This window comes from Amblyraja radiata, chromosome 24 (assembly GCF_010909765.2).
Source record: "Amblyraja radiata isolate CabotCenter1 chromosome 24, sAmbRad1.1.pri, whole genome shotgun sequence".
Lineage (NCBI taxonomy): Eukaryota > Metazoa > Chordata > Chondrichthyes > Rajiformes > Rajidae > Amblyraja > Amblyraja radiata.
In genome coordinates, this window is record NC_045979.1 from 4,801,809 (window position 1) to 4,873,897 (window position 72,089).

At 46.4% G+C, this 72,089-nt stretch overlaps 1 protein-coding gene across 3 annotated transcripts; it reads left to right on the forward strand.

Moving 5' to 3' along the window:
* Positions 1 to 2,451: 2,451 nt before the first annotated feature.
* On the forward strand, positions 2,452 to 45,421 carry LOC116986711 (monocarboxylate transporter 1-like). 3 transcript variants are annotated; one of them, XM_033042306.1, is made up of 5 exons: positions 2,452 to 2,584; positions 25,553 to 25,803; positions 34,827 to 34,970; positions 38,573 to 39,400; positions 43,528 to 43,790. In XM_033042306.1, the coding sequence occupies exons 2-5, from the start codon at positions 25,587 to 25,589 to the stop codon at positions 43,776 to 43,778; spliced, it is 1,440 nt and encodes a 479-aa protein (XP_032898197.1). In that variant the 5' UTR covers positions 2,452 to 2,584; positions 25,553 to 25,586; the 3' UTR covers positions 43,779 to 43,790. The 3 variants fall into 3 exon arrangements, with proteins under 3 accessions (XP_032898197.1, XP_032898198.1, XP_032898196.1); XM_033042307.1 differs by lacking the exon at positions 2,452 to 2,584 and adding an exon at positions 3,194 to 3,342 and having other exon boundaries at positions 43,528 to 45,421; XM_033042305.1 differs by lacking the exon at positions 2,452 to 2,584 and adding an exon at positions 3,738 to 3,810.
* The last annotated feature ends 26,668 nt before the right edge of the window (positions 45,422 to 72,089 follow it).

A 72,089-nucleotide genomic window follows, 5' to 3' on the forward strand; every position in this document is an offset into this window, starting at 1 on the left:
TCATGGCTGATCTATCTTTCCCTCTCAACCCTATTCTCCTGCCTTCTCCCCATAACCCGACACCCATACTAATCTATCTATCTCTGCCTTTAAAATAATCTTTGACTTGACCTCCACAGCCTTCTGTGGCAATGAATTCCACAGATTCCACCCTCTGATTAAATAAATTCCTACACATCTCCCTAAAGAAACATCCTTTTATTCTGAGGCTGTGGCCTCTGTTCCTAGCATCTCCAGTCCACTCTCCCCAGTCCATAACTGTTTCTCAGAGCTGAACATTTTCATATGGGTGAAAATACCACAGCACGAAAACTTTCATCGATAAAATTATCTATTTGTTCTTTTGAATCTTTTTAGGGGTTAGTGCTTTTTAGGACAAATATCACGAGTTCTGCACATACATTGAGGGCCACGGCTTGTATTCCACCTCGTTCTCAGTGAAGTATTGGTTTCGCTTTGGCTCTAGCTCCATTCCAGAGACTAGAGGGTACAATCTAGGTTGGTGCATCCAATGCACAACAGAGGGACCACTGCATCGCCAGAGACGGCATCTTTCAACATTAAACTCACAGATAGACACAAAAAAGCTGGAGTAACTCAGCGGGTCAGATAGCATCTCCGCCTTCTTCACCACAGTGTTTTACCTGCGTTCCCGCTTTCAGGGTAAATGTACCTGTAGCAATTTATGACTCGTATCAGTCTGAAGAAGGGCTTCAGCCCGAAACGTCACCTATTTCCTTCGCTCCATAGATGCTGCTGCACCCGCTAAGTTTCTCTAGCATTTTTGTGTACCTTCGATTTTCCAGCATCTGTAGTTCCTTCTTGAACAAGTTGTTACATTTAATGAGTTTAGATTTTCTGAAGAAGGGTCTCGACCCGAAACGCCACCTATTCCTTTTCTCCAGGGATCCTGTCGGGTCCGCTGAGCTCCTCCAGCTTTTTGTGTCTATCTTCGATTTAAACCAGCATCTGCAGGTCCTCCTTTTACACATCTACTACGACCTTCTCCCTCATGGTGTGAGATTGCGAGGGATCTGCGTCTAGGATCCTCTCGTGTCCGGAGCCTCTATTATCAACAACAACGTAAACATATCGGAAGAACTGAAGGGCTACTGAATTCACAAGGATAGCTTCTTTACATTTTGACATGAAGCTGGCTTCCCATTTCCTCCAAAGATAGACACAAAAAGCTGGAGTAACTCAGCGGGACAGGCAACATCTCTGGAGAGAAGGAATGGGTGACGTTTCGGATCGAGACCCTTCTTTATACCTCTCGACAGTTTCCTCCTCTCGTCAGTCGAAAGATCCCACAGCCGCTAGTTTGTATGACAGCGGTCTCCCTAAACTGTTGTGTATTTAATGAACAGGCAGAAGGACAAACCCGATGATGTAAAGTTGTCCTTTACTCTGTCGACATTGTGCTACTCTGGGGAACAATGAAAGTAATAATTTATCTCGGGGTTAAATAATTTCTTACTCCGGGAACAGCAAAAATTAAATTGGAATCTATGTCCTTAAAAGGTTGTGACAACGTTTAAAGCTGAAGATGGAATGGGGGCAGTGTGTCAGTGAAGATCAGACTGAGATAATAGACACATGAATATATCAATGAGTGTGCTCTGAGGAGTGGCGAACGGGTTAAGGGTTGAATGGAAGATAGATAGACACATAATGCTGGACAGCGGGACAGGCAGCATCTCTGGAGAGAAGGAATGGGTGACGTTTTGGGTCGAGACCCTTCTTCAGTCTGAAAGTCAGGGGAAAGGGAAACGAGAGAAATATAGACAATGATGTAGAGAGAGAAAGAACAATGCATGAAAGATATGCAAAAAAAGTAACAATGACAACGGAAACAGGCCATTGTTAGCTGTTTGTTGGGTGAAAATGAGAAGTTGGTGAGAGTAGGGCGGGGGAGGGATAGGGAGAGAGAGGGGGGATGCCGGGGTTACGTGAAGTTAGAGACATCAAAATTCATACCACTGGGCTGGAATCAAGGGATATGGGGAAAAAGCCGGAACGGGCAACTGATTTTGGATGTTTAAGAAAGAACTGCAGATGCTGGAAATATCGAAGGTAGGCATAAATGCTGGAGAAACTCAGCGGGTGAGGCAGCATCTATGGAGCGAAGGAAATAGGTAACGTTTCGGGTCAAGAAGGGTCTCGACCCGAAACGTCGCCTATTCCTTCGCTCCATGGATGCTGCCTCACCCGCTGAGTTTCTCCAACATTTTTGTCTACCACTGATTTTGGACGATCATATTGAATGGCGGTGCTGGCTTGAAGGGCCGAATGGCCTACTCCTGCACCTAGTTTCTATGTCTATGTCCCAGCTGCCCAAGCGAAATATGTTCCTCCAATTTGCATTTCGCCTCACTCTGAATGGGCAGCTAGCCCTACATTTTGTAGAGCTTGTGATGAAACCTCTGCACGAGTTGTGCGCCATAGTCGCTCAGTTCCTGTCAAGGTTAGTTTATAGGAATCAACCGCGAAGTTTACGACTTGAGTCACGAATGCTGTGGCAGTGGAAATAAAACAACGTTAAAACGCCAGAAGAGCTTTGATTTTCACGCTCGACTCCTGTGGGGTGAGTTCAGATCAATTCAATTTCTCACTCAGCCTTGTAGGGATAGCAACTCACCCACTAGATCACTGGATTCAACCAGCCAGTGACCGCACTCCGAGTCATTGGGGAAAGGGGGGCAAATAACAAAGTGCTGGAGGAACTCAGTGGGTCGAGCAGCATCTGTGACGGAGAAGCAACTGTGGACGTTGAGGCTGCATCATTGGACCCTTCCTTGCACCAGCGATTCTGAAGAAGGATCTCGACCCCAAACGTTACCCATTCCTTCTCTCCAGAGATGCTGCCTGTCCCGCTGAGTTACTCCAGCTTGTTGTGTCTTCCTTCAGCTGTGTGTGTTTGTTTTTGCTCCAGGCTTTGGCATCGGCTGTCTCTTGTGGCAGAGGGGTGTGGGGGTGAGGGTGAGGGTTGGGTTGTGGAGTGGACGATGTCAAGCAAAGATCCGAAAGCTATAGGATCTTTGATGTCAAGAGAGGGTGAGGTTTCAAGTCAGAGGAACTCCTCAAATCTCAGAGGAGCCTCACTCTCTCTCTCTGCTTCCTGGTAATGTAAACCAAAGATCTTAGAGCATGATGTAAACGCTCAGTGGCAGTCGGCGGCAATTAACCATGCGTGTGAGCAGAGGGGGAGGAGAGAGAGAGAGAGAGAGAGAGAGTTTCAGTTACTCAACTTAGCTCCGAGCATGGAGAGTAGACGCCAGGCTGCGCTACAGGGCACCGTCTCAGCCCGACACTGAGAGAGGTCGGAAACTCCAGCCTTTGATGGTAATGAGTTTAATTGCTGTAACTTCCTTTGTGTGTTATGCTGAGTTACTCCCACCCACCCCTCTCTCCCAGTTGTGGAGAGCTGCTGGCTGCCCGGGGGGTTTCCACGGCGCGGCTGGGGGGACACGGCGAATCCATCACTCTGGGTTAGTGCCTGGGCTAAACTGCTCCAGTCCCCGCTGCCCGCTGTTTAAGAAGGAACTGCAGATGCTGGAAAATCGAAGGTAGACAAAAGTGCTGGAGAAACTCAGCGGGGTGCAGCAGCAGCATCTATGGAGCGAAGGAAATAGGCAACCGCGCTGAGTTTCTCCAGTACTTTTGTCTACCGTGTTACAGCCTCTCTCGGCCGCTGTGTTAACCAGATCGTGGGCGTCAGCGCGCCTTCGGGTTTCATTTCTTCCGGCCACGTGTATAATAACTCTGGGTACTTTGGAGACGGTCCGCGTTTCTGCTCGGATCCCACTGCAGGTCTGTTAGGCAACGGGGGGGAGTTGGGGCCGGAGGAGCGGGTAACTGGGCAGCATTGTGTAGGAATGAACTGCAGATGCTGGTTTAAACCAAAGATAGACACTAAAAAGCCGGAGTAACTCAGCGGGACAGGCAGCATCTCTGGAGAGAAATTTCGGGTCGAGACCCTTGGTCCCGCTGAGTTACTCCAGCTTCTTGAGTCTTAAGTGGGCAGGATCGGTGGTCCGATGGACTGGAGGGGGTGTATAAGTCATCGGTGAGGCCACATTTAAAGTATTGTGTTCAGTTCTGGGGCACCGTGTTAGAGGGAAGATGTTGGCAAGCTGGAAAGGGTACAGAGAATATTTACGTGGATGTTGCCAGGACTAGAGGGTCTGAGCTATTGGCAGAGGTTGAGTAGGCTGGGACTCTATTTCTTGGAGCACGGGAAGACGAGGGGTGACCTTATAGTGGCGTTTGAGAGGAATAGATCGGGTAGATCTTGCCCAGAGTAGGCGAATTGAGGGCCAGAGGACATAGGTTTAAGGTGAAGGGGAAAAGATTTCATAGGAATCTGAGGGGTAACTTTTTCACACAAAGAGAGGTGGGTGTATGGAACAAGCTGCCAGAGGAGGTAGTTGAGGCAGGGACTATCCCAACATTTAAGAAGCAGTTAAGACAGGTACATGGATCGGGCAGGTTTGGAGGGATATGGACCAAATGCTGGAAAGTGGGACTAGTGTAGCTGGGGCATGTTGGCTGGTGTGGGCAAGTTGGGCCGAAGGGCCTGTTTCCACACTGTATCACTCTATGACTTGGTGCTTCCACTTGGCCTGTGTGCCTGGTGGGTCAGTGGGTGAAACAGGTGAAAGGTTGCAGTTGGTTGAGATGACCAACTCATCTCAATGTTGGGTGGAGTTGATGGCCAGGGGGTAGTGGGGAGATTCAGTGGCTGGCTAAAGGCTCTGGGGAGAGTTGGCTGATTGGAGTTCCTGGCAAGGGTTAGTGTTTTAATCAGAGATCATGAAGAGTATTTGTGATCAGCCAGTTGAAAATGGGAGAGTTGGTGGTTTGCTGAATATCTTGGGGAGAGGTAGTTAGTTGATCGAGGGTTGTGAGGTGAGTTACTGAGCAGTCAGAACTTTGAGGAAGTGCTGACGGTTTGTTGTGGATAATGGGCAAAGTTGACAACGTGTATAATAGGAGATTGGTGGTTTGTTGGTTTTAAGGAGATTAGGTGATTGGGGAGAATTTGTGTTTATACAGGACTTAAGGGAGAGTGATATAATGGATACTGAGGAGATTTAGTAGCTGATTAAACCACTGGTAAGAATTGATACTGGGTCAGATATACTGAGTATATCTGGGGGTCAATTTGTGGTTGGTCAGATATACCGGTGAGAATCATAGATTGATCAGATGTACTGGCGGTGGGAGTTGGTGTTCAATTGGGTTTGATTCTCCTTGATCGGAGATAGACACAAAAAGCTGGAGTAACTCAGCGGGACGCAGCAATCTCTGGAGAGAGGGAACGGGTGAGGTTTCAGGTCGAGACCCTTCTTCAGATCGGATTTTGCTGGCTTTACCTTGCACTAAACGTTATTCCCATATCATGTATCTGTATATTGTAAATGGCTCGATTGTAATCACGTGTTGCCTTTCTGCTTACTGGATAGCACGCAACGGAAAGCTTTTCACTGTATGACAGCTCAAGTGACAATAAACGAAACTGAACATTAGTTGAGATTGTGGACACAAAATGCTGGAGTAACTCAGCGGGTGAGGCAGCATGGAGGACAGAGAAGGAATGGACGATGTTTCGGGTCGAGACCCTTCTTCAGTTAAAATTGTGGTTACTGGGAAGAATGAATGGTTGGTGGGGGCTTTGGTAAGAGTCGGTTCTCGTCAGATTGATGAGAAGAGTTGATCGTCAGGCAGGTATACCAGGGAGAGTTCACCAATTTGGTGGGTGTATTGTGGGGAGTTGGTTGGAGGACAAGTGGGAATTGGTGGTTGATTTGGATGTGTTGGGGAGGAATGGTGGGTTGTTGGAGGATGCGGGGACTCGGAGATCCCCTGGAGAGTTGATGGTTGGTTGAGGGACATGAGATGAGTTGCTGAGCGGTCAGAGCCGGTGGTTGGTTGAGGGACCTCAGAGAGCGGTGAGAGCTAGTTAAGGGCCCAGGGAACAGTTCGGAGATTGGTTGGTGCACTGTTGTGAGTTGGTGCAGGGGGGTCGGATTTGCTGGGGAGACATGGCCCTTGGATATGTGTGCAGTGGTGAGAGTTGGTGGCTGGTCAGAAGTCCAGGGCAGAGTTGGTGGCTGGCTGGAGATCCTGCGGAGGGTTGGTGGTAGGTGCTGCGGAAATGTGCCGGTTGGTCAGTGGTCCTGCGGAAAGCTGACAATTGGTGGGTGTTCCTGAGAGTTGGTACTTTGTGGGAGATTTCCTGGAGAGTTGGCGGCTGGTAGGTGGTCCTGAGAAAATGTTGCGAGTGGTCCCGAGAAGAGTTGGTGGGTAGTGGATAATCCTAGTAGTTGGTTGGATGTCCCGGGTTTGGTAGGAGTTGATGGAAAGAGTTGTTGGAGCCCTGGATAGAGTTGGCGGCTGATTGGGGATCTGGGTATGGTTGGTGGTTGGTGAGAGATCCTGGCACAAGTTGGTAGTTAGTCAAGAGTCATCGGGGAGAGTTGTTTTTTTGGCAGTGGTCTTGGAGAGAGTTGATGTTTAGTAAATAAGTACAAGGGAGAGTCAAGAATGCAGATATTGATGAGATCTAGTGCTGGAGTAGGTTTATTGAGCATAGCTGTTTCCTGTTCAGGTGTACTGAGAAGATATTGTGGTTCATCTGAGGTATCAGGTGCAGGTGGTCAGTTGATGGCCATCAGCAGGAGGATTCGTGATTGTTCGGAGGTCTTGGGTAGAGTTGCAAAGAGTTGATTGAGATTTGGAAGTGTAGGGAATGTTAGTGTTTGATAGGAGTCATTGGGTGAATGTGTGATTGATTGGGGCCTGGGAATAGCTGCTCATGGTTGGAGAGCTGGCATTGGGAGAGAGTTGGTTATCAGGTAGGGAGGATTTAGGGAAAGTTTTAATGTATGAACAGGATCAAGATACGTTTTTTAGGCAATTCAGGGAAGATTTGATGCTTTGGGTAAAGTGCTGGGGAGATCTTGCATGTGCAAGGAAAGTCAATGCAGAGTCTAGAACGGATAGGTAGCCAGTTTTAATGTATTTTGACACTGCTGCAGGTATTAACATCACTGAAGATGCATTTTGTATTGAGGAAATGGGTGATTGACTTTGGATGTGGCTACAAGGTTAGGAATGTCAATTTCAGATCATTTGATGTACACACAAGGAACTGCAGATGTTAGTTTACAAAAAAAGACACAAAGTGCTGGAGCATATATTTGGAGAAAATGAAGAAGAGTCCCAATCTGAAATGTCACCTACCCTTGTCCTCCAGAGATGCTGAGTTACTCTAGCACTTTGTGTCTTTTTGAGACCATTTTATGTGTTCTTTCCCCCGGACATGTTCAGATATAATTTGTGGGGATTTGGATCTATTTTGGGAATTGGTGAGAAGGCGATGTCTGCATTGCAACTGCATGTGTAAACTTCAGCAATTCAGTCTGCTAAACAGTTGCTGAATATATTGAGGCACAAGAAATCGCACATGCTGGAAACTTGTGCAAAACACAAAGTGCTAGAAGAATTCAGCAGGTCGGGCAGCATCTGTGGAGGGAAATTATGTATTCAGTCAAGACACATCTTCATGTTGATGGAAGTGTGGTGGTGGGGGGGGGGGGCGGGGAAAGAGAGGTGGGGGTGGGACAAAGCCTGGCATGTGGAAGTGAGTTGGGGTGATTAGCAGATGAGTGGAGTAAGTGACAAAGGCTAGAGATGAAGAGAACACAAAAGGGTGTTAGATAAGGAGAGAAGAAGAGGAGTGAAACACCAAGGGGTATGGGTGGAAGTTGATACGGGAAAGGGGAAAAGAAGGGATGCAAAAGGAAAATGGAGAATTCAGGGGATGGAAAATGAGTGTGTGAAGGAGTGGTAAAGAGCAGGATGTCTGGAGTGGTGGGAAATGCTGGAAGAAATGTGTGGGTGGGGGACGAGGGGTAGAGGTTACACTAATGAAAGGGGGGTTAAAGAGAGCTACTTGAAATTGGAGAATTCAATATTCATATTGTTGTGTTGTAAACTTCCCAGGAGGGGGGACTATGAGGAGGTGTTTCTCCGGTTTGCATGTGGCCTCACTCAGGCAATGGAGGTGGCTAAGGACAGAGGAGGTGATCAGGGAAGTGGAGTTTGGTTGGTTAGCAACTTGGAGATCCAGAAGGCCTTGGCAGACAGTGTTCGGTAAAACAGTTGTCTAGCGGCGCTTGGTCTTGCTGATTTAACAGAGGCTACATTGGGAGCAGGAAATGTAATAGACAAGGTTTGAAGATGTTCACGTGTATCTCTGCCTCACCTGAAAGCCTGGGAGGACCGTGGGGGTCCCTGGGTGGAATTGAGAGAGGAGGTGTAATGACAGATGCTACATCTCCTGCAGAGAAAGGTAATTGGATACTGTGGGTTAGGTGGGAAGGGATGAGTGTTACAGAGGGTTTGGTCTCTAGAGAAGGCAGAAAGAGATGGGGAGATGTGGTGCCTGACTCCTCACCGTGTGGTGATTGGTGATGGGAGGAGCTCTTCAGTTTAGAAGAATTCTGGAGGTTAGAAGGATGAGAGGGAATCTCATTGAAACGTATAAGATTGTTAAGAGCTTGGACACGCTAGAGGCAGGAAACATGTTCCCGATGTTGGGGGAGTCCAAAACCAGGGGCCACAGTTTAAGAATAAGGAAGGAGTAAGCCATTTAGAACGGAGACGAGGAAACTTTTTTTCACAGAGAGTGGCGAGTCTGTGGAATTCTCTGCCTCAGAGGGCGGTGGAGGCAGGTTCTCTGGATGCTTTCAAGAGAGAGCTAGATAGGGCTCTTAAAAATAGCGGAGTCAGGGGATATGGGGAGAATGCAGGAACGGGGTACTGATTGGGGATGATCAGCTGAATGGCCTACTCCTGCCCCTATTGTCTATTCAGGAATGTTATTCAGTTACTTAGTTTCTCAAACCTGCTTATTCTCATTTTTCCCATGGATTACAAGTGAGCCTGACGAAGGGTGCTGTGTGTATGGAGTTTGCACGTACTCCCTGTGACAACACAGGCTTTCTGTGAGTGCTCGGGTTTCCTCCCACATCCCAAAGACGTGCAGGTTAATTGGTTTCTAGTAAATTGTCCCAAGTGTGTAAGATAGAACTAGAGTACGAGTGAATGTTGGTCGGCACGGACTCAGTGGGTCCAAGGGGCTTGTTTCCATGCTGTACCTCAGAACTAAACCACTCCGGTTGTTGAGTAGGGATTCCATATTTTCAGTCATTTATGTGAAATCTTCATGGCTCTATCCCACCCTCTCTGTACTGAGATAAGTATTCGCAACCAAAGCACAATTAGACCAGTGTGATTATAGAGGTAGTATAATTACCCAATAATATATACAATATATTAATAGGGGCAGCACAGTGGCACAGCTGGTGGGGCTGCTTCCTCAGTGCCAGAGACCTGAGTTTGATCCTGATCTCGGGGCGCCGTCGTTTGCACCTTTTTGCTGTAACTATGTGGGTTATCTCGGGTGCTCCCCCGTCCTAAAGACCTGTGGGTTTGCAGGTTGATGGGCCTCTGTAAAATTGCTCCTATTGTGTAAGGAGTGGATGAGAAAGTGGGATAACATAGAAGTAGTGTGGACGGGTGGTCGATGTTCAGTCACTGGGCCCAATGGTCCGTTTCCATGCTGTATCTCTAAACTAAACTAAAATTAATCAAAGATCCACATTGGGATCCCTGAAGGAATATTCATAGGTTTTCCGTGAGCATTTAATTATGTCCTGGAGTGTAATCCATCCAGCCTCCACTTTTTCAGCCTCTGGCTGAATTTTGTCATAAAATGTATTCTTTGATAAGAGAGTGAAGGCGGCAAGTCTATGCAAGGAGGAAATGTAAAGGAGGAGTTGCTGAGGAAAATTGGCAGCTATGAACTTTTTTTTTCGCCTTCCATCACGGAGATAAATGTGGAGGCGTCTCTGTGATGGATGTTTATGCTAAAATCTATTTTGTGCTTTTTATTTGTATGGCTGACTTGGGAAATGAAATTCCTCGTATGTTGCAAAACATACTTGGCTAATAAAGTATTATTGTGATTTTGATTGTGAGCTGACGCTTGGAAACAAAATCAGATTCAGATTCAATTTTAATTGTCATTGTCAGTGTACAGTACAGAGACAACGAAATGCATTTAGCATCTCCCTGGAAGAGCGACATAGCAAATGATTTGAATAAATAATAATAAGTGTCCGGGGGGGGGGGGGGTGATTGGCAGTCACCGAGGTACGTTGTTGAGTAGAGTGACAGCCGCCGGGAAGAAGCTGTTCCTGGACCTGCTGGTTCGGCAACGGAGAGACCTGTAGCGCCTCCCGGATGGTAGGAGGGTAAACAGTCCATGGTTGGGGTGAGAGCAGTCCTTGGCGATGCTGAGCGCCCTCCGCAGACAACGCTTGCTTTGGTCAGACTCAATGGAGGGGAGCGAGGAATCGGTGATGCGTTGGGCAATTTTCACCACCCTCTGCAATGCCTTCCGGTCGGAGACAGAGCAGTTGCCATACCATACTGTGATGCAGTTGGTAAGGATGCTCTCGATGGTGCAGCGGTAGAAGTTCACCAGGATCTGAGGAGACAGATGGACCTTCTTCAGTCTCCTCAGGAATGCATGGAAGTGACAATATGGGATCACAATGAGATGGTGGAGGGGTGGGGGGTGGGGTGGCAGTATAATGAAGAATGTGGCAGGATTTACAGTGCTGGTTAGGCTGGTTAGATATTCATGCTGGATATTGGACCAGGATAGGAAATCAGCCATGATTGTGTTGAGAGGCCATGCAGATTGGCCTGCTTTCGTTTAGTTACATTTAGAGATACATCGTGGAAACGAGCCCTTCGGCCCACCGAACCCACATGTTTAAATTGTCACATATTCTATAGCTATAAGAAAGGTCACATTCTGAATAGAGTCACAGAGGGTGGAAACAGGCACTTTGGCCCAATATTGGCAAGTTTGCCTTTAGCCAGATCAGTCTGAAGAAGGGTTTCGGCCCGAAACGTTGACTGTTTGTGGGGCGTATCACTGATGGGGATGAGTCAGAATATAGAAGAGAGATCGAGCAACTGTCCATATGGTGCCAGCGCAATAACCTGGCCCTCAACACCAGCAAAACTAAGGAACTGATTGTGGACTTTGGAAGGAGTAGGAGGGGGACCCACAGCCCCATTTATATCAACGGGGTCGATGGTTGAAAGGGTCAAGAACTTCAAATTCCCGGGCGTGCACATCTCTGAAGATCTTTCCTGGTCCGAGAACACTAATGCAATTATCAAAAAAGCTCATCAGCGCCTCTACTTCCTGAGAAGATTACGGAGAGTCGGTTTGTCAAGGAAGACTCTCTCTAACTTCTACAGGTGCACAGTAGAGAGCATGCTGACCGGTTGCATCGTGGCTTGGTTCGGCAATTTGAGTGCCCTGGAGAGGAAAAGACTACAAAAAGTAGTAAACACTGCCCAGTCCATCATCGGCTCTGACCTTCCTTCCATCGAGGGGATTTATCGTAGTCGCTGCCTCAAAAAGGCTGACAGTATCATCAAAGACCCACACCATCCTGGCCACACACTCATCTCCCTGCAACCTTCAGGTAGAAGGTACAGGAGCCTGAAGACTGCAACAACCAGGTTCAGGAATAGCTACTTCCCCATAGCCATCAGGCTATTAAACCTGGCTCGGACAAAACTCTGATTATTAATAACCACTTTCTGCTATTTGCACTTTATCAGTTTATTTATTCATGTGTGTATATATTTATATCATGGTATATGGACACATTTATCTGTTTTGTAGTAAATGCCTACTATTTTCTGTGTGCTTAAGCAAAGCAAGAATTCCATTGTCCTACACAGGGACACATGACAATAAACTCACTTGAACGAACTTGTTTCCTTCGCTCCATAGATGCTGCTGCACCCGCTGAGTTTCTCCAGCTTTTTTGTGTACCTTGCCTTTAGCTTATTGAGTTTGGATTTTCAAGCGAAACTAAACTCGATACACTCAACTTAAACTTGCCCATAACAACCAACATGTCCCATCTACACTATACTCACCTGCCTGTGTTTGGCCCATCTCCTTTGAAACCTATCCTGTCCACATACATGTCCAAACGTTTTTTAAACATTGTGATCGTACCTACCTCAACCACCTCTTCTGGCAGCTCATTCCATGTACAGTACCTGCACCCTTTGAGCAAATGTTCCCCCTCAGCTTCCTATTAAATCTCCACCCCCCACCCCCACTTAAATCTATGTCCTCTGGCTCTTGATTCCCCTTACTCTGGGTAAAAGATTTAATCTATGCATTCCTCCCATGATCTTATACACCTCTATAAGATCACCCTCTCATCCTCCTGCACTCCAAGGAATAATGTCCTTGCCTGCTCAATCTCTCCCTGTAGCTCAGGTCCTTGAGTCCTGGCAACAAACATTCTCGTCATTTTGCTCTGCACATTTCACAGCATAACAAAATCTTTTCCTATTACAGGGTGTCCTAAACTGAACACAATACTCCAAATGTGGCCTCAACAATGTCTTGTACAACTGTAACATGACCTCCCAACTTCTATACTCGATATACTCTGACTGATGAAGGCCAATGTGCTGAATGCATTTCTTGACCACACTATCGACCTGTGACGCCACTTTCAAGAAACTATGTATCTGCACTTCTAGATCCCTCTGCTCTACAACACCCCCCAGAGCCCTGCCATTCACTGTGTAGGTCCTGCCCCTGTTTGACTTCCCAAAATGCCACACCTCGCACTTCTCTGTATCAACCACTCCTCAGCCCATCTGCCCAACCGATCAAATTCCTGCTGCAATTTTTGACAACCATCTTCGCTATCTACAATACCAGCCACTTTAGTGTCATCTGCAAACGTACTAGTCATGCCTTGTACTTTCTCACATTCTATTTTTCACAACTTTAAATGGTCCCAGATAACTGTTGTCACTTGTAGGGTTGTGAGAAACGTCGAGAATGCTTTGCCACGGGGAATGCGATGAGGCCTGCGTCCTCTAAAGGAAAAATAGAAACATATTTGAAGAAGAGGAAAATTGTAAAAGCTTTGGGCAGTGAGATGAATATTGACGCTGCTGTGAAACGCCTTTATATCTGCAGTGGGTTAAATGGCTCTGTTGTACTTGAAACCTCTTTGTTGGAAGCGACTTAACGTTGCAACATCCGACCATTGCCACGAACGTCGATACTGCACAAGATGCGTATATATGTACAGGGATTCTGCAGGTTAGAACAGGTTTCAATTCCCGATAAATCTTTGTAACCCAGGATGTTCGTAAATTGAAAATGAATACTGTGTGGGTGAGGATTAGAGTAATCGGGATGGGAGAGCGAGCAGGCACGGGAAGAGCAACTGCCAACCAGTCTCATTGACGTGAGTCTGCTCAGCACAGCCAGCACAGCTTGGCTTGACCCACCCCCTGATTGCTGCTGCTCATGGGGTTGGGGCAATGGGGAGAGAAGGTCATAAGGTCTTAAGGAATGGGAGTAGGATTAGGCCATTCGGCTCATCAAGCTTACTCCGCCATTCAATCATGGCTGATCTATCTCTCCCTCTTGCCTTCTCCCCATAACCTCTGACACCTGTACTAATCAAGAATCTATCTATCTGACGAAAATATCCACCGACTTGGCCTCCACAGCCTTCTGTGGCAAAGAATTCCACAGATTCACCACCCTCTGACTAAATAAATTTCTCCACATCTCCTTCCTAAACGAGCATCCTTTAATTCTGAGGCTACGACCTCTAGTCCTGGACTCTCCCACTAGTGGAAATGCCTTTCACTGTTCCATATGTTTCAATGAGGTCCCCCCTCATTCTTCTAAAATCCAGCGAGTTCAGTCCCAGTGCAGACAAACGCTCATCATAGGTTAACCCACGCATTCCTGGGATCGTTCTGCTAAACCTCCTCTGGACTCTCTCCAGAGCCAGCACATCCTTCCTCAGATATGGTGCCCAAAATTGCACACAACATTCCGAATGTTGCCTTACCAGCGCCTTATAGAACCTCAACATTACGTCGTTGTTTTTGTATACGAGCCCTCTCAAAATAAATGCTAGCATTGAGTTTGCTTTCTTTATTACCGAAAGCAGTATGGAAATGCCACGTTTCACCCAGCCATAGGTAAATGTACCCTCACAGCAGCAAGTACCTCCATCCCCATCCATCCCACTGGTCTATATGCTCATTTGTGCACATGTCATGTCTGTTCGTTGTGCCTTTATAAACTGAGATGGATCTGTAGCGGCTGTGGCGTGTACAGCATTATCATATCCCCCGTTAAATCACCTCCGTATAAGCTCTATGGTGCTCTTGCTCCTTGTGACATGAGGGAAGATGGTGGAGAGACCCAGCAGGGGAAAGAGTGTGTGGTAAGGAACTGCACCGTAGATCGACACAAAATGCTGGAGTAACTCAGTGGGACAAGCAGCATCTGTGGAGAGAAGGAATGGGTGACATTTTGGGTCGAGACCCTTCTTCAGACTTCTTCAGGAAAGCGTGAGCTGCATTGGGAGAAAACAACGGAGAGAAAGTTGGAAAGATAGAGGAGGGAGAGGCTGGGGAGAGAGTTTTGGTGACGGAAAGAAAAAGACAGACAGTAGAGGAGATTAAAAGATGGAGCTTCACAAAATAAGGGGGAGAGAAATATACAGGATAGAACAATTAGGGAGAAGTAAACCAATTGTGAATGTGCCCATTGTAGACATCTCCTGTGCTAGTGAGAATTATCAGCTACTGACCTTTCATCGGTTACTCAGATACCAGCAACGTGCTGAATTTAGACAAAAAATGCCGGAGTAACTCAGCGGGACAGACAGCATCTCTGGATAGAAGGAATGGCTAACGTTTCAGGTCGAGACTCTTCTTCAGAGCCTGACCTGCTGAGTTACTCCAGCATTTTGTGTCTATCTTCGGTATAAATCAGCATCTGCAGTTCCTTCCCGCACACAATGTTCTCAATGTGTTGGAGGCATATTCATGCTCTGTGCCCTTTATGAGATGGGTAAGGGGTAGGCATGTGCACATAATCACCCAGAATTTTAAATATAGGAGGAAAATAACGGTAGGATGAGTTTTGATGTTTCCATTGGACATATAGACAGCTAACATGCACGATCTTGGCTCAGTATTTTCAATCTTGGAAGCGTGATAAGGTTAGGTGGAGATGCTGCTATGCATGTTTAAAAGGGTACAAATGGTTTAAAGGTACACAAAAAGGTTAAGCATCTCATATGGGCATCTTGCAACCCAGTAGCATGAATATTAATTTCTCTAACTTCAAGTAAAGGGCCTGTCCCACGAGCATGCGACCTGCATGCGGCAAACGCAACCAAACCGGAAGCGGGGGGCCGCGCGGAGGTCAAGTGAGTGACGTGAAGTTCGAGCGTAGTTCGCGCGTGACGTACGGCGTCGAGGCGGCTGCGGGCCGGCAGGCCGTTGCCGCGCAGAATTTTTGAACACGGTCAGTTTTTCGGAGCCCCGCGCGATGTCGGGACCAGCTCCGCACAACTCCATACGGCTCTGACGATCGGTGGATCAAAGGTTATTTTATTGGTCACATCCACCTAGGTGTAGTGAAATGCTTCTTGCCATGCAGCACATAAAGAAAGAATACAGACATAACAATAATAAAGAAATTTAAACATAAAAACATCCTCCCACAATGGTTCCCATTATGAGGGAAGGCATAGTGTCCAGTCCCCATCCCATGTCCACCCATAGTCGGGCCTATTGAGGCCTCCACAGTCGCCTTTAAGGAGGCCCGATGTTCCAGGCCGTTCTCGCCGGGAGAATCCTCTCGGCGGCATGGGAACCCTGGAACGGCCGCTTCCCTCACCGGAGACCGTGGCTTCCGAAGCCAACAAGGCCGCGCCGGTTGGAGCTCCACCACTGGCGATCTCATCGAGAGATCCCAGGCTCCCGATGTTTAAGTTCAGCGCCGCCGCCAGCAGCTGGCCGCTCCAAAGACCCGCAGCTCCGCGATGTTTATCTCGGCGGTCTTCAGCTCACCGGAGCTCCAGCACGGCGACCCGGGCAAGGCATCGCCCGCTCCGCTCCACGATAGCGCTCCAGCGCTGTGCCGCCACCGAAGCCGAGGTTCTGGGCGGTCCCCGACAGGAAACACCACTCCAGGCCCGCTGGTAGGCCGCGAGGACGGGTCGAAACTGCAGCCCGGAGAAAAGCTGCCTCTCCGACCAGGTAGGGACCCTGAAAGGCAGTTTCCCCCTTCCCCCGCCCCCACCCCCCACATAAAAAAGTCTAGACCTCCAGAACAAAAACACTTTAACTAACTAAAAATTAAAAAAAAGAGATGAAAAGACGGACAGCTGCTGGCTGGGCAGCCATGCACAGGACAGCACCCCCTCCCGAGGCTGTACCGCTCAAGCGACCACGTTAGGTTACGCTTGCCGCATGGAGTCACATGCTCGTGGGACAGTCCCTTAACCCTTGCATCCCCTCTCTCTCCATCTCTCCCCCACCATAGTCATACCAGCTTCAAAGTCGTCTTGTTGAGTCTCATTGGCCGTACTTATTCTCAGCTAGGCCACAGCTAACAATGGCCTGTTTGCTTTACCATCATGACTGTTTTGATATCTTTCATTCATTTGTTCTATATCTCTCTATATCACTATCTGAATCTCTCGTTTCCCTTTCCCCTGACTCTCAGTCTGAATGAAGGTTTCGACTTGAAATGTCGCCCATTCCTTTCTCTCAGCTGTCTGTCCCGCTGAGTTACGGCGGCATTTTTTGTCTAAATTCAGAGCGTTGCTGGTATATGAGTAACCGATGAAAGGTCTGTAGCTGCTAATTCTCACTTGCACAGGTGATGTCTCCAATGGATACATTCACGGTGGATTAGCTACTCCCTAATTGTTCTATCCTATATAAGTGATAGGAGCAGAATTAGGCCATTCGGTCTTTCAAGTCTACTCTGCCATTCAATCGGCGGATCTAACTCTCCCTCTCAACCCCATTCTCCTGCCTTCTCCCCATAACCCCTGACACCCACACTAAGCAAGAATCTATCTATCTCTACCATAAACATATCCATTGACTTGGCCTCCATAGCCTTCTGTGGCAATGAATTCCACAGATTCACCACCTTCTGATTAAAGAATTTCCTCCATCTCCTTCCGAAAGGAACATCCTTTTATTCTGAGGCTATGACCTCTAGTCCTAGACTCTCCCACTAGTGGAAACATCCTCTCCACATACACATACACATACTTGGAGTGTTTGGTTTTCTTCAGCACTCGCTTAGCTGCCTTGGCTGCCGGTTCCACCTTACCGTTAGCCCGGCTATGTCTTGGAGAAATTGTGTAGCGGTCAACTTCCCATTTCCTGGCAAATTTGGCGAACTCCTCTGACACAGTTCTCGCCCCGTTTTCGCTTACCACCGTGCTGGGAATTCCATATCTTGCAAAGTGGTTCTTGAGTTTCACAATGATTGTCCTGCTGTTCAGCTCGTACAGTCTGTCTATTTCCCAGAAATTAGATAGATAGTCCACTATGATTAAATAGTGCTTTTCCTCCAGTACAAACATATCGGTTCCCACTTTCTCCCATGGTCGATCTGGGAGGTCATGGGGCATCAGAGTTTCTTTCTGATTTTGTTGTTCGTACGTCCTGCAGGATTCACAGTTTGAAATGAACTGCTTCACATTGGAGTTCATTCCGAGCCACAAAATGCATTCTCCAGCAGGTCTGAGGGTTCCTTCTACTCCTAGATGAGAGGCGTGGAGTGTCTCCTTCATATCTTTGTGTAGAGTGACAGGGATTACAACTCTCTCTCCTCTGAATAAGAGTCCGTCTTGCACACTCAACTTGTCTCTGACGTTGAAGTACGGTTGTGCTGCCTCTGGGACTTCTGCCTTGTGATCTGGCCATCCATTTTGGATTACTCTCTTAATTGTTTGTAGCGTTTCGTCTTCCCTGGTGAGGGCTTGGATGCGTTTGACCTTGTCCTCTCCCATGCTCAAGGACTCAACTACGTTGACATCAGTGAATCTGGTTGATCCTGTGGTGTCTGGGAGGTATGCTCGGGAGAGCATATCTGCTGGAAGCATGTCTTTTCCCTTTACCTATTTGATCTCAATGTTATAGTGTAGCATCCTCATCATCATGCCCTGGCGACGTCTTGGTGCTCTATGCAGAGGCTATTTAACTATGACTTCCAATGGCTTGTGGTCACTCTCAACGATCACTCTCTGTCCGCAGGTGTACTGATGGAAGCCTCAAGGGCAAACACTGTTGCTAGTGCCTCCTTTTCAATCTGAGCATATCTCTGCTCGGTTGGCATCAATGCTCGACTCACATAGGACAGTGGTTGTCCCTTCTGGATAAGTGTTGCACCTAGACCTGCCTTGCTTGCATCACATTGTATGGTCAGCTGTTCATCTGGTGTGTAGCTCCTTGATCTTTGACATTGCCATGTCATGTTCTGATGACCATTCCCACTCTGCATCCTTGTGGGTCTATGTCCTCAAAGGCTCGAATGTGACCGACATTCTTGGCAGGAATCTTGCCAAGTTGTTTACACTGCCTTGTAATTTTTGGATTTCTGTTGGATTGGTTGGGTTGGGCATCTCTAGGATAGCTTGGATCTTCTTCAGACCCAGTTTCAGGCCACGATCTGTCCTAGAAATATGATACACGTAGTTTTCACTACTGACTTCTTCCGGTTCAGCTTGATGCCTCTGTCTCTGCATCGCTGAAGATCTTGCAGTCTTGCATCGTGATTCCTTTCTGCATCTTCTCTGGTATCCCCTACTCCGAATAGGATGATGTCATCTGCAACACATTCCAGTCCCTTTAATCCTTCTAGTGCTTGTTGCAGCTTCTTCTGGAAGATCCCTGCACTTACTTTCAGTCCAAATGGCAACCTCTTCCAGTGATATCTCCCAAAAGGGGTGTTCACAGTTGTTAGGAAACTGCTCTCCTCATCTAGTTAAGACATCGCCCGGCGCGTCCTTAATGGCCGTGGGACTTACCATCGCCCACCTGGGGCTTCAACATCGGGAGAAAAATGGAACACAGGGGAGAGAAAAGACTTTGCCGTCCATCACAGTGAGGAGGAGATTCACTGTGATGGATGTTTGTGTGAATTGAATTGTTTGTGTGTCTTGTAGAAATTGTTTCTTTTTGTATGGCTGTCGAAACAGAGTCTCGTTTGAGCCTCATTGAGGTTCAAATGACAATGAGTAAATATTGTATTGTATATTGTAGTTCGCAGTGGAGATATCCTGACTTCAGATCGAATTTGGAGAAAATCTTCTCCTTGGACAGCTCAAGGAGTACGTCCTTTATGACTGGTAGTCTGTGGATCTCCCTTTTCAGGACTTTGTTGAGGGGTCTAGGATCTATGCAGAACCTCAATTCTGTTATGTCCCTTTTCTCCGTAATGACCAGCCTGCTACACAATTCAATTGGTTCTTCGACTTTAGTCAAGATGTCCTGCTCGACCAGCTTCATGAGACCATTCATGACCTTCTCTTTCATGGCTACAGGTACCGGCTTTGCAGAACACTGTGATGGGGTCACATCCTCCGTCCTAGTTACAAACTTGACCTTGCCAGGCAGTCTCCCAGGTCTTTCGTCATCAAAGTCATCTTTGTAGCTCTTGAGTAATGGGCCAGCCTCGCTAACAGCACTCAGGCTCTTGAAGTTCTCGTAGTGAACGGTGATGAGTTTCATCTGTTGTGCAGCTTTGCCACTCAGGAGCGGTGTGACCCAGCCTTCCTCTACCACTATGAAGTGAACCCGGTACTTCTTGTTGTTCTGGAGTACGACTTTCGCCCGACCTTCCGCCAGCAGGTTGGATCCGTTGTACATCTTTAAGATGATTTTCTCTCGTCTAATCACCTCTTTTCTGGGTACAAGAATGTGACAATTATGTGACCGTTAGGCTCTGCTCAGCAAAGTCTGGCTCAATATCTCTGTTATTTGGTAGGTGTAATTGTTTGGTTTGATTGCACTCCTGTGAAGTGCCTGGAGGTGAAATATGGTGATGAAGTCATTACACATTATTTACATTTATATCGAAACGCTTCTCCCAAATCCATCATCAATCCATCCCTCCAGATACCTGCTTGAGTCCGGGATCTCATTGCTTGAAGCCCGTGATCAGAGGTTGAATATTTGGCACGTGTTAGTGAATGCACTGCTCCTGGGGTCCATGATCCTGGATTTAATGATAGAACATGTTGTTGTCGGTTCTTCTTTATCCAGCGATGTGTGGGTAATCACTAGAACCAGGATTTTGCCATAAATGTCATGTGCCTTTTCATGCTTTTTTTGATGATTTCACCAGGATAATGCCTTTTTCACAATTGAGTGCATAAATTAGCCTTTTTTTTTGCCATTTTGCTAAACGGCCATGCTATTTTCTCGTGTTTACCGGGATTTCAATTATATTTTCTATGTTAACATTTTAATATGAATGTTATTATTAACGTGTTAACATAGTATCTTACAAGAAAACTTCCACCACCGGGCGAAACCAGGGGAGCCACCATCATTCATTCATTCGTGCCGCTGCTCGCTGTTTCAGTCTTCTCCAAGATCTATTTAAGAAAGAACTGCAGATGCTGGAAAATTCGAAGGTAGACAAAAAATGCTGGAGAAACACAGCGGGTGAGGCAGCATCAATGAAGAGAAGGAATAGGCGATGTTTCAGGTTCAGACCCTTCTTCAGACTGATGTGGGTGGGTGGGGGGAAGAAAGGAAGAAGCGGAGACAGTAGGACAAGAAGGAGAGCTGGGAAGGGGGAGGAGGGAGAAGACCAGGGCTATCTAAAATTAGAGGTCAATGTTGATACTACTGGGGTGTAGACTACCCAAGCAAAATACCCAAGCTTGTCTCCTAACTACATTAACTGCTGGCTCCAGTCACAAATCTGAGTTTGCATTCATTGATGCTAGAATTCCACTGTGGAAATTGGAAAACATATCTGAGGTATTTTAGAGAAATACACAGAGGAACATATACCAAACGAGTCACCATTACAGACAAATTATATTGACATCAACTTCAACATTGTTGTGCAGAAAATTAGAGATGAAGTTGCATGCAACAAAATATGGATCTCAATAGACGAGACAACCGATGCTGTGGGGAGATATGTTGCTAATGTGGTTGTCGGTACAGTGGAGGCATGTCAACCATCAAAGGAATATTTGTTGACATTGGAAGTATTGGAGAAGTCACAAGTCAACTATTGCTCAGTTGTTTATATCTTCACTTGCTGTACTTTGGCCAGAAGGTATAAAACACGAGAATGTTCTTCTGTTTGTGACTTAAAGTTTTATTCCACAAAATGTTGCATTTGACATGCTTAGCTCAAGGACTTCATAGAATTGCCAAGCACATACGTAGCTTGTTTCCAAATGTCGATCGCCTAGTTTCCAATGTCAAGAAAATCTTCCTCAAAGCACTGTCACGTGTGCAGCTGTTCAAGGAAATGGCACCCGAGCTTCTGCTACCTTCTCAGCCCATTTTGACTAGGTGGGGTAGGCACATGGCTCTCGGCTGTACTCTACTATGCTGCAAATTTTGAAAAGATAAAAAATGTTGTCAACTGTTTTGAAGAAGAAGAATCTGCTACAGTCAGGATCGTCAGTGAAATCATGCAGAAAACGTCCCTCCACCGCGATCTTGTGTTTATTGCTTCCAATTTTGCAAACTTCCCACAAGCTATCACTTCCCTTGAGAAACATTAGTGAATAACTTGCTGGTTCTCAACAAAGTAACTGACGATATTCGTAAAGTTCCTGGCGATTTAGGTAAAGACATACAAGGAAAATGTGAGAGAGTGACTTCAGCTAACAAAGAAATAGAAAGCATAGCTAAAAAGTTCTCAAAGGTAGTTGTAATGCACAAGATATCGATATGAATATAGAGTCTGTAGCTTGTTTCGGGTATGCACCAGTGACCTCAGCTGAAATAGAAAGAAGTTTTTCACAACTGAAGCATATTCTGTCTGACTGACGGCATAGTTTAACACCAGAAAATTTGAAAAAAAATGCTAATAATTATGTGCAACCAGGCAACTTTGGTCATTTAATGTAGTATACCTTTATATTATCATTTTTTACCATATTTTGGTGGTGGAAATTAATGCCTTTTTATAACTTTTTTTGTCAATAAATGCCTTTTTCGTGCCTTTTTTGTAATTTTATTATGCCTTTTTGTCTGCCTATGTCAGAGTTTTGTAGTGCCTAAACATCCTGGTTCTAGTAATCACCCAGTACCATGGAGTTCAGCACTCCTCAGATTCGAAATGAACTGTAAATATTTGTGAGAGCCTGCCTGAAGCTTTGGAAAATGAGTCAATATTTATATTTGTTTTCATGATAACTCAAATGGTGCAATGTAATGTTGGTTCTGGGTACTGTGTAGGTGGCCTGAGCCAGATGACTATAGACGCCATCTGATTTGAACAGGATGTAAATCAGTGTTGAGGCTTGACTTGAGTAGTTAGAGGCAGTGCAGAGAAATCTTCATTCATATTGTAGATAGACCCAAAATGCTGGAGTAACTCAGTGGGACGGGCTGTATCTTTGGGGAGAAGGAATGGATAATGTTTCGGGTCGAGACCCTTCTACGGACCCTGCCGACGTGACATCAATCGCCTCAACCTTTCCACTCCCCTCACTTACTCAAACATCACCCCCTCCCAATGTTTTAACGGGAAAAATAAAAGGAGTCCTCACCCCCCAGTGATGACCCCTTCTGCACCGGTCCCCCTCCTCTTGGACTCCCTCGAATGGCCTTCCACCCTCGCAAGACCTCTTCATTTCTAACTGCGGATGTGACCTCAATCGCCTCAACATTTCCACTCCCCTCACCTACTCTGAACTTCACCCCCTCTGAACGTATATAAAAAACCAACTTTACTTCATTTACATTGGTTATCCTCTATGCTGTATGCAATCAGTTAACTTAAAAAGTGTCTGAGTTCCATCAGCCTCTTCGCATCTCAGCGTGGCCTTCATATTCCTTCATGAAATTACCAAACATCCTTGAAAAGATATCTAAACAATTTGTCTCAGCCACTTCCATACATTAATTAGGGACACGTTCTAATTTCTGACTAAAATGTTTCCTCTAATTCATCTTATTTTGAAACATTTTTGTTGGGGACGAGAGGGTGAATTTCATGGCTGAATTTCACTCTCAGTGTGCTCAAAGAATGTGTTCCCGTGCGGTACAATTAGAACTGTCCTCTCGTATCACTGGTTAGGCGAAGGCTAAAATGTCAAACACTCCCAGGACAGATTTCAACACTCCCAACACAGATTACATTTAGAATAATACCATAAAAATAATATAAATGCAGTAGAGAGAGCAAAGAAAGAGTTATAAGGGAATTAATTAAACCAATTTAGAACTTGCAGCTTAGTCATAGAGTCATACAACATGGAAACAGGCCCTTCAGCCCAACTTGCCCACGCTGACCAAAATCAGAATCAGAATCATTAACCAAGTAAGTATACATACAAGGAATTTGACTCGGTGCCTGTTCTGCCGCCTCTTGATTTCCCCGCTGCCTCCTCCACTCTGTGTACATAGAAACATAGAAACATAGATAATAGGTGCAGGAGTAGGCCATTCGGCCCTTCGAGCCTGCACCGCCATTCAATATGATCATGGCTGATCATCCAACTCAGTATCCTGTACCTGCCTTCTCTCCATACCCCCTGATCCCTTTAGCCACAAGGGCCACATCTAACTCCCTCTTAAATATAGCCAATGAACTGGCCTCAACTACCTTCTGTGGCAGAGAATTCCAGAGATTCACCACTCTCTGTGTGAAAAATGTTTTCCTCATCTCGGTCCTAAAAGATTTCCCCCTTATCCTTTAACTGTGACCCCTTGTTCTGGACTTCCCCAACATCGGGAACAATCTTCCTGCATCTAGCCTGTCCAACCCCTTAAGAATTTTGTAAGTTTCTATAAGATCCCCCCTCAATCTTCTAAATTCTAGCTAGTACAAACCGAGTCTAAACCGAGTGTAGTTGAAAGCCAGCCAGTTGCAGCGCATTGTCCGGGGTCGACTCACACAGTCATGTCTCGGTGAAGCACAGGGCACCAGCTCGAGAGAAGTCCTTGTTTGTTTGGCACAGGAGTTGCAGTTCGTCCACTTTGTTGTGTTAATGTAGATTTGCAAAGAATATACTTGGGAGCGGTGTGCGCAATCCTCGTTGCCGGAGTCGGACGAGCGCTCCAGAGCGCTTCCCCGGATCCTCCAACGTCTCACGTCTTGGACATAACCACAGCCCCGCCGACAAGCATGTCCAAATAATCCAGCGAGTGAGAGAAATCCGGAACAATGTTTGGAGGAATTGAATGTCTGATGTTAATGAGCTCCTCTCAAATGAAATCTTTGTGGGATTTCCAAAGATGACACAAATGAACAAACACAGACAAAACAGCAAGGAGCAGCACACCATGGCAGCCTTCGCCTGCACCATCTTAGTTACCCCATCTATATTACTCCCACCTGCCTGCGATTGACCAATATCCTTCTAACCCATTCCTATCGAACTTCTATAGTTTTAGTTTTTAGATATAATGTGTAAATAGGCCCTTCGTTCTACCGAGTCTGTGCCGACCAGCGATCCCTGCACACTAACACTATCCTTCACACGCTGGGGACAATTCACAATGATACCAAGCCAAATTTGTACGTCTTTGGAGTGTGGGAGGAAACCGGCGATCCCGGAGAAAACCCACGCAGGTCATGGGGAGAATGTACAAACTCCGTACAGACAGCACCCGTAGTCAGGATTGAACCCGGGTCTCTGGCACTGTAAGGCAGCAGCTCTACCGCTGCACCACCGTGCTACCCTTGTGGAAACTTTTTCATGCCAGTCACCTTTGTTTAGAAAATTTAAAGGCAACTCGACAGAGCCCTTTGGAATGGATCGGAGAGGGTAGAGGTCGGGAGAATGTTACCATTTATGTTTGAATCCAAGCAAGAGGCCAAGATGGTCGCTTGTTTATCCAATAAGTAAATTGCAACATGTATTTCCTAGTAAGGATTAGAACATGAAACTTGCTGTTGCTTCATGTAATAGTTGTGGTTAGGGTGCGTTCAGAAGAGGGTGACATGGGAGGAGTACTTGAGACAATAGAACGATCTGCTGAGATAAGCAGATGCAGTGGGAGCTGCCTCTCCTCACTAGATGTGCAGATTAATTGATACACACAGCCAATTATTGTGTCTCATGCCTTGGGCGATGTAAATAAAGGAGTCTGTTCAACATCCACTAACTATTCCCAGATGGATAGAATGTGGGTCGCATACAGAACAAATCCCCTTTATGCTCTTCTTTCAAAAAGTCTTGGCGACATCTTGCGTCTCATTGTACATGCCCAGGGCATCTGATGATTCGGTTTATTATTGTCACATGCATGAGATGGGAAGTGTGGCATTATTTGCCATTTTTCCCCCTCTACCTTGGTGAGTAGATGTCATTGCTTGTCGTCATATTTCTGTGTTGTTATTACCTTCGCTAATCTGTGTGCTTTTTTTTTCCAGTAATCTCAACTCCTGCAACCTTTGAGGTGCAAGGATGCCTCCGGCAGTGGGAGGACCACAGGGGCACGTTCCTCCGGATGGTGGATGGGGCTGGGCCGTGGTGCTTGGGTCCTTCATCTCCATTGGATTCTCCTACGCTTTTCCCAAAGCCATCACCGTTTACTTCAAAGAGATCAAGGATATCTTCAGTTGCACTGACAGCCAGGTGTCATGGATCTCTTCCATAATGTTGGCAGTGATGTACGCTGGAGGTGAGTGTGCATTGAAGGGGAAACTGTCTGATCTGCAATGTGAACTTCCATGTGTATAACATCTATCATCATTGTAGCGCTTGGTTGCATTCAGCTCAGTGGATGTTTCTCGAAGATAGACACACAATGCTGGAGTAACTCAGCGGGACAGGCAGCACCCCTGGATAGAAGGAATGGGTGATGTTTTGGGTCAAGGCCCTTCTTCAGACTGAGAGGCAGGGGAGAGGCAGACAGAGAGATAAAGAAGGGCAAGGTGTTAAATCAAGACATCAAAAGAGGTGAGGATCAAAGCAAATGTAGAATAGAATAGCTAGGAGAAGGTGACAACAAAGCCACAGGAGATGAAATGTAAGGCAGACACAAAATGCTGGACTAACTCAGTGGGCGATGCAGCATCTCTGGAGAGAAGGAATGGGTGACGTTTCGGGTCGAGACCCTTCTTCAGACTGATTGTTTAAGAAGGAGCTGCAGATGCTGGAAAATCGAAGGTAGACAAAAGTGCTGTAGAAACTCAGCGGGTGCAGCAGCATCTATGGAGCGAAGGAAATAGGCAACGTTTTGGGCCAAAACCCTTCAGACTGATGTCAGGGAAGGGGGCAGGACAAAGATAGAATGTAGGCAGAGACAAAATGTAATCAGGGACAGTCAGACTGGTCGGAGAACTGGGAAGGGGGAGGAATGGAGAGAGGGTTACTTGGAGTTGGAGAGGTCAATATTCTTACCGCTGGGATGTAAGCTGCACAAACGAAATATGAGGTACTGTTCCTCCAATTTGCACTGGGCCTCATCTTGTATGTGGTAAGGTGGAAGCATGGCAATCTATTTTTGTACAACATGCAAACATTTGTGTTTGCAATGTTGGATAAGGGATAAATACACTCTGGGGAAATTCCTCCAGTCTCTTCTGCTTAAAAGACAGGATTAGGCTCAATATCACACCCTAAAGTGCCACCTGGAACCTCCATATTGCACTGGGATAAAAAAAAATTCCATTCTGAAGACCGACAAATTCTGAATTACGAAAAGTGTCTGGTCCCAAGGCTTTCGGATAAAAGGTTGTGCACCTGTAGTACCGTAATACCATGTAATGGGTGGCATGCATATATGTGTAGTGGAGATTATAAATGACATGGATTAATAAGGGTTAATATACATCCTTCCTCTTGAAGAAGCAAAGCATATAAAGAGCGGTTAGTGGAGTATATATTGTAAAACACCAGTGTAAGTGGTTCTAACAGTAGCTTAGCCATTGGCAGGGTGGAACGGGTTCACCGTGACATGAGTCGTTCGGCTGAAGATCCCAGGAGAGGGTCGCGGACGATGTTACGTAGGATGAGATGGTCGAGATAGACATCAGAGCCGGCCCTGTGTGAGCGTTCCATTAGTTGTTTTACTCCCTCTCCCCTGACTCTCACTCTGAAGAAGGGTCTCGACCCGAAATACCACCCATTCCTTCTCTCCAGAGAAGCTGTCTGTCCCGTTGAGTTACTCCAGCATTTTGTGTCTATCTTCCATTTTGTCATTAATGCCACCAATGCAAATCTGGTTTTCATCTTGAATATTTTGCATGGATTGGCAGATTCCACACAGCTCTGAGCATTCAGAAGAAACTGAAGTACGAGTAGGCCCCTTATGCAGCTCCGCAGGCAGTGAAATTGTGGATGATTTTTGACCTCGGCACGAGTTTCATGTCCTATTCCTTCATCATCAACCGGACATCCACTATCCCCTTGAACTGAGAAGTCCAAAGATTCACCATCTTTGGCTATGCAAAACAATGAATTTCAATGTGACTTGTCACGGGTGCCAATGAGTGCCAATGCCAATTCATTCATTCAATCATTCATTCATTCATTCATTCATTCATTCATCCATTGATCTTCCGGATAAATAATCTTTCTTCTCATTTCGTCCCGTGTGGCATTTTCTTTGGGACTTCACCATTGGTTCTCGACACCTCAGTTGGGGAAAACTTCATCCATGCTCTGCTTTGTCTAGCTCTCTAATTATTTGGGTAAATTACCAATACATACCCGCCTGGTCTCCACTTCAAATAGCATGATCAGCTGGGGATTTCCGCTTTAACTGGTCACCATTGCCTGCACAGAAAGGCAAATGAATACATTTGCTCCTCCAATCATCCAAAAATGCATTGCATGGGTGCCCATTGATCATATGAAGCAGATGCAAAGGTTGAGGTTGATCCTATAACAGCAGCCCAACTGAGTGTCAATCTCCAGTATCCTGTGATTTGTGCTTTCTGGCTTGTCTTTAAACGGAAGATAGGCACAAAATGCTGGAGTAACTCAGTGGGTCAGGCAGCATCTCTGGAGGGAGGGAATGGGTGACGTTTCGGGTCGAGACGTAGAGTTATTGGGTAATCCAGGTGCTGCTCAGGCTTGGTGACTGCACCCTACCGCTTTCTAAAGGTGAACTGCCATTGTTTATAGCACAGATATTGCATAGTAAAATGGCGCCAGAAACCTTGAGCGCTGTCTGTATGGAATATGCATGTTCTCCCTCTGACCAGGAGAGTTTTTTCAGGATTTTCTAGTTTTCACTCGCATCCCCAAAATGTGCAGGTTCTTCAGGTAATTGGCAAATGTAAAGCTATGCTGGTGTGTAAGTAGGTGGTAGAATGTGGTGGGGGTGGAATTGATGGGAATGCGGTGAGAATAAAACATGGGATTACTGTAGAATTAGAATAAATGGGTGGTTGATGGTCACCATAAACTCAGTGAGCAGAAGGGTCCGTTTCCATGCTATATCGTTCCATGAGGAATTGGCTATTTGGTTTGATATTTAACTGCGTTTAATGCTTACAATATTTCCCAACCTGCTACCTCAACCTACACAGAGTAAACCTCCTCAGGACACTTTGCCGGCATTTAAAATTCTGCTTAGAGTATGGAGGCTAGAATTGGGCACGATTTTTCAGTTGAGGTTAATCCAGTGAATTTTGTAGAATTACTTTAATCTTCCTACTTTTTACATTGAGGACACCAGGTAATCTTTAAACAGAAATGCATGTAGTACAGGTTTGTAGGTTAATTTGCTTGGTATAAATGTAAATTGTCCCCAGTATGTGTAGGATGGCGTTAATGTTCAGGGATCACTGGTTGGTGTGGACTCGGTGGGCCGAAGGGCCCGTTTCCACGCTGTATCTCCAAACTAAACTAAAACTGAAAACTGACTTGAGAATGACTGTAGGAAAGCGGATGGCAAAAAAAACTTCACCAAAGTTAACTTCAACAAAGCTACTTAAAGACATTACAGTGGAAACATTAACGTTAATGATTAGTGTGCTCTGAAGGACGTTTCTATGCCGTACGACTCTGTGATTCAATAACTGGAGACTCTAAGCTGCTTAATGTGATTACAATTATACTGAACAGATCCCAGATCATCCCAGTTTTGGAATAAATCCAGATTCCACTGTTTGTCATCTTCGTAAAGCTGGGGAAGAGGAAGGGATTGCGAACAGGTTCACCATCACACGTGGCACAGACCTGTTGGTTGAATCTTTGAAAACATTATGTCAACATAATCTTTTCTTAATCTTTAATTATATGATTAAGATTTAATTATGTTTGACATTGTCCTTCATTTCATTTCATTTTATCTCTCCACAGAAATGGTGTTTACCAGTGATCCTTAGATTCTGGACACAGTTGTGATTGGCAATTTGCCATTTTCTATGTTAAAGTCCATTCTCTGCTACTGAACCTGAAGCTGCACACTGTTTAACAGCAGTATGTGCCAACACTACTTGCTTGAACCTGCCCCTGTGCACATTTTATTAGCTCCCCAATTAGCTCCCCAACTAAAACAATGTGGAGATTCTGTATGGAATCTGTGTGTTCTCCCTCTGAGAAGGAATCTTATGGAAACATATAAATTTCTTAAGGGATTGGGCAGGCTAGATGCAGGAAAATTGTTCCCAATGTTGTGGAGTCCAGAACCAGGGGGTCACAGTTTAAGAATAAGGGGTAGTCCATTTAGGACTGAGATGAGGGAAAACCTTTTCACCCAGAGAGTTGTGAATCTGTGGAATCCTCTGCCACAGAAGGCAGTGGAGGCTAATTCACGGGATACATTCAAGAGAGAGAGAGCTCTTAGGGCTAAAGGGCCTGTCCCACAAGCATGTGACTCCATGCGGCAAACTGACCGTGTTCAAAAATTCCGCGCGGCAACGGCCTGCCGGCCCGCAGCCGCCTCGATGGGCATACGCAGCGTCTTGACGAACTTCCCGTGGACTTCACTCGAACTTCACGTCACTTACACGACCTCCGCGCGACCCCCGCTTCCGGTTTGGTCGCGCTCGCTGCATGCAGGTGCATGCTGGTGGGAACGGCCCTGTACGGGGATCACTTGACCTCCGCGCGGCCCCCGCTTCCGGTATGGTCGCGCATGCCGCATGCAGGTTGCATGCTCGTGGGACAGGCCCTTAACAGAATCAAGGGGACATGGGGAGAAAGCAGGAAGGGGGGTACTGATTTTGGATGATCAGCCATGATCATATTGAATGGTGGTTGGTGTTGGCTCGAAGGGCAGAATGGCCTGCTCCTGCACCTATTTTCTATGTTTCTATCCCTCCCTTCCCAGAGTGCCTTCCAATAGCTTGTATATTAATTTTCAGGAAGTGGGCTTTGCCAGCACGGTCAGTATTTATTGTCCCTCTGTAGTTGCCCTTCAGAAGCTGAGGGTAAGTCACCCTCTTGAGCTTCTGCAGTCCTAGTGCAGGTGCTCCCACAGTGCTGCTGAAGAACGAGTTCCAAGATTTCGACCCAATGAAATGGAAGTATTGGCATTACATTTCAACAGCAGATGATATGCAACTTGGACTGGGACCAACTTGGACTGGTGGTGGCGTTCACATGTGCCTGTTGAACTTGTTCTTCTTCATGGTAGAGATGATCATAAAGAATAGGAGTAGAATTAAGCCATTCGGCCCATCAAGTCTGCTCCACCATTCAATCATGGCTGATCTATTTCTCCCTCCTAACCCCATTCTCCTGCCTTCTCCCCCTAACTTCTGACACCCACACTAATCAAGAATCTATCTATCTCTGCCTTAAATCTATCCACTGACTTGGCCGCCACCAAAGATACTAGAGGAGCTAGTATCTATGGCCACCGCAGCCTTCTGTGGCAAAGAATTCCACAGATCCACCAACCTGTGACTAAAGAAATGTCTCCTCATCTCCTTCCTAAAAGGAACTTCCGTTAATTCTGAGACTTTGACCTCTAGTCCTAGACTCTCCCACTAGTGGAAACATCCTCTCCACATCCACTCTATCCAAGCCTTTCACTATTCTGTAAGTTTCAATGAGGTCCCCCCTCATTCTTCTAAGCTCCAGTGAGTACAGGCCCAGTGCCAACAAATTCTCATCATAGGTAAACCTACTCATTCCTGGATTTGGGAGATGTTGTTGGAGGAACCCTGGGTGAGTAGTTGCAGTGCATTTTGTTGGTGGCGTGCACTGTAGTCACTATGCCCTGGTGGTGAATGGAATAAATATTTAGGGTGATTGGTGAGGTGAAAGTTAGGTAGGCTGCTTTGTTCTACTCTGTATCAAGCTCTTTGTCATGTTCCTGTCTTGTAGATTGAGGAATGCATTGGGGTTTCAGTTTTTTTAGTTTAGTTTGGCAGGGCTGCCAACATTGGGTGAGAGTTGAGAGTAAGAAATCTGGACCCACCCTACGACAATGTCTACGACAAGCTACGTCGACCGGCGAATTGGGACGTCCGCCTACGACAACCTACGACCACACAGGCGACAACCGATGTCAACTTACGTCTACCCGCGACAAGATACGATAAGCTATGAGCCTGTCGGCGACAACTGAAGACGACAAATTCTGTGATCAGCGTGAGAATTGCATGAAATGCGTGAGTCTCGCGCTCAATGCGTGAGAGTTGGCAGCGCTGCTTTGGAGATGCAGCTCAGAAACAGGCCCTTCGGCCCACCGAGTCCACACCAACCTGCGATCCCCACACACTAACACTATCCTGCGCACACTAGGGACAATTTACATTTATACCAAGCCAATTGACCTACACTTGTACATCTTTGGAGTGTGGGAGGAAACGGAAGGTTTCGGAGAAAACCCTCAATGGTCACAGGGGGAGGTACAAACTCCGTACAGGCAACACCTGTAGTCGGGATTGAACCAGGGTCTTTGCCGCTGTGAGGCAGTAGCTCTACCGCCACATCACTGTGCTGCCCTCCAGTTGGTGAGTCACTTACCACTTCAAATTCACATTTATTGTCACATGCACCAATTAAAGTACTGTGATATTTGAGTTACCATGCAGCCTTACAATTAAAAGAACACAACACAATTAACAGAACGATAGAACTTAACGTAAACATCCACCACAGTGATCACTGTGATGGAAAGCAATAAAGTTCAGTCAGTCTTCCTCCTTTTCTTCACCTGTGTATGGGGCCTTGACCCTCCATAGTTGCCGCTACGGACGGCCCGATGTACAGGCCCTCTCGTCGGGATAATTGAAGCTCCGACGTCGGGACAGATGGAACACATTTTGCCGCTTGGATTCAGCCACTTTCATACCGGAGACCGCGGCTTCTCAATGTTATAGGCCACAGGCTGGCGGTCGGAGCTCTTCTCTGGTGATCACCGGCAAGGGATCCCTGTCTCCAGGATGGTAAGTCTGCTCCACGCCTGGAAACTCCGCAGACCGCGGCTTCACTATGTTAAAGTCAGCGGGCTGGCGGTCGGAGCCTTTCTTCTGGCTCTGCGATGGAAGTCCGCATCACACCCACTGCTCTAGCTCTGGGTCGTCTCCGGGAAAGGCCGCACCAATCCAAGTAGTTAGGCCGCGGGGGGAGGCCTAAATACGACTCGGAGAAAGTCGCATCTCCGCTGAGGTAAGTGATTGGAAATGGTTTTCCCCTATTCCCCCCCCCACCACCCCCACATAAATACATACCGAGAAACATTGACACATACATTTAGACATACTCAAAAAAAAAAAAAAAGTCGAAAATGACTGACACACTGCTGGCGAGGCTGCCACTCACGGCGCCACACCACTTGGATGTGTGTGTGTGTGCTTCTGTCCACAGCAAGTTGAGATTTAACATGCATCACCAAAGAGGGTACTGGAGAAAGATACCAAAAGAAGAATTTAATATATAAGGCTTGCAAGGTTGTGAAGACTAATAAGTAACTCTTTCAAAAAGTTTGCGTAGGCACAATAGGCTGAATGGCCACTGTGCTTGAGCTGTTCTGACTCGGCTGTCAGGATGGAACCTCATCGTCTCTTTTCAACATCTTCTCTCCCTGTGTTCACAAATGCTACAGTCCTTGTATTGTAAGAAGTAAAGCACCCAAGTTGTGAAATAAGGTCGCAGAATTTTTATTTTCTATTGCTATTGTCCAACGAAATGCAGTGAACCCTTGTTTTAATGGAGCTCTTTATAATGGATTTTGGTTATAACGGACGGACCTGCCCACTCAACCCCAGCTCACACTGCCTTCTCTGCCGCTCACATGCCTGGCTGCCCACACCGCCCCTGTCTAACACCATCTCACCGGCTGCTTACAGATCCCACCTTCCGCCTCCACCGCCGCCCCTTACCTACGCTTGCAGGCCGCGACCATCGACTCGGCCGATCCTCACCTCTCCCTCAGGTCGCCAGGAGGCCGGGGCCCAGTTCCAGACCGAGAGACTGAAGAAGGGTCTCGACCTGAAACGTCACCTATCCATGTACGCCTGACCTGCTCAGATAGTCCAGCATTTTGTGTCCTTTTGTGCATTAACTAGCATCTGCAGTTGTTATTGCTATTACTTGTACAATAATAATTTGCTCGGTTATAGCGACAGTCTGGAATAACGGAGAACATTACCACCCCCCCCACCCCTTGTCCGGTCGAGGCCCTTCAGACTGATTGACGACCCGAAACGTCACCCATTCCTTCTCTCCAGAGATGCTGCCTGTCCCGCTGAGTTACTCCAGCATTTTGTGTCTATAACAATCTTGCTTGCAGCAGCAACATCACACACAAATACACTGATAAATACACAAAAATATACATTGCACACAAAGTTTTACAAGGCAGATACTGTTCCAAAAAAGCAAGACATTAGAGCAAAACAGAATTGGAATACAAGCCCATGGTAGTGCAAAAGGTGGTCCACGGTGTTTGGTTGCCACGGTATGATTAGGGATCTGTGGGGTTGAATATAGAATCGGATATATATTAATAGCACTTCTTGAACCTGGTGGTCTGCTGAAATCTGCAGAGCTAGCAAATAATGTGTGGGCTTTGGCCCAGATAGCAGAATTCCCACCTCTGAATCAAACAGTTGCAGATTCCAGTCTCATTCCAGGGACTTGAGCATGTTTTCCAGGCTTCGGCCCGAAACGTTGCCTATTTCCTTCGCTCCGTAGATGCTGCTGCACCCGCTGAGTTTCTCCAGCATTTTTATCTACCTTCAATTTTCCAGCATCTGCAGTTCCTTCTTAAACGCCACAGCTTAAGAATAAGGAGTAAGTCATTTAGAACGGAGATGAGGAAACACTTTTTCTCACAGAGAGTGGTGAGTCTGTGGAATTCTCTGCCTCAGTGGCGGCGGGTTCTCTGGATGCTTTCAATTAGGGTTAGATAGGGCTCTTAAAAATAGCGGAGTCAGGGGATATGGGGAGAAAGCAGGAACGGGGTACTGATTGGGGATGATCAGCCATGATCACATTGAATGGCGGTGCTGGCTCGAAGGGCCGAATGGCCTACTCCTGCACTTATTGTCTATTGTATATAAGTTGTAACGATCATCTTCAAACACGGAAGAATACCTCTTCCCGTACTAGTTTGTTCCATTCAGTTACGGCTCCCGCTGGCTCTCAGCAAGACTTCCAGACGATGGTTAACCAGGGAGAGGTGGAAACCATCTGAGAGCCACATGACCTTCCTGTCTTGAAGAGTTCAGATTCTTGTATCGATTAAAATTCCCCACTTTTTCCCCTGCTAACCACTCTCCCACTTTCCTTTAGGTCCTATCAGCAGTATCATGGTGAACAGGTATGGTAGTCGGCCCGTGGTGCTACTGGGTGGATTGCTGGCCAGTTCAGGCATGATCATCGCTTCATTTTGCAATAATATTGTGGAACTTTACTTCTGCATTGGAGTGATTGGGGGTAAGTGCTAAACCATTCCTCAGTTCTTGGGTCTTTTACCTTTGGTCCATTAATGAATGTGGCCGTGATGTGTGAGTTTTCATGTAAAGCTCAGGATATTAATAAGGTATTTATAATACCTGGTTAAATGCTATTGTTCTTTTCTTAGAATGGTGCATTAAATATCAGAATTGTGCTTACATATAACAGTCCACATCCAGAGCATCCTGTTACAAATCAGAATTAATTTTACCTTCATCAATGTGAGCATATTTTTGTGGATGGTAGATGTTAATGATTCGGTGGGATTGCTTCCTGCAATAAACTCTTCTCTAACTGAGTGACATTGATCAGAGAAGGGCACTATTTGCTCTTCACTCGATCTCCCCTCTCTTTTGCCCGCTTTTCCTGTGTTGGCATATTAGTTTCACCACTACCCACTGCATTCCAACTGTTCCTGTGTCCCATACAACCCAACAACTTCTTATCCCCATTCAGCATGCCTGGCACTGCACCCCATTTGACATTCAGGGCACACACAGACACAGACACACACACACATTCATACACACATACACACACACACACACGCGCGCGCACACACACGCATTCATACACACATACACATGCGCGCACGCACACACACACACACACACACACACACACACACACACGCACGCGAATTAGGCCATTCGGCTATCAATTCTACTCCGCCATTCAATCATGGCTGATCTATCTCTCCCTCCTAACCCCATTCTCCTGCTTTCTCCCCATGACCCCTAACACCCATATTAATCTGTACTCACACACACACACACACACACACACACACACACACACACACACACACACACAAACTCCTCCCCTGTTCTCTGATAATCATTGTTGTCCCTCTGTCTGGCGATGTCTATTGCCTTCAACTGCCTAGAGTGGGATTTGACGGATCCAGTTATGTACGGGCATGCTATGGATTTGATTCTCCCTGGCTTCCACCAGCCAGTACGTCTGCTGATGACCTTCAAAGACTGAATTGCTGTCATCAGGATGGTCTCAATGCCACGGGAGCAGAAACCTCAGCAATATGTTATCTAAGGTTTTCAACAAGATTTGAACAGGGTGATTGTGAAATATATTTCCCTTCCAGCCAAGTTTTGTTTTCCACGTCTAGCTGTGCATGTTCAGCTTTGTTGATCAACGTGCAGCAAGGCCCGTCATATTCTGAAGCAAATTACAAATCTTTAATGAGCTCTTTGTAGAATTAATCTTTATCTGTGAGAACTTTTCAACGTTACTATACCAGTCTGTTGCTGAAGATGCTCCTCTGGTTGACCAGTGTGTCATGGAGGGGGTGAGCTGTATTGTCCAGGATACTCCGCAGTTTGAGGAGCATCCTCCCTTTCAAGACCACCTCCCATTAATCCACTCCACCCCTAGGACGGAGCCAGCCTTCCTGATGAGTTAGTTAATCTTGTTGGCGTCAGCGGCCTTCGCCCTGCTGCCCGAGCACACGGCAGCGAAGAAGATGGCGCTGGCTACCACCAATTGATAGAACATCTGCGGACGTTGAAGGAGTGGAGCCTTCTCAAAAAGTACAGCTGACTCTGTCCCTTCTTGTACAGGGCCTCAACATTCCTGGACCATTCGGTTTACTGTCCAGGTACACTCCAAGGTATTTGTACTCCCTGGTAAACTGCGCATCCACACCATTGATGGAGACAGGGGACAGGGGTGTTCCTCTCTTCCTAAAGTCCACCACTAACTCCTTCGTCTTGTTGGTGATTCAGCCCACACCACTCAAAGTCGTTGACTACACCTCTGTATTCAGCTTCCCTCCCCTCACTGGTGCAGCCCACAATTGCAGAGTCATCCGAAAACTTCTGCAGGTGGCAGGAGTCCAAGTGATATCTGAAGTCCGGGGCGTAGATGGTGAACTGGAAGGGAGAGAGGACCATCCTCTGTGGAGCCCCTGTGTTGCTCACTACCATGCCCGAGACATGCACGCAGAGCCACAACAGCACAAGTGACATTGGCCAGATGAATCCTCGAGCAGTGCCAATAAAGGAATCGATATATATCAGGAAATCTGAGGAGACGCAAGAGGCTGCAGATGCTGGAATCTTGTGTAAAAACAAAGTATTGGGGGCACTCAGTGGGTCAGGCAGCATCTGTGACGTGAAATTGACTGACAACACTTCAGGTCGGGATCCAAAATTCCTAACATTTCGGGTCGGGTCCCTTCAAGAAGGGTTCCAATCCGAAACATAATTTGCCCATTTCCCTCCTCAGATATTCCCCGACCGACCGAGTTTCTCCACTGCTCTGTATTTTACTCTGGAATCAGAGGGATATCCCAAAACGTCATTGCTTTGCAATTCAGTGTAATATAGTTATGTTTAAAACCAAAACAGCAATTTACAAGCAGTTTTTTTTTTGTGTTTAAACATTAGTGAGGTGCTTCAAATGTGTTTTGGCAATAAAGCTGGTTTTAAAGATAGGAAGAGAGGGAAGCAGAGAAAATCCCATAGTTCAGGCCCTAGAGAGCTGAGGAACAGGATGACTAAACTTAGAAAGACAGGGATTACTCTATCAAAGATAGTTGGCGTGACTTTGTAAGGGGGAGATCTGATCACTTTGATTGAATTTTTCAGAGGTAGCCAAGTATATTAAAGAGGAAAGTGTGGTCGATGTAGTGTACTGTGTACTGACGATGTAGTGTGCTTTTCATCAGGTCTGATTTAGGAAACTGCCCAGGAAAAAGGACCAACGGGATCCAGGAAAACAATCCAGAAAACAAATTGGATTAAAAGTGGATGTGATTACATTGGGGGGAGTGGAGATGTGATGACTGGGCTGGAGCTTTTCAGTAATGAGTGGAGCTGGATAGGCTGGGTTTGTCTTTTTTTGGGGGGGGGAAATGGAGGAGGCTGAGGGTGAACCAGATTGAGCAATAAAAAGTTATGAATGTGCATAGCAGGAAGCTTTTCCCCAGTGAGACCTAACAAGTGTGGAGGATATCGGAGAAAGATTTTTTTTCACCCTGATGGTGCTGGATATATGGAAGGCACTGCCAAGAGTTGGTGAAGGTGGAGACTCTCACAACAATGAAAAAGTATCAAGATGAGCATCTTTAATGCTGTGACCCAGAGCTATGGGCCAAATGCTGCTTATTGGATGCTTGGTGGTTGGCATTGGACCTGATGGGACAAAGGGCCTGTTTCTATACTGCATGAATCTATGCCTGTATGTTGGCACATTTGCTAGTGGAGGGATAATAAGAAGAGGAGTACTGGTGCTAAGCTTTGAGATCTTGAAGACGGTGGAGGTTGGACAATTATAGAGAAGGGCTGGGGAAGGAAGACACTGCAGGATCGTAGAAGCATTTGAAAACAAAGATTAGTGGTGGAAGGTGAGAATAAAACGTATTTCACTCTAACTGGCACACGTGACAATAAAGAAGCCATTGACCCATTGAGACGAGCGTTATGGCGTAATGGGAATATTGGGATATAATGCAGATAGGGAACATTTTCATAAGAAATGTATCACCCTGGTTTTGTGAATGTTTTTATTTACCTTGTTTGGCATCCAGTGGTTAATTTTGTATCAAATATGTTCCCCTCCAGGTCTCGGCCTTGCTTTCAACTTGCAGCCAGCACTGACCATTATTGGGAAATACTTCTTCAAAAAACGGCCTCTGGCTAATGGGATCGCCATGGCTGGCAGCCCAGTGATCCTCAGCACACTGGCACCTCTCAACCAATATCTGCTCGACAACTACGGATGGAAAGGGGGCTTCCTGATTCTGGGAGGAATCCTGCTGAACTGCTGTGTAGCTGGGGCTCTCATGCGCCCCATCAGCTTTCCATCCACGCCTGCCATAGTATCGGAGAGCGTCAAGCAAGAGGAGGCAGTGAATTCTAAGCTCCTGAAGAGTGAGCCAGAACCAAAACGTAGTGTCTTCCAAACCATCAACAAATACCTGGACCTGTCACTATTCAAGCACAGGGGCTTCCTGGTCTACCTGTCCGGCAATGTCATCATGTTCTTCGGACTCTTCGCTCCTCTGGTTTTCTTGTCTTCCTATGCCAAAAATATGGGGATTGGTGAATATAACGCAGCCTTCCTGCTCTCAATCCTGGCCTTTGTGGACATGTTTGCCCGGCCATCCATGGGACTCCTGGCCAACACCAAGTGGGTGAGACCAAAGATCCAGTACTTTTTCTCTTTTGCCGTGCTGTTCAACGGCATCTGTCACATCATGATGCCATTGGCGTCAGACTACACCGGCCTGGTGATATACACCATCTTCTTTGGCTTTGCTTTTGGCATGCTCAGCTCTGTCCTGTTCGAGACCTTGATGGACATGGTGGGAGCCGTGAGGTTCTCCAGTGCGGTGGGGTTGGTGACCATTGTGGAGTGCTGCCCTGTGTTATTGGGACCTCCACTTCTAGGTAAGCTGAATTGGAATTTGGGGTTATGTGTTGTTTCTGGAATGATGGGGATACGGTGTTATAAAATGGCACAGATAATTTGTCTTTTTTCCCTCACAGTATTTTCATTGGTCTCCCTCCTCTCCTTCTTCCCAGGAATCTGAACTTTCCCCTTCATCTTTATCTTTTATTCTTTTTAGAGAGTCTTTTTTGAGTTGGGGCAGCACAGTGGTGCAGTAGTGGAGTTGCTGCCTTACAGCGTCAGAGACCCGGGTTCGATCCTGACCATGGGCGCTGTCTCTAAGGAGTTTGTGCATTCACCCTGTGATGAGACACAATATGCTGGAGTTACTCAGCGGGACACGCAGCAACTCTGGAGAGAAGCATTGGTTGATGCTTCGGGTCGAGACCCTCCTTCAGACTGGGAGTCAGGGGAGAGGGAAGCGAGAGATATGGAAGGATGTGGAAAAAAAACATGTAAGGTGTGAAAAGGACAGATCAAAGCAGACAATGATTAAAGAAATATACAATGGTTCATTGTCTCCCTGTGACTGTGTGGGTTTTCTCCGGGTGCTCCGGTTTCCTCCCACACTCCAAGACATAAAGGTTTGTAGGTTAATTGGCTTCTGTAAATTGTAAATTGTCCTTAACGTGTGGGATTGTCCTGGTGTATGGTGTGATCACTGGTCTCCACGGTCATGGTGGGCCGAAGGGCTAATTACCATGCTGTGTCTCTAAAATATAAAGTCACAACTGAAGCTGTCCAACAGCCATTCAGTGTACTCCAGATCATAACAGGTCACTGCTTAAAGAAAAATATTTTCATATTTTACCTAATGTGTAAGAAGAACTGCTGATTGATGCTGGTTTAAATCGAAGGTCGACACAAAATGCTGGAGTAACTCAGCAGGTGAGGCAGCATCTTTGGAGAGAGAAATGGGTGATGTTTTGGGCCGAGACCCTTCAGACCGATTTTAGAGGAGGGGGCGGGACAAAGATAGAATGTAGTCAGAGACTAGTAAGACTAGTGGGAGAACTGGGAAGGGGAAGGGGATGGAGAGGGAAAGCAAGGGCTCTCTGAAGTTCGAGAAGTCAATCTTCATAACGCTGGGGTGTAAACTACCCAAGTGAAATATGAGGTGCTGTTCCTCACTCTGCGCTGGGCCTCACTCTGACAATGGAGGAGGCCCAGTACAGAAAGGTCAGATGGGAATGGGAGGGGGAGTTGAAGTGCTGAGGCACCGGGAGATCAGATCGCCGAGCCTGTGCTTGGTCTCGTCAATGTAGAGAAGTTGACACCTGGAACAGTGGATAGATTATATAAGGTTGGAGGAGGTGCGTGAAACTGCCTCACCTGGAAAGACTGTTTTTACCTATTGGATTTTCTGCCAATTATCTTAAATCTGTCTAATCTAATTCTTAATTTTTCAAAACTGCTGATGACTTTGAACATCTAAATAAAATCTTCCCTTTACCTATTCTGCTGTGGGGCGAATAACTTCCTAAATCTCTTTGCATTTCAGATGGAACTTTTGAAAGTAATTCTCAAATAGTCCAGACTGATGCAATAAGCAGTCTTGTTTAGTTTAGTTTAGAGATATACCTCGGAAACAGGCCCTTCGGCCCACAGAGTCCGCACCGACCAGCAATCCCTGCACTATCCTACACACATTAGGGACAATTTACACTTATACCAAACCAATTAACCTACACACCTGCACGTCTTTGGAATGTGGGAGGAAACCGAAGCTCCGGGGAGAACGTACAAACTACGTATAGACAAACACACGTAGTCAGGATCGAACCCGAGTCTCTGGGGCCCAGAGTGTCATCAGGATGGTCTCAATGCCACGTGAGGAGAAACCTCAGCAATATGTTATCTAAGGTCTTCAACAAGCTTTGAACAGGGTGATTGTGAAATATATTTCCCTTCCAGACAAGTTTTGCTTTCCACATCTAGCTGTGCATGTTCAGCTTTGTTGCGACCAATTTTATGATCAATGTGCAGCAAGGTCCATCATATTCTGAAGCAAATTACAAATCTTTAATGAGCTCTTTGTAGAATTTAGCTTTATCTGTGAGAACTTTTCAACTTTACTATTGAATCCGACTGGGCCTCAATTATTTGGCCGAATGGCCATGTAAAATTATAAAAGGACTGGACAAGCTAAATGCAGCAAAAATGTTCCCAATGTTGGGCGAGTCCAGAACCAGTGGTCACAGTCTTAGAATAAAGGGGAGGCCATTTAAGACCGAGGTGAGAAAAAACCTTTTCACCCAGAGAGTTGTGAATTTGTGGAATTCCCTGCCACAGAGGGCAGTGGAGGCCAAGTCACTGGATGGATTTAAGAGAGAGTTAGATAGAGCTCCAGGGGCTAGTGGAATCAACGGATATGGTGAGAAGGCAGGCACGGGTTATTGATTGGGGACGATCAGCCATGATCACAATGAATGGCGGTGCTGGCTCGAAGGGCCAAATGGCCTCCTCCTGCACCTATTTTCTATGTTTCTATGTTACAAGTCCTGTTACAATTTACACTTATACCAAAATAATTAACCTACACACCTGCACGTCTTTGGAATGTGGGAGGAAACCGAAGCTCCGGGGAGAACGTACAAACTATGTATAGACAAACACACGTAGTCAGGATCGAACCCGATTCTCTGGGGCGGCAAGCTCTGTAAGGCAGCAACTCTACCGCTGCGCCACCGTGCCACTGTTTACTTCGCATTTGGACGGAAATGTTGAAAATAAGGGTTATAGAAACATAGAAAATAGGTGCAAGATTGGTCGGTGGGGGCGCTGCAAGCCGGCGCCCTGTCAGCAGCGTGTCCGTTTCCCCCCAATTTTTTTAGTTTTTTTAGTATGTTTTAAAGTATGTTTTTTGTGTTTCTTTGTGTGTCTTGTGTGGGGGGGGGGGGGGTGTGGGGGGGGCGAGGGGGAAACCGCTTTGGTCGCCTCCTCCATGGAGAGGCGACTTTTTCTAGGTCGCCTCCCCCGTGGCCTAACAACGAGGATCGGGCGGTCTTTCCCGGAGACGCGCCTGGGGCTTCAGCGGCGGGCGCAGCGTGGACTCTCGGCGTGGAGCGGGCGAGCCCTCGCTGGGGCTCGCCAGAGGGGAGCGCTCCGTTTCGCTGGCCTGCAGAGTTTCAGCTGGCGCGGCGTCTGCAGCCCAGGATCTCACGTGGGGGACCCGGGAGAAGAAGGACCTTCCACCGCCGGGCCGCGGCCAACTTCTACCGTGGACCCGGCGTGGACTTACCATCACCCCTAGAGGGGAGCTTCGACCGCCGGCCCTGCGGTCTGCAGTGCTTCTGGCTGCGGCGGGGACTTTAAATCTCGACCGCCGGCCTGCGGCCTACACCAACGTAAAGCCGCGGTCTCCGGTGAGGAAGAGCCGATCCTGGACTGACTCTGGACTCTGGTCCCGACCACGGGGGGAAATGGAGGAGGACTGGCCAAATTTTGTGCCTTCCACCACAGTGATGAACGCTGTGGTGGATGTTTGTGTTAAATTTTTATTGTTTATTGTGTGTTCTTTATCATTGTATCGCTGCTGACAAATTCATTTCACTTGCACTTTATGTGCAATGTGACGAATAAAACTGATTGTATTGTATTGATTGTAAGAGTAGGCCATTCAGCCCTTCAAGCCTGCACCGCCATTCAATATGATCATGGCTGATCATCCAACTCAGTATCCTGTACCTGCCTTCTCTCCATATCCAGGGTCCAGGAATGCATGTTGATTAAGGTGGGGTTTTTTGAAGAGGTTCTATACAGGGGATGGAGCATGGACGCAAATTGTACAATGGGCGAGTGGGTGGGGGACAGGGTTGGCTGTACATTTGGGTGTTTGGGAATAGGGTGGGGTGGGGGGCTGGGACTGTTGGCATTGGGAGGGGTGGGGGGTGGGTTTGCGGATGGGGTGAGATTTAATGGTGGGAACGTGAGGAACTAGAGTGAGCAAAGGTGTCAGCATTTGGGGAAGGTCTGTGCAATGAGCAGGTTGGGGAGGGAGATGTGGAATTATATGAAGGGGGGTTTAGACAAAATGGTTGAGACTTGTGGATGAGACTTGTACAATTGTTACAATTGGGTCAGAGGTGGGATGTACAATAACTGCTGAGCTGTCTTTGTGTTGCAGGGATGTTGAAGGACTCATACGATGCCTTTCACTATGTGTACATCGCCTGTGGAGTGGTTTTGATTGTCGCGAGCATCTACCTGTTCATTGGCAATGCTGTGAATTACTGGCTGTTGGAGAAGGAGAGACAAGAGGAAGAGGGGAAGTCGAAACATGAAGCGACGATCGATCTGAACGAGACCAATGCGGACACTTCAAATACAAGCCCCAACGCCACAGACGGAGGCGGAGATCAGGACACAGTTATTTGAGGCTGGGAAGGACCTGTCCGTTTCTTTTACGACATTTTAATATTTTTAGATTCCTGCCAGCTTTGCTCTTCACTCTTTCACACCCATGTTTCTGGAGAAATGCAGTGAATGATTGCCGGCGCGTCAAGGTTGGGGAATATTTATTGCGAGGGCATAATCACCTGTAATGACTTTCTCCACCCCTCTCCACTTCCCCTCTCTCTATAGTCAAACACTCAAATCATCCTCCGATCCCAATCCTCTGGCATTGTACTCGAGCCTCGAGCCTAGAACTAAGCGGTGATTTCCTGGACTCGATCCAGAGCAATGGCGAGACTCAACAACAAAATTACCTCGGAATTAAAATAATTGCATTTTAATTTTTTCCTTTGCACTCTTGTATCGCACACTTATGCCTGGGCGCTTAAAAGGTTTTGTTTTGAAACCTGTCCTATTAATAATTGGCAACATAATCCGTTCTGTCTGGATGGGTAATGGGGAGGAAGTGGTGGAATGACAGTGATTATGGCTGGCCTGTTGGTGGCTACTGGTGGATTATACATCCCCAAGTCTAGCTAGCTCGTCCACTGTATCCTGGGTGATACTGTAGCCTGTATCCTGGGATCTGTTGGATAGGACAACTGGATGATGGGGTAGGGAGCGTGGGTGAGCACAAATATTCAGCAAATAGCTGTTTTGCATTCCTTCCATTCCAGCTCTACATTGCTGATCCATACGCTAACTTTGTTACCTTGCACTTGTATCCTTGTTTCACGCCTTGCCCAAGAGTTGTGGCTGTCCGGAAACAGGCCAATCCCACGAACACTAACATTTTGAGCTCGGCGACTCGCTGAATTCCAAGCATCTATTGCAGCCTTTCCCCAAACGCCCGCTGTCTCCTGAGAACAGTCCCACCTCGTACGCACCTCTTACGTGGGTTCTTAGCGATGGCTTCAGCCTGACCTTCCCTCACATTGCTGAGATTATTCTCACGCCGTCACCCTGATCGTCCGTTCTTCCCGCCCCGGGTCAGAATGGGTCAATGATAAAACCAGCCATAGTAGCAGGGACCCTCGCAGTATTCATCACTGAACCCTCATGGCAAATGCACCCCCCCCCCCCCCCCCCCCCCCCCCCGTAACTGCAATCTCAGGCTAATGGTCATGAATAAGGAAAATGCTGAAAATTGCATTGAAAAATGAGAATTGTGCTTTAGCCACATACACTACTAAAGAAGGATGTTGGACACAGAGTTGATTCAGAGTGCAACAGCAAAATCGAGTTTCAACCAGACTGGGATTGGAATCTGTTAAGAATCCTGCAGCTGGGTGGAGAGGGGAGCCAAGAGTCCCAGGTCGTGGACTGGAATGTGAGTTGTAGATAGTGTGGGGGGGGGGGAGGGAATGGGGGAGGGCATTAATGGGAGTTCATGCACTCACCTTATCTTGTTAAGTAATGACCCTGAACTTTATAGTGTCGACTATTCACTTAGTCAGATCATGGAGTCACAAGTAAGTGAACGCGGTTTGAATGGATAACGTTTCTGACCTTTGCTCGTGGATTGTGAGATAATATTCTCTGCTCTGGTTGGATGGGTACTTGAAGCCCCAGGATTGCTGAGTTGCTACTAGTCACGTGGATTTATAAAGAAACTATGGAAATGATGTGGTCCAACAGATCTCAGCTGGTGTTTATGGTCCACACAAACTTCCTGTCTGTCTGCCTCAATCTTAATCTTATCCGAATATCCTTCAATTCATTCCTCCCTCAAATGCTTAGCAACATTTCCCATTAATGTGTCCAGGCTTCTGATGTCAGCTATTGCCTGTAGCACTGGCTTCAGCTCTCTAGTTAAACGGTATTCTACAGAGTTCTGGTTTGCACATGCAGGTGACTATTTTTATTTAGAGTCTTGGTTTAGTCTCTCCCACAGAGGAAACATCTTTGTGTCTCACGCCGTGTGGACTTGTTGGGCTGAATGGCTTCTTAATAAGTCCGTCAAGTCGACACTGGATTAGACATAAAGATGTGATTTAATAATTTAATATTTTGAACTCCCCAACCCCCTGCCAGACTTTTAAAGACTCTGAGGGTTGATCTGGGAAAACATCCAAAGGCTGTCAAATCTTTCTTGATGGGAATAATCCCCCATTTAGTGTTATTTTCGTAAATAGTGCCACCTATCCAGTGCCTCTCTATCAATTTTGTAACATGGAGATCAAAAGTACTTCCATTTGCCATCAGTCCAATGTTCAAACACTTAGCAAAATAGAATCATAAAATGTTGTACCACAGATTCAGGCCAATTGGTCCATCACAATAATGCTGACCCTTTTGTCTATCTACATGAATCCCATTTGCCCGTATTAGGTCTGCTTCATTCTATACCTTATGTTGGAAGGAACTGCAGATGCTGGTTTAAACCGAAGATAGATACAAAAAGCTGGAGTAACTCAGTGGGACAGGCAGCATCTCAAGAGAAAAGGAATGGGACGTTTCAGGTCGAGCCCCTTCTTCAGAAGGGTCTCAACCCAAAACGTCACCCATTCCTTCTCTCCAGAAATATTGCCTGTCCCGCTGAGTTACTCCAGCTTTTTGTGTCTTCTATAGCTTGCCTATTTAAGTGCCCATCTAAATCTCTCTTGAATATAATGATTGTATCTGACTTCACCACCTCCTCTGGTAGTAAATTCCACTCTTTCCCCTCAAATCCCTTTTCCAACTCCTTCCTCTATCATTAAACCAGTAGCCCCCATCAAGGAACAAAGATCATGATTTTCAACCCTATCTATGCATCGTATCATTTTGTACACCTTCATCAGGTCACCCCTCAACCTCCTTTGCTTCAAGGAAACCAAATACAGCTATTCAGTCCCTCCTCCAATCTAAGCAATGTATTTTAGCCCTTTTATAACCATATAACAATTACAGCACGGAAACAGGCCATCTCGGCCCTACAAGTCCGTGCCGAACAACTTTTTACCCTTAGTCCCACCTGCCTGCACTCATACCATAACCCTCCATTCCCTTCTCATCCATATGCCTATCCAATTTATTTTTAAATGATACCAACGAACCTGCCTCCACCACTTCCACTGGAAGCTCATTCCACACCGCTACCACTCTCTGAGTAAAGAAGTTCCCCCTCATGTTACCCCTAAACTTCTGTCCCTTAATTCTGAAGTCATGTCCTCTTGTTTGAATCTTCCCTATTCTCAAAGGGAAAAGCTGGTCCACATCAACTGTCTATCCCTCTCATCGTTTTAAAGACCTCTATCAAGTCCCCCCTTAACCTTCTGCGCTCCAGAGAATAAAGACTTAACTTATTCAACCTTTCTCTGTAACTTAGTTGTTGAAACCCAGGCAACATTCTAGTAAATCTCCTCTGTACTCTCTCTATTTTGTTGACATCCTTCCTATAATTGGGCGACCAAAATTGTACACCATACTCCAGATTTGGTCTCACCAATGCCTTGTACAATTTTAACATTACATCCCAGCTTCTATACTTTCAATTCTGCTCCTCTGGAAACCCATCATTTATTAACCACCCCTGACTGGGATAGTGATAGTGAGCTGCCACCTGGAACCTCGGCATTCCCTCTGGTAAAGATGCTCCCACAGCAGTATTAGGCGGCAGGTTTCAGGACTTCACCCAGTGACGGTGTGGCAACAGCTTCGGTCATTGCTGTTTGTAATCTGGAAGGAAATTTGCGTGTGTTCTTTTTTTCGTGGCAGTGAAAGTTACATATTTTTGAAGTACTGTCACTGAAGTCCTTTCTGAAAGTCAACGACAACTTTCAACAGCTGGAAAAAAAAACTGCAGAAGTTTGAAATCTGAAATAAACAAAAAAAGTTCTGGAAATACCCAACAAGTCACACAGTGGCACAGCGATAGACCTACTGCCTCACAGCACCAGAGACTAGGGTTTGATCCTGACTGTGTGTGCTGTCTGCGGGGATTTTACATTCTCCCTGCGACCGCGTGGGTTTTCACAAGGTGCCCTGGTTCCCTTCCACATTGCAAAGATGTGCAGGTTTGTAGAGTTATTGGTTTGTGTAAATGTCCCTAGTGTGTTGGATGCGAAAGTGGGATAATATAGAACAAGTGTACACTTAAGCAATGTGTAGGAAGGAACTGTAGGTGCTGGTTTAAACCGAAGATAGACACAAAAAGCTGGAGTAACTCAGCGGGTCAGACAGTATCTCTGGAGAAAAGGAATAGGTGACGTTTTGGGCCTTCAGTCTGAAGAAGGGTCTCAACCTGAATCGTCACCTATTCCTTTTCTCCAGAGATGCTGTCCGACCCACTGAGTTACTACGTGCAATGGTGTTGGTGGGCTTAAGGGCCTGTTTCCATGCTGTATCTCTACACTAAACTAAACAATGTAAGTTAATGGTTCAGGTGAAAGCCCCTTTACCACAACTGGGAAAGAGGCCAAAGAAGCTCAATAATATGTGGGGAGGGGGTTGCCTCCCATAGTGTGTAACCACGGCATGACAGTCCATGGTTACGCTATAAACAAAGTTATCTGCTCAGTGAGTGAGTGAATGGTAGCAGTGGAAGAGTGAGAACAAAGGCAAAAGAATGTAAGAGTTGTCAATTGCAGAGCAGGAAGATGTTCCTTGCAGGTCTTGCAGGGCACGTCTTTCGCTTCCAGAGGGGAAAAAATGAAAAGGGGAAATAATACGAACAAGTTTTACCAATATTACAGATGGATGGCTGTAACAGATAAAGAAATTGCATTTGATATTTGCTATAGATGTGGCTGCAGTGAGCATAGTGGTGGAGGCTGCTCACATTGTGGATCAAGATGGCTGCTCTGTGCTGCATAGTATTGAGTTCTTCATGTTGTTAAACCTACTCTCTGCAATGGTTTCTTCACTTGGGTTTTCAGTGGCAGCACGAACGCTTTGTCTAAGAGTTCTCATTCCCACAGCCCAGTCCGGGCAGTAGACTGACTACTCATTGGGATGTTCTTTGGGAGGTTACTTTTACCGTGCTGTTCACGGGAATATCAGCAGTATTCATCCTTATTCCCCAGTGACATCAGCAAGCTCAATGTAACGCACACTCCGTCCGATTGTTTATGTCACATTCCATGCTACTGTTATTCACAGCCTATATCCCCCCATTTTAACAATAATCCCCATTATATCTGCGCATTTCTTTAAATGGCCTGTCCCACGAGCATGCGACTCCATGCGGCAAGCGCGACCTAAAGGGCCGGTCCCATCAGCAGGCACCTGCATGCAGCAAGCGCGACCTAACGTGGTCGCTTGAGCCGTACGGCCTAACGGGGCCGGTCCCACTTCGATCGCCGGAGCCGTATGGAGTTGTGCGGAGCTGGTCCCGACATTGCGCGGGGCTCCGAAAAACTGACTGGGTTCAAAAATTCTGCGCGGCAACGGCCTGCTGGCCCACAGCCGCCTCGAAGCCATACCTACCGCCTCGACGCCGTACGCCCGTTGGACTTCGCTCGAACTTCACGTCACTCACTCGACCCCCGTGCGTACGGCGTCGAGTCGCTGCAGGCTTTAGGTCGCGCTTGCCGCATGGAGTCGCATGCTCGTGGGACAGGCCCTTAACTGTCCCAAAGATTCTTTGACACTCTTCCACTACTTGTGCGATGTTTGACTCAGTGAAGTGGGCGATGGATATATATCCGCATTACTCTGTTTGGTCCAGTGACCTGGTGACCTGAATGGTTCGAGCCCACAGATTTGGTCATCGGTTTGGGTGGTCTGATGTTTCAGTGTGGAATGTGACTTCTCTACCTCATCTTCTCAAAAAACAAAGCCAGAAGCTGCTGCCTCGCTCTTTCAGAGGTGCAGCCTCAATATTCAGTGCCAGTTATTTTGATAGGGTCTTTGTCCAATATTTCAGTTTGTGAAAACCAACGTGTAGATTATATTGTGTAAGAAGGAACTGCAGACGCTGGCATAAACCGAAGATGGACACAATGAGCTGGAGTAACTCAGCGGGACAGGCAGCATCTCTGGAGAGGAGGAATGAAGACCCGAAACGTCACCCATTCCTTCTCTCCAGAGTTGCTGCCTGTCCCGCTGAGCTACTACAGCTTTTTGTGCCTGTATATTATATTTTTGTCTATGCTTCATGATACACCGAATGAATATGAAATGAACTATGTGATGTTGAATTTATTGGTATTCTCTGCTATCCAGGCGCTCTGTTCAAAGGAGAAATACTAGAGTGTAAATCTTTAGTTGTAATTACAAAGTCTTTAGAATTTACTGCATTTTGTTACAAGGCCAGCAAGGATTAAGTGAATTTTAATAAAGTTTCATAATGCTGGAAAGCCTCCAGAAGTTAATTAGAGATGTGTTTTAACTTGTTTGTCATTAATTTCTGGTGATGGGCCACTGATAAATAATCTTCATTTCAAGAACAAAGGAACATATGACTGCTTCTAATGGCACTTATCCCCCATCTCCCACTGTTGTGAATCCATTTACACCAGCCCACCAACCCCTTGAAATGAAGTATCTTCTTTCCCTTTCTTGTAATCTTCTCCTTCTTATCCACTACTTTCCTCATTTTTTTTCTCACCACCACCCATACTGTTGTCTGACACTTTACTTCCACCAGCCCATACTGAGTCATCCCTGTAACACACTCCTATTTGTGCATGGCCAGGCCATTAGCTTGACACTTGACTGTTGGCAGAACAGGCATTGAGACCCAATTACAAAGTAGGTAAGTGTTCAAAGATTGTAAATGCTTGAAAATGGAATTGCTCGGTCCAGAGGTTTCTCCACTTTTACATTAATTTACCTCCTACTTAGTCATAGAGTTGGAGAATGATTGCGTGGAAACTGGCCCTTCGGCCCAACTTGCCCATACCGGCCAACATATCACAGCTACACTAGTCCCACCTGTGTATGTTTTGGTCCATATCCCTCCAAACGTGTCCTTTCCATGTACCTGTCTTGGGAAAGTCCCAGCCTCAACTACCTCCTCTGGCAGCTCATCCCATACTCCCAATGTGTGATAAAGTTACCCCTCAGATTCCTATTAAATCTTTTCCCCTTCACCTTAAACCTATGTCCTCTGGTCCTCGATTCACCTACTCTGGGCAAGTGACTTTACTTGATCTATTCCTCTCATGATTTTATACATTTTAATTAGATTGAAAAGACTAGGCTTGTATTCACTGGAGTTTAGAAGGATGAGGGGGATCTTATAGAAACATATATAGATGCAGGAAAAATGTTTCCAATGTTGGGCGAGTCCAGAACCAAGGGCCACAGTCTTAGAATAAAGGGGAGGCCATTTAGGACTGGGGTGAGAAAAAAACCGTTTTCACCCAGAGAGTTGTGAATTTGTGGAATTCCCTGCCACAGAGGGCAGTGGAGGCCAAATCACTGGATGGATTTAAGAGAGAGTTAAGATAGAGCTCTAGGGGCTGGTGGAATCAAGGGATATGGGGAGAAGGCAGGCACGGCTTATTGATTGGGGACGATCAGCCATGATCACAATTATGGCCGAATGGCCTCCTCCTGCACCTATTTTCTATGTTTCTATCTATCATACCTCATCCTCCTGCGCTTCAAGAAATGGAATCCCAGCCTACTCAACCTTTGCCTATAGCTCAGACCCTCAAGCCCTGGCAACATCCTTGTAAATATTCCCTGTACCCTTTCTAGTTTGCCAACATCTTTCCTGTAACGTGGTGCCCAGAACTGAACACAATACTATAAATGCGGTCTCACCAGCGTCTTGTACAACTGCAACATGACCTCCCAACTTCTTTACTTGAATTGATTACTTGCATTGTCATATCTTTTTTGGTTTCCAACTTCTCCCACAACAACTCCACTCCACCCTGGCCCAACCTCGCCCAGCCCAAGGGCAGTGGCAGTGTCTCAAGTTTTATTTCCTTTAAAGTATCATTATGGTGAAATTGCTGCAAGAGCATGCCGGGGCTTGATTCAAAGATTGTAATTCAGATCTCATCAGAGAAGACAGGGAGTTTAAATGTACATAAATCTGGGCCTGGAATAAAGAACCTCAGAAATGACCAGAAAGTTACTAAAAACCCCACTGGTTCACTAATGACATAGAGAGAAGGAAGTCTACTATTCCTGCCTGGTTTTGGCCAGTACCTCCACCATTCATCACCCTCCGATGGTACTATGTAAATGGCTCAATGGTATTTAATTTGTCACATGTACCGAGACACAGTGAAAAATCATTTTTGTATGCAGTTCAGTACAAATATCACTGTACATAAGCACTTAGATACATCTTTAAGTTCACATTCATTGTCACATGCACCAAATAGGGTCCAGTGATATTTGAATTACCATACAGCCATACAAGTAATAAGATCACAATGCACGATAGAATTTAACATAAACATCCACCACAATGGAATCAACATTCTTCACTGTGAGTGAAGGCAATAAAGTTCAGTCATCTTCCTCCTTTGTTCACCCATGGTCGGGGCCTTGAACCCTCCGCAGTTTAGCGCTACAGATGTTCAGGCCTTCTTGTCGGGATGATCGAAACTCCGACGTCGGGACGCATCGGAATACACTCGAAGTTCACGAATTGGACGCTTCTTACCGGAGACCGTGGCTTCACGGTGTTAAAGTCCACAGGCCCCGTGGTCGGAGGTCCAACACTGGCGAACCTCCGCAAAGGATTGCAGCTCCGCGATGTCAAATTCCGTGCCGCGCCGCGCCTGCGGCTTGAAGCTCCGCAGACCACTGCTCCACGATATTGAAGTTAACATGCACTCGCGGTCGGAGCTCCAACACTGGTGATCCTCGGCAAAGGATGCCATTGCCTGCTCCGCGATGGTAAGTCAGCGCAGTGCCCGCTGCTTGAAGCTCTGGGCCAGTCTCCGGTCTGGAGAGGCCACACCAATCCAGTTTTTAGGCCGTGAGTAGGGCGAAGATGCGACATGGAGAAAAGTCGCATCTCCGTCGAGGTAAGTGACTGGAAACGGTTTCCCCTTATTTCCCACCACCCCCCACATCAAACCTACCGAGAGATATTAAAACATACATTTAGACACGCTAAAAATAACAAAAAAGTCAAAAAAACACCCGAGCTGCTGGCAAGGCTTCCGCTCATGGCTCTACCTGGTGATCTAATCTTACATAAGCATCTCAGATACAGTGCAAGTGTATAACAGTGGTATACTGAGAGTATACAGAGATAGTCGCCAGATCTGGTGCCATTTTCCAAGTCCCCGTTGTTACAGGTGTGGAGCTCTTAACCTGACCACAAAGGCCTGTGGTCCTGGCAGCGTTGCAGGGTTGGCCTGGCCGTGCTTAGCTGTTGATGTGCTCCACCACTCTCTGCCGCTGCAGGCCGTGTCTGGTCAATGCACTCGGCCTCTTGGAGTGGCGCCCGGTCCAGCCGAGCCCCAGGCTAGTGCAGGGCCTCCAGTGACCTACTCCACCGTCGATGGAACTGCACTGCCTCAACCGCCCCCTACTCCCCAACAATGGTTAACTACCTACTAAAATGGAAGTACTAAGCTGCATAGTCAGAGGCAACTTAGAATAGGTGATATTTGCTGTCCACTCTGAATGTATAAGCAGATGGTCTTTGCTACCCTGATGGCCAACACTGCATGAGCCTGGCGCCAGGCCACTGCTGATTCCTGTGCCAGACCACAGATTCTTAGGCTGATTTTTAGCATCACAATTGAGGCCGGAATATATTACAGACATCTGTTACTGTTTTAGTGTGCAGTATATTTCTCAAGAACGTTCCATTCTGCATCTGAAATCCAACCAGGCTGTGGTAAACAACTCCACGCTCACCAATGAAAGAAAGCAACTGGCAGGAGACTGAAGGACGGCACAGTGGAGCTGTGGTAGAGCTACTGCCTTACAGCGCCAGAGACCCTGGTTCGATCCTGGCTACAGGTGCTTGTCTGTACGGAGTTTGTATGTTCTACCTATGACCTGCATGGGTTTTCTCCGAGATCTTCTGTTTCCTCACACACTCCACAAAGACTTACAGGCATACAGGTTTGTAGGTTACTTGGCTTGGTATAAATGTAAAATTGTCCCTAGTGTGTAGGGTAGTGTTAATGTGCGGGGATCGCTGGTTGGTGTGGACTCGGTGGGCCCAAGGGCCGAGTTTCCGCCCTGTATATTTAAACTAATCTGGCAGGAGACTGAAAGCCCTGCTGTGTTGCCAGGCTGGGATCATGTTGAAACTGCCATCTCCTGCGATGAAGGTTTCCCAAAGGCCTGCTCTGGTGGGAGAGGGAAATGGTGAAGAGAAGGGATGAGTCCTGTCACAGCCACAGGATGTCTCACAATGCTGCAGTGAGGGACTTGATCTTTGAAGACTAGTCTTTGTGTGGTTGCCAATTTGCTGATGAAGATCGCACAAATGTCAAATGGATAATGTGTCTTCTTGCCGTTAGTACAGGAATACATATTGGAGGAAGGGAGTGATGGTTGGTATTGTTACGATCAGATTGATCAGGGATTATTTTAATCAGCAGGGAATTCAAATCCAATTGTCCACTGGTGCAGGTGTTGGCAGGGAGCCTCATACAGCAGGTTGTTGAGGGAAAGAAGGAGAAAGTGTTCATGGGCTATGCTACGTCCTACACAACATAGCCGACAATTAGCATCTGGGGCAAGAGATTGTAATTGGCAATAATCATTTGTAGGAGATCTTTACACCGAAGATAACCCAAAGAGAGAAGGGGAGGTGACGACAAAGAAGGGAAGGAAGCTTGGGGTACAGATTTGTAATAGAAAAAAATGCATGTGGTTAAAGTGCACATTGTCAGATTTTAATAATTGCCATTTTTATACATTTTAGTTTCACCATGTAGAAATTACAGCAGTGTTTATACATAGTCCCCCCATTTCAGGGCACCATAATGTTTGGGACACAGCAATGTCATGTAAATGAAAGTAGTCATGTTTAGTATTTTGTTGTATATCCTTTGCATGCAATGACTGCTTGAAGTCTGCGATTCATGGACATCACCAGTTGCTGGGTGTCTTCTCTGGTGATGCTCTGCCAGGCCCGTATTACAGCCATCTTTAGTTTATGCTTGTTTTAGGGGCTAGTCCCGTTCAGTTTTCTCTTCAGCATATAAAAGACATGCTCAATTGGATTCAGATCAGGTGATTGACTTGACCACTCAAGAATTGACCATTTATTAGCTGTGAAAAACACAATTGTTGTTTTAGCAGTAAATTTGGGATCATTGTCTTGCTGTAGAATTAACTGCCGGCCAATGAGTTTTGAGGCATTTGTTTGAACGAGCAGATAGGATGTGTATATATTTACACACAGAATATAAACGCAGTTTTATACACACAGAATTCAGCAGTTGTATCATCAATGAAGATAAGTGAGCCAGTACCTTCAGCAGCCATACATGCCCAGGCCATAACCCCCCCCCCCCCCTTGCAGTATAGCCTCTGTATTTCTGTTCATGAAGTCTTCTGCAGACAGTGGTCATGGAAAAATCCACACCTGACACCTGAAGAGTGTTTCTGATCTGTCGGACAGGTGTTTGAGGATTTTCTTTATTATAGAGAGAATTCTTCTGTCATCAGTTGTGGAGGTCTTCATTGGCCTGCCAGTCCCTTTGCGATTAGTAAGCTCACCAGTGCTCTCTTTCTTCTAAATGATGTTCCAAGCAATTGATTTTGGTAAGCCTAATGTTTGGTTGATGTCTCTAACAGTTTTATTCTTGTTTCTCAGTCTCATAATGGCTTACTTGACTTTCATTGGCACAACTTTGATCCTCATGTTGATAAACAGCAATAAAAGTTTCCAAAGGTGATGGAAAAGCTATGTGCTGAGAGCTCTCTTATACCTGCATTAACGAGGCAATTAAACACACCTGAGCAATTACAAACACCTGTGAAGCCATGTGTCCCAAACATTATGGTGCCCTGAAATTTGGGGACTATGCATAAACATAGCTGTAATTTCTACATGGTGAAACCAAAATGTATAAAAATGGCCTTTATTAAAATCTGACAACGTGCACTTTAACCACATGTGATTTTTGTTATTACAAATCTCAAACTGTGGAGTACAGAGGGAAATAAATAAAAGATGGGTCTTTGTCCAAAACATTATGGAGGGCACTGTAGATCAGCCATGATGAGTAGACTTGATGGGCTGAATGGCCTAATTGGGCTCCTATCACTTATGAACCTATGAAAGGCCTAATATCCATTGGGGAATTAACTCTTCCCTCTGTAACTGTCCGGGGTTACATGTGAATTCAGACCCACCGTTGATGTTGACTCAATGACTCCTTCATTCAGGGGCCAATTAGATTCAGATTCAGATTAGTTTGTCTGCAACATTGTCTGTAACTTGTTTTCACCTAGTTCACAGCTAACATGTCCCCATTATCATTGTTACTTTTTTGCCTATCTTTCATTCATTTGTTCTACATCTCTCTACCATCCATATCTCTTGTTTCCCTTTCCCCTGACTCTCGGTCTGCAGAAGGGTCTCAACCCGAAACGTCACCTATTCCTTTTCTCCAGAGAAGCTGTCTGACCCGCTGAGTTACTCCAGGTGTTTGTGTCTGTCTTTAGTTTATTGTCATATACACCAGGGTGCAATGAAATTATTTGTTCACATAAAGCTCGCAGAATAAATAGTTAGGGATCACAGTGAGTAGTTAGAGTAAATAATGAAGGACACAAAGTGCTGGAGTAACTCGGCAGGACAGGCAGGATCTCTGGAGAACAAGGATCGGTGACGTTTTGGTTCGAGACCCTCCTTCAGAGTAAACAATTACTCTGTCTTTTAGAGATAAACAATAAATATTGGCCATGCCATCCGTGCTGTGAACAAATAAAGGAAAAAACTAGAGCTGAGATCATGTGAGGAAACACATCTTCATACAGAGGAGAAGTAGAAATCTGGAATTGTTTCCAACAGATGGCTGTTAAACTGGAGGTTAAGTGTAACATTTGGAACTTGTAGAGTTTTAATTTGGGGTGCTGATGGTTGAGGAAGAAAGGTGGATACATTCAATTGAGGCATGAATCATCTGTGAACCAGTTAAATAGTGAAGGTCCTGCCCTGGTTAAGGGGCTGTCCCACTTGGACGACCTAATTGGCGAGTTTAGAAGAGTTTGAAAAAAATGACATGTTGAAGACCTCCTTTGACTATGGAGATGACCTCCTTCGACCTCCTTGGACCATGTTGAAGACCAGCTTCGACTAGCTACGACTAACTTCGGGAAAACTGGACCCAGAATAGTGGAGAGTGAAGATGACCTCCTTCGATCTCCTTCGACCTCCCTTCGACTATGATGAAGACTATCTACGACTACCTTCGACTACCCTCGTTTACCTAAGACTAACATGCCGACCTACTACGACCTACTACGACTAAGCCTACGAGTAAAAAAAGTATAGATTTTTTTCCATGGAGACCTTTTTTTACACGCGGGCATTTTTTAACATATTGAAAAAAACGGCACGACCTAGCTGAGGCCTCGAGTACGCGGAGACCACTCTCGAGCATGAAGGAGAGTTACGAAGACCTCCTACGACCTCGTGTCGACCATGCTGCGACTATGAGTCGAGGGCAAACTCGCCAGAACTCGCGGATTAGGTCGCCCAAGTGGGACAGGGCCTTTAGACTTCAAATGAAACACAGTTCATTTATGTGAATTAAACGCCATTAACTCTGCTCACTTGCCCAAATGATTAAGATCTTGCTTCAACCTTTGATAACCATCTTCGTTCTCTGCAAACTTACTTATCATTCCTTTATGGCGGGCGAATAAACGAGCCACGTTTGGTGAATACAAAGAGATCTTAATTGCTCAGGTAATGAGATCAACAACACACATGCGAATGGGGGAGGGCTCACCCAGGTCTCTGCATTTATACTAGGGCACACCCCTAAACTTCGTGACACCCGCTTTCCACCATTACCCAGTCACGTGACCCTACCCCGACTGCCGAGGGTTCGAATACAGGTGGCCTAACCACCGGGTGGCGCCACACCATGTACATTCTCAACCAAATCATTAATATAGGTGACAAACACTTGTGTCCAGCACTTAACCCTAAGGTTTACCACACTACTGGCCTCCAGTGAAAAACAAACCTTCCATTACCACCTTGTAGCTGGTAATTTCTTGCAAGCCCTTCCAAACTGAAGAAGACAATTCTGTATACAGTTAGCTAGCTCACTGGATCGCATGAGTTCAAGCCTTCCATAGCAGCTTGTCAAGCAACACCTTATCAAGGTTGAGCAATCCCTGTTCCAGGCGTACACTGGCCCCATCCCCAAGCTCTACCTCCGACACATTGATGACTGCATCGGTGCTACCTCGGGACGACAGATGGCGCTTGGGACGACAGATGGTGCAATGGGCTAAGTGTTCGGCTGGCAACCGGAAGGTAGCCGGTTCGAATCCCGCTTGGAGTGCATACTGTCGTTGTGTCCTTGGGCAAGACACTTCACCCACCTTTGCCTGTGTGTGAATGTGTGTGAATGTGTGTGAGTGATTGGTGGTGGTCGGAGGGGCCGTAGGCGCAGATTGGCAGCCACGCTTCCGTCAGTCTGCCCCAGGGCAGCTGTGGCTACAGAAGTAGCTTACCACCACCGAGTGTGACTGAGGAGTGAATGAATAATGCAATGTAAAGCGCCTTGAGTATTAGAAAGGCGCTATATAAATCCCATCCATTATTATTATTATTACCTCCAGCACCCATGCAGAACTCATGGACTTCATCAACTTCACCACCAATATCCATCCTGCACTCAAATTTACTTGGACCATCTCCGACACCTCCCTCTCCATACCAGGACATCCGAGATGTCCTCATTCTTTAGGGAACAGGGGTTCCCCTCTCCCATCATACATGAGGCCCTCACTGGTGTCTCCTCAGTACCCTGCAGTTCCGCCCTTGCTCCCCCTCCCCCTAGTCATAACAGAGACAGCCCCCCCCCCCCCCCCAGTTCTTACCTTTCACCTCATCAGCCGTCGCATACAACACATAATCCTCCGAAATTCTCGCCACCTCCAGCGGGATCCCAACACTAGTCACATCTTCCCATCTCCACCCCTTTTTGCCTTCCGCCCAGACCGTTCCCTCCGCAACTCCCTGGTTAACTCATCCCTTCCCGCCCAAACCACCCCCTCCCCAGGTACATTCCCCTGGAACCGCAGAAGATGCAACATCTGACCCTATACCTCCTCCCTCGACTCTGTCCAGAGGTTCAATTGCACCTCCTCCAACTTCATCTACTGTATCCGCTGTTCATGATGTGAACTCTTATACATCGGCGAGACCAAACGTAGACTGGGCGATCGTTTTGCTGAACACCTTCACTCAGCCCGCATGAAACTACCTGATCTCCCAGTTGCTAAATTATTTAATTCTCCTTCCCATTCCCACACAGACCTTTCTGTCTTAGGCCTCATCCATTGTCAGAGTGAGGTTAAATGCACATTGGAGGAACAGCATCTCATATTTAGCTTGTGCAGCTTATAGTGGTATGAATATTGATTTATCTAACTTCAATAACCCCGGCATTCCCTCTCTCTCTATCCCTCCCCCACCCAAGTCGCATCAGCTTCTCGTTTTCACTCAAAAACAGCTAACAATGGCCTGATTTCTAACAAGGGACTTGCTGAAGTCCTTCTAGATTATATTCACAGTCTTGCCCTCGTCTTCAGTTTATATGAGGGAACTTATGAGGGACAGCTCCGACGGCCTAAAGAGGAGGCCTACAGGAGTGGGGATGCAGACCTCTACAGGCAGGCCAAGTACAAGCTGAGAAGAGGAATCAAAGCTGCCAAGGAAAGGTACTCTGAGAAGTTGAGGAGCAAGTTCTCAGCTAGTGACTCTTCTTCAGTTTGGAAGGGCTTGCAAGAAATTACCAGCTACAAGAGGAAAGCCCCCCGCTCTTTGGACAATCGTCAGCTGACCAACGAACTGAATGAGTTTTACTGCAGGTTTGAAAATCAGAAACATAACCCTGGTACCCCTCCCCCGCTCCCCAACCAACACAGCCAGACCCCAGTCTACAAATAATGAACCCTGCACCCTCTCCCCTCCCATTCACCACTTCACACCTACTTAAGGCAAGTATAAAAAGACTGGACCATTTCCCACCTCAACCAACACTTCACACCCACTCACAGCCTGACCTCATTCTGCAAAGACTGGGCCCTTCTACACCCACACCCTCCAATCACCACTTCACACCCAATCACCCATACCCTCTGTGCTGCACAACATAACTTTTCCAATATCAACAATAAAAATAGAGGAGGTGGAGAGGCTTTTCAGACGACAAAAAAGCCAGAAATCTCCAGGACCTGACAATGTTTCCCCCTCTACTCTTAAGCTCTGTGCCAAACAGCTGGCACCGGTATATACAGACATTTTTAACCAGTCCCTGCAAACATGTACTGTCCCTGCCTGCTTCAAAGTCAATGTTTTATTATTATTAATGTTTAGTGTTTTCGGAGTCATTCGTAACTGTCACTGTATGTCATGTTGTTACTTGTGGGCGGAGCACCAAGGCAAATTCCCTGTATGTGAATACTTGGCCAATAAACTTACTTACTTACTTACTTTTAGAATTGTCCATAAGAACCTCTGGGTTTTAATATCTCAGCTGCTGATGAGAAGAATTGTAAAAATGTTCTTGCAGGTTAAACTTATCTGTAGAAGAAACTGAGGCAAAATCACACAGACGGGCGACACGGTGGCGGCCCGGAGTCCCGGGTTCGATCTTGACTACGGGAGCCGTCTGTGCGGAGTTTGAACGTTCTTCCCGTGACCTGTGCGGGTTTTCTCCAAGATCTTCGGTTTAACTCAGACTTGCTCTGTTGCTTCTTTCTATAGCCTGGTCCCACACTCCAAAAATGTACAGGTTTGTAGGTTAATTGGCTTGGTGTAAATGTGAAGAATGTCCATCGTGTCAATGTGTGGGGATCGCTGGTCAGAAGGGCGTGTTTCCGCGCTGTATCTCTAAACTAAACTAAACAGAAGAATGCACTCAGGCCATACAAAGAAGCAACAAGAGCAAGTCAGAGTTGGAAGGGAACAGAGGAACTTCCTGGCAGTTAATGCAGATTGTCATATGTCTTCATCTATGTAATTCGTGGAACTGAAAGTCAGCGTTTCACCCTCCCCCTGTCCCCCTCCCCCTCCCACTGTCTCCCTCCCCCTCCCCACCTCATTTCCCAAATGGCTCCTGCTATTGTATTTTTTACATTCAGTTGTTTCCTACTTGTCTTGAATTCAAAATATTGAATCAGAAACAAGGTGCTTAAACGTACACAGCAGACTTCCTGCGCCTAATTATATAATCTGTCTCCTCTCAATGTACCACTTTCTTTCACTTCCCAATCCTCCTTCCCTAACTTTTGAACTACCATTCTCTTTTACACAATACACACAATACACAATACAATTTATTTGTCACTTGAACCTCATAGAGGCTCAAATGAAATGTTGTTTCTGCAGTCACACACACATGAAAAAAAGACCCAAGACACAACACAATTTACACAGACATCCATCACAGCGCATCTCCTCCTCGCTGTGATGGAAGGCAAAAAAACGTATCTCTCCCCTGCACTCCCCATTCCCCTCCCGATGTCAAAGCCCCCGGCGGGCGATGGCAATTGCCCCGCGGCCATTAAAGCCACGACGGGCGATGCAAGGCCACGCTCCGGGTCTTGTTGTTGGAGCCCCCGGCGGGCTCTAGCAAAGTCCCGCAGCCGTTGAAGCCGCGCCGGGTGATGATGTAAGGCCCCGCTCCAGGTCATCCTCGGCCCCGCTACTCGGGCGGGAGAAGTCGCCGTTGCAGAAGCCCCGAAAAGCGGTCTCCCAGCAGGGACCCGCGGGCTCCCGATATTACTGTCTGCCAGACCTGCGGTAAGCCTCCGAATCTCTGGGGGTCGGGTCGCAGCAGCGCGCCACCACAACTCCACCCGCTCCGGACTCGGCCAGCTCCATGATGGTGAGTAGCTCCGCAGCTCCGTGACTGGAGCACCAGGACGTTCCTGCTGGAGGCCGCTCCACGTTGCAGCCCCAACGACAACGGAGACCCGACAGGGAAAAGGTCGGGTTCTCCGTGCAGGGGAAAGATTTTAAAAGTTTCCCCCCCCCCACACACACACACACACACACACACACACACACACACATACCCCATCAAAAAAATAATAAAAACTACATTAAAACGGGACAAAAAATAACAAAAAGACAAACGGACTGCAGAGGCCGCTACGACGTGAGTCACGCCGCCCACCGGAAGATTGGGTTATTGTTATTATTATTGGATTAGTGGATGTGAACCCACAGCCGCCGCCACCCCGTTGTTGTTGTTGTTGTTGCTGCTGCAGCTTCTCTTGTCTCCACAGTAGCTGCCCGTCTGTCTCTGTCTCTGCATCACATTCACCGCCGCCATTTTGTGTCCCGCGCCTTCACATTTAAAAACAAACCGCCATGAATGCAAATCTATGACACAAACAGCTGGATTTTCATCAATGAGTTGAATATCTTTTAAAGATATAAAGAATATTTTTTGACCAGCTCTCCATTGGGGTGGAGCATCTGGATGTGTTAGTTATTTGCATTTATTGGACAACCATGCTGACAAATGTCCCTTTGACCCTTTCAAACGAGTTGCTGCAAATTCAAGTGTAGTGTGTCCTTGAAGTGTCCACCTGTGATCTTGATAGAAGACGATGTTACCAACTGATTAAGTGTAAATGTTTCACATTTAGTAGGTCATTAAACCATAAAGAACAATGAGAAGGTGAGGCAATTACTCTAAACAGGTGGATGAAACAAGATCACTGTCTCTAATCAGCGGCTTCATGACTCTGCTTTCCTTTTTAAACTATTTACGTGGATGACAAGTGACTTTATTGATGGGTACTTTGAACAATAGATTTGCATTCACTAGGAACCCATCAACTTCCATATTAACTTACGTCCTTTTCTACACAAATGCATGTTGATTATACAGCTAGGTCAGAATTGGCCAATGGCATATTGAAAAACATGTGTGGAGATAAACGCTAATTGGAGGAACAGCACCTCATATTTTGCTTGGGCAGCTTACAACCCAGAGTTATGAACATTGATTTCTCTAACTTCAAGTAATCCTTGCATCCCCTCTCTCTCTGTCCCTCCGCCACCCAAGTCGTTGTACTCGGTTCAAAGTCATCTTGTTGAGTCTCATTGTCTGCGACTCGTTTTCACCTAGTCCCCAGCTAACAATGGCCTGTTTCCTTTATCATTGTCACTTTTTTGCATATCTTTCATTCCTTTGTTCTACATCGCCATCTAAATCTCTTGTTTCCCTTTCCCTTGACTCTCAGTCTGATGAAGGGTCTTGATCCGAAACGTCACCTATTTCTTTTCTCCAGAGATGGTGTCTGTCCCGCTGAGTTACTCCAGCTTTTTGTGTCTATCATTGGTTTAAACCAGCATCTGCAGTTTCTTCCTACATATTCTGTATCGTGGTGGTCTACATAAGAGAAGTTTGGATACTGGCTACTATGTGAAAAAAATAGAAGAACAACAGTAAAACAGTAAAACTATTCCAAGGCATAATCATAATCACAATCATATTTTATTAGCCAAGTATGTTTTGCAACCTACGAGGAATTTGATTTGTCATACAGTCATCATACCAATAAAAAGCAACAGAACGCACAAAATACATTTATCATGAACATCCACCACAGTGACTCCTCCACATTCCTCACTGTGATGGAAGGCGAAAAAAAAGTTCAATCTCTCCCTTCTTTGGCCTCCAGCGGTCGGGGGCCTCTAACCTTCCGTTAACGGGATGAACTTACTCCTGTAGCCAGCGCCGGGCCTCCTCGTCAGGGCGATCAAGCTCCTGCATCAGGGGGGGGGAATCTCAGCTCCCCCGCGCCGGGCGATCTACACTGGGTCGGGGCTAGTCGAACGTCGTGCGTCTTTTGGAGCTTCCTGACGTCAGTCTCAACCTGAGACGGCGAGCTCCTTGATGTTAAAGTCTGCAGGCCGCGGTTCGAGCGTCAATCCCGAGCAAAGGATCAGCTCCGATGGTAAGTCCACGCCCCCGCCGTGGGGCTTAAAGTCAGTCCTGAGCAAGGCCTCCAGCTCCACGATGTTAGGTCGCAGAGCAATCGGAGTTACGATCCGGAAAACAAGGAAAGAGATTGAAAAAAGTTTCCCCGACCCTCTCCCCCACCCCCCACATAAAACAAACCAGAGAACATTAACAAAGTTCTAAAACACACTAAAAATAACCAAAAAAAGATTAAAAGGACAGACAGATTGTAGGCGAGGCTGCCATCGAAGCGCCACCTGGTGGAATTGAGGAGGCACTTTAAATTTGGTTGGATCCTCCCCTCGACTCCATTCAAGGACCCAAGCAGACATTCCAGGTGCGACAGAGGTTCACCTGCATCTCCTCCAACCTCATCTATTGCATCCGCTGCTCTGGATGTCAGCTGATCTACATCGGTGAGCCCAAGCATAGTCTTGGCGATCGTTTCGCCGAACACCTCCGCTCGGTCCGCATTTAACCAACCTGATCTCTCAGTGGCTCAGCACTTCAACTACCCCTCCCATTCCGAATCCGACCTCTCTGTCCTGGGCCTCCTCCATGGCCAGGGTGAGCACCACCGGAAATTGGAGGAGCAGCACCTCATATTCCGCTTGGGCAGTCTGCACCCTAGCGGCATAAACATTGAATTCTCCAATTTCCAGTGGCCCTTGCTGTCTCCTTCCCTTCTCAGCTCTTCCTCAGCCCTCGGGCTCCTCCTCTTCCTTTTTCCTTTCTTCCCCCCCACCCTACATCAGTCTGAAGAAGGGTTTCGGCCTGAAACGTTGCCTATTTCCTTCGCTTATTAGATGCTGCTGCACCCGCTGAGTTTCTCCAGCACTTTTGTCTACTTTAAATTTGATGTTGCACAATCAGGCAAACCATGCCCTTGAAGTTCCTGTCAGTGCTCTTGACAGAAGCCGAGATAACTAAGTTAATGATTGTGTTCATGTTGCATGTTTTAGCTCGCCGTTGAGCAATAAAATCAATAAAAATAAAACTTAAAAACATAAAGGGAGGAAGGGACAATGACTTTGCAAACAGGGTGGCACGGTGGCGCAGTTGTCGAGTTGCTACCTTACAGTGCCAGAGACCCGGGTGCAATCCTGACTGCAGGTGCTGTCTGTGTGGAGTTTGCATGGGATTTCTCCAGGTGCTCTCACCTCTCACACTGAAAAGATGTACAGGTTTGTAGGTTAACTGGTTTCAGTAAAAATTGTAAATTGTCACTAGCGTGTACAGGATAATGTTAGTGTGCGGGGATCGCTGGTTGATGCCGGCTCAGTGGGCCGAATGGCCAGTTTCCGTGCTAAACTAAACTAAAAACAGATAAGTGTGACCATCCTGTTGATAATCAGTGGCTTTATGACTCTGCATTCCTCAATAAAATCTTTAGCATGGAATCTGGCAAGTCTCCTTATTGAATGTACTTTGTACATGACATTTGCATTCACCTGTGTTCGGTGAATTGCCACATTAACTTTTATGCTTATCCCCACAAAGACAAGTTTATTCTCGAGGACGATCAGAATTGTCCTATGGCATGTTGAAAAGAACGAGGGGGGTTGTTGATCGCTGAACAAAAAAAACATTGACTAATTCAGCTGGGGGTTCAGATAATAATAAATTCAAATCCCTTTTATTCCTGGGGATTAGTTAGTGGATTCAGTGTCAGTGGTGGAATGGAGTTAACTTATTAATCTACATAAAGTGGTTGAAGAGTGGAACACATCTAAAGAAGTGACAAGCCGAGACTTGTGTTCTGTGTTCTGATGAGCAGTGTGCCTGTGTGGCTGGGTCTTGGCCATTATATGCACAGTTCACGCCACTGTTGTACACTGCATAGCAGAGGGCTGTCAATGTACAGGAGGTTTGGAGGGAGATTGCTATTTAGTTGCATTGCCTCCTAACCACACTTGCACACAGTGAAACACATTGGTATATGGTCACACTGATCTGATCTGTTCTGTATTCATGCCTACTGTATTCTGTTGTGGTGAAGCAAAGCAAGAATTTCATTGTCCTATTTGGGACACATGACAATAAACTTTCTTGAATCTTGAAACAGTTGTAAATTAACTATGTGGTTAATGAATTTGGTGTAAAACAGTGAAATGATGCTCATCTTTGCACAAATTGTGCATTTCTACAAACGGAAATGTTTTTTTTAAATATGCTACAGGATGACTGGTTAAACACCATTTCCTGACATTGGTTAGCACTGTTCAGCAGGCGCTGCACCTGGTTCATGCACCTATAGTTGCCATCTATTTCTCGCGCAGACTGTGCAGATGAGGCAACACTACCAGGCATGCACTGGGCATGACTGCAGCCTGCCTACAGGGGGAGACACAGAGGTTTGTACAGACGCAATGGTATAGTTGCTGCCTTACAGAGACCCAGGTTCGATCCTGGCTACGGGTGCTATCTGTACGGAGTTTGTACTTTCTCCCTGTGACATGCGTGGGTTTTCTTCGAGAACTTTGGTTTCCTCCCACACATCTCCTCCAGAGACGTAAAGGTTTGTAGGTTAGTTGGCTTGGTGTAAATGTAAAAATTGTCCCTAGTTTAGTATAGGTTAGTTTAGAAATACAACGCGGAAACAGGCCCTTCGGCCCATCGGGTCCGCGCCGACCAGCGATCCCCGCACACATTAACACTATCCTACCCACACTAGGGACAATTAACACATACACCAAGCTAATTAACCTACAAACCTGTACGTCTTTGGAGTGTGGGAGGAAACCGAAGATCTCGCAGCACAACTGTGAAATGTGAACAAAAACAGCAATTTGTGTGTGTGTGTGTGTGTGTGAGGAGCTAGAAGGCCATAAATGCAGAGATCTTGTTGCAGAGATAGAGAACATTATATTCCTTGATGCTTTTCAGGGAAGAGACATGCACTTTAAATGCAAATGTTTGACACCCCAGATGCATGTCTATAGAACATAGAACTGTAACAGCCCAGGAACAGGCCCTTCAGCCCACAATGCCTGTGCTGAACACAATGCCAAGATCAATTCTTACCTACCTACACATAATCCGTATCCCTCCATTCCATGAATATCGACGTGCTTAATCAAAAGTCTCTCACATGCTAAATATTGCATCCGCCTCCACCACCACCTCCAGCAGCGTGTTCCAGGCATCCACTACCCTTTGTGTAAAAAACTGTCCTATGCATCCCCTTTAAACTTTGCCCCACTCACCTTAAAGCCCTACCCTTTAGTATTTGATATTTCCATGCTGGGAAAAAGTTTTGGCTGTCTATCTTCTCTATTCCTCTCAAGATTCTACTTCTATCGGTTCTCCCCTCAACTTCCAAAGAGAACAATCCAAGTCCCTCCAACCTCTGTCCAACCTATAGCTAAGTCCCACTAATCCAGGCATCATTCTGGTAAACTTTCCATAGACTCCTCATCCTTCCTGTAATGGGGTGACAAGAATTACACACCAAATGAGGCTGAACCAAAGTGTTATAAAGTTGCTTGGTAACTTCCACACACTTGTACTCAATGCCCCGACTGGCAAGCATTGTAAGGGCGGCACAGTTGTGCAGCGCTAGAGTTGATGCCGTACAGCGCTCACAGCGCCGGAGACCCAGGTTCGATCATGGCTACAGACACTGGCTGTACGGAGTTTGTACGTTCTTCCCGTGACCTGCACGGGATTTCTCCAAGAACTTTGGTTTCCTTCCACACTCCAAAGACGTACAGGTTTGTAGGTTAGTTGGCTTGGTATACATGTAAAAATTGTCCCTAGTGTGCATAGGGTAGTGTTAATGTACGCGATCGTTGGTCAGTGTGGGCTCGGTGGGCCAAAGAGGCTGTTTCCGTGCTGTATCTCTAAACTAAACTAAAGATAGGATCAATATTTTAGGGCAGACTGTTGCTGTAGTCCCTTCTGGAAAGGAATACTCAAAACAAATGTGATGGTATTGGTTTGAAAAATGGTTTGCTTGCCTTCATTAGTCAGGGCATTGAGTACAAGTGTACACACAACATTTATATTGTGTCGGTGTAGTACGAATAGTTTAAGGCATTTCATAGGGTTGAATATTAATAAAATGAGGAGACATTGAGAAAGTGGATCAAAAAAGTTGATTAAAAAGGAATATCTCAAGTGAAAGAAGAACGGAGCATTGGAAAGTCAGGGCGAAGGAATTCCAGAACATTGCACCCAGATAGCTGGAAGCACATCTGTGAAATGTGAATAAAACAGAATTTTTTGTATACACTGTACTCAATGCCCCGACTAATGAAGGCAAGCATATCATATGCCTCCTTTACCATTCGATCTATTTGAGTTGCCACTATCAGGGAGTTATGAACTTGGACCACAAGATCCTTCTGTACATCAATGGTGTGAAGGGTCTTGCCATTAATTGTATATTTTCCTCTCATTCACCTCACATTTGCTCGGATTAAACTTCATCTGTCATTTCTCCACCTGTTTCTGTAGCTGATCTACATCCCGCTGTATACTTTGACAGCCTTCCTCATAATTTGCAACCCCAGCAATCTTGGTGTAATTTGCAGAATTACTAACCAATGTTTATGCCCAAGTCGAAGATAGACACAAAATGCTGGACAGGCAGCTTCTCTGGAGAGAAGGAAGAAGTCTTCAGCCTGAAGAAGCCTCTCGACCCAAAACATCACTCATTCCTTCTCTCCTTAGATGCTGCCTGTCCTGCTGAGACTCCAGCATTTTGTGCCTATCTAAACCAGCATCTGCAGTTCCTTCCTAAACTTTATGTCCAAGTAATTTAGATATAAAACAAAGAAAAGAGGTACTAGCACAGATCCTGTGAAATCCATACCAATTGCCCCCACGCTTTTCAGATGAGTTCAGGGATCGCTGGTCGGCACGGACCCGGCAGGCCGAAGGGCCTGTTTCCGCACTGTATCTCTAAACTAAATAACAGTGCAAAACATTCACCAGTGCCAACTACATAAACGCACTTGGAGATTTCAATTAGATCAAAGAGGTCCATGACAATGTTCAAGGTCCCATTTCCCCAAACCATTGGCACTAATTTATTTAAGGTGTAAACTTAAGGTGAAAACAATGAATATTATCTGAAAAAGGGTCTCGAACCAAAAAGTTGCCAATCCATTCCCTCCATAGATGCTGCCCGATCTGCTGAGTAACTCTAGCACTTTGTGTTTTGCTCAAGGTTTTAGCATTTGGGTGTTTCTTGTGTGTCCATTAGTATTATCTCCCAGGTGGCTGAAAATAAAAAAATAAAATCTGTAATCAGATGCAGTAATCTATCACAAAGTGCTGGAGTAACACAGCAGGTCAGGCACCATCTCTGGAGAACATAGATAGGTGACGTTTCAGTTCAGGACCCTTCTTCAGACTGATTGTGGTGGTGGGGGCAGGACAAAGTCTGGCGAATGATTATTAGGAACAGGTGAGTGGTGGTTCAAGCGGGCAGTGGGCAGGTGCTATAGACCTGCACGGGAAGGTAGACGCTCCCGCCCCCAAGAGTCTCGGGCAGATGGGGCTCATCAGCCTGGGAAGGCAGTCCATCTAGGAGAGGGAAAACTCTGATTTAAAACCTCCACTGCCTTGTGGCCATATCCAGTCATGGAAAAGGCTCCTGGAGTAAACCTCAAGAAAATCCAGAGTCGGAGCCCCTAACCCTTCGTTGATGTCTACAACCTCGCTCTGGCAGCTCCTGTGACGGCGCTGGTGCCAAACTGTAACGGCCGTGCTGTTCCTTTGGATCGATCAGCGACGTGGAGAGGGGGGACGTGCTGCATGGGCAACAGCCTGTCCTCCATATGACATAGATCGCCCAGGCTTGCATCCGACCACACATCACCTGTAAACCAAGATGCATCACCCATGGTCAGTCATGACTGAAGGGGCCTACTCCCAAGTGGTGGTTTTGATCGGTAGATGGTTGGACAAAGTCCATAACAGGGGATAGACTATCGATAGACATCAACTACAAACCCACTGATTCTCACAGTTATCTGGGATCCTCTCACGAGGCTCTCCATGCTAGGAGACCTGAGATGCCCCCCTTCTCTCGGTAACATGGTCCCCCTCACCCCCTCCCTGCTGTAATTGACATCTCCTTCATCCATGTCTCCTTTATGTCCCGTAGTTCTGCTCTCGCTCCCTCTTCTCCAAGATGTATAACAAATAGAGTTCCCCTGATCCTTACCATTTACCCCATCAGCCTCCGTATCCAACACGGCATCCTCCGACATTTCTATCACCTCCAACATGATGGTGATTGCAACCACCAGCCACATCTTCCCATCTCCGCCCCTTTCCACCTTCTATAAAGATGACTACCTCTGGCTCACTCATCCCTTCCCACCCTACCTTCCCCAGGTACTTTCCCCTGCAACCGCAGGAGATGCAACACATGTCTCTTTACCTCATCCCTCACCTCCATCCAGGGAACTTAGCAGTTCTTCCTCTTAGCAGTGCCCCTCCTCTGAACTCAGCTACTTTATTCGGTGTTCCTGATGTGGCCTCTTTTACATCAACAAGACCAAGGGCAGACGAGGCGATATTTTAACTAAAGCCTGTGCTTGGACCACCAAGGCCTGTTGGATCTCTAAGTTGGTTACCACGTTAACTTCCCTTCTCATTCCCACACTGACCTTTCTATCCTGGGCCTCTCCCATTGCCAGAGTGAGGCCACTCACAAACTGGAGGAACAGCACCTCATATTTTTCTTGGGTAGCCTCCATTTCAGGTAACTAACCTAGTAGCAATCCCCCCCCCCCCGAAAAATGTCCCCCTCTCCGATTCCTGTGCTCCACCTGGGTTCACACCCATTTCTCCCCCCCCCCCCCCCCCCCCCCCCCCCCCCATCTGTCCCCTTCCATTTTTCCTCTTCCCCTTATAATAATTAATTACTGGTGCTTTGTTGCTTATTGTATGTTTATTACTGATATTATGTGATGTAAGGTGACCTTGAGTGTCTTGAAAGGCGCCATTAAATAAAAAGTATTATTATTATTATTATATTTCTTCCTCTGGATTCACAAATCGCAGCTCTTTTTTCCTTATCTCGCACTTTTCATCTCTTCATCTCTGGCCTATGTCCAACCATCCATCTAGAACACCCCTCACCTATATCCACCTATCACTTGTGTAGGGAGGAACTGCAGATGCTGGATTAAACCAAAGATAGACACAAAATCCTGGAGTAACTTAATGGCATCACTTAATGGCATCACTTAACTAAACGTCACCTATTCCTTTTCTCCAGAGATGCTGCCTGACCTGTTGAGTTACTCCCACTTTTTGTGTTTATCTCTACCTCCACCTCTCACTTGCCTGGCTTTGTCCTGCCTCCACCTCTCATAGAACACAGGGCACTGCCTGTACCGAACATGATGCCAAGAACATCTCTTGTCTACCTGCAAATAATCCACAGCCCTCCAATCCCTACGTACCCACATGCCTGTACAAAAGCCTCACCTGTGCCAGCATCATATCTGCCTCAACCATCAACCCCAGCAACGCATACCACGGTCTATGTAAAAAAACCTGCCCTGCACATCTTTAAAGTTTGCTCCTCTCAACGTAAAGCCCCACCCTTTAGTATTTGAATTTTCCAACCTGGGAAGACAAGTTCTTACTGTCTGTCCAATCTCTCCCCACCATCCCCTGCATTCCAGCGAAAACAATCCAAGTGTGTCTAACCTCTCCCTGTAGCTAATACCTCCTAATCCCTGCATCATTTTGGTAAGGCCCCTCTGCATCTTTTCCAAAGACTCCACATCCTTCCTGTAATGGGGTGAACAGATCTATGTGCGCAATACTCCAAAAGCGGCCTAACCAAGGTTCTATAAAGCTGCATCAAGATTTCCTGGCCCTTATACTCAATGCCCCAACCTATGAAAGCAAGGCTTCTCTACCTCTCCATCTGCGTGTGTTGCTACTTTTAAGGAGCAATAGACTTGGACCCCAAGATTCCTCTGTATATTAATGCTGCTAAGGGTTATGCCATTAATTGTATAGTTACATTTACATTTGACCTCCCAAAGTACAGCATCTTACATTTACTTGGATGAAATTCCGTCTGCCATTTCTGTAGCCGATCTTTTTCCTGCTGTATACTTTGACAGTCTTCTTTATTACTAACCAACCCGTCTACGTTTACATTTGGGTTATTTATATATATCACAAACAACATATTGTCTTTTCCACCGCAACCCTCTGTGTTCTATCAGTAAGCCAGTTCCCAATTCATACGACCAACTTAATCCTGTACATCTTAAACTTC

Coding starts and splice junctions, on each gene's coding strand:
- LOC116986711 (XM_033042306.1), top strand. CDS start 25,587: ATGCCTCCGGCAGTGGGAGGACCACAGGGGCACGTTCCTCCGGATGGT. Junction 25,804..34,826: donor GGCAGTGATGTACGCTGGAG/GTGAGTGTGCAT, acceptor ACTTTCCTTTAG/GTCCTATCAGCAGTATCATG. Junction 39,401..43,527: donor ATTGGGACCTCCACTTCTAG/GTAAGCTGAATT, acceptor TTTGTGTTGCAG/GGATGTTGAAGGACTCATAC.